Genomic DNA, 72,089 nt, shown 5'->3' with positions numbered 1-72,089 from the left:
TGATGATGATGACTCACTAAAACAATAACAGTTAAAGAAAAAAAGCTTTCATGTTTCAGGTGAAGTGCAATGGAAGTGTTGTGGTATCTGGCTTTCATAGTTGTGTAATAATTAATCTTCACCAATGAAAATTGAGCAGTGGCTTTATTCCGATAAAAGAAAAGACAGGCGTGCACAGGGTATTTACTGTCCCTTTTAACTGCTCTGCTTGTCTAGTTTTAACATGTTGCTCTCGCTCTCTCTCTCTCTCTCTCTCTCTCTCTCTCTCTCTCTCTCTCTCTCTCTCTCCGTACTGAAGAATGTGACTCCCGCTGCTGAATCCTGCGCTGGTTAATTGCTGTAAGTGAATAAGTCATAGATGGCAGCAGCAGGCCCTTGGGGCGCAGATCGTTTTCATCCTTCCTCGGCCTCGCCGCCCTGCTCAGGTTTTGGCTCTTAACCAGCCCGGCTCATTTTCAGTGGGAATCGTCTGACTTAGCTCACCACTGTACTCCGTCAACAGCTGTTACACTAACCTGCTGCCTTTGTAATTAAAAGAGATACAGTCGAATCACAACAGCGTTAGCGCTGCCTGCACGGACACATTTGGTCGTGAGCGAACATCCTGTACCTGTGAGTGAAGGACGCACCACTGATTGGTGAAAAGAGTGTTTATTGTCTCGTGATGACTCAAATTTCACACGTCTGGGAAATTATTATCCTTTATGATGTTCTTACTTGCTGCCAGTATACAAAGATTGTAAAAAAAAGTAGCAACAACAAGTAATGCAGCTAAGATTTCTGTTAAAGCCTTTTCGTTAATTTAATGGTCTAAGCAGTATAATATTTATCATGGTATCCCAGGTGAGACGTTGGTTTTCTTACAGATTCTTGGCCTTGGTGTAACAACATTTCAATGTGAAAAACACAAAGAAGAATTTCCTCAGGTCATGAGTTAAATTACTAAACGATACAACCTTCTTCCCATTGTGTAAATCATATCGTTGGTGTGTTTGTTAATTGAAATATGTCTCAGGTAGTATTTTAAATTCACACAAATTCAGCTCGAGTAGAAATTGTATTCTTTAATTTGTTTTGTTTCTCTTTATTTGTCTCCTCTCTTGCTGTAAACTTGTCTTCTGTCATCACTCCCGGTATTTACCTCCCTCTCATTGATCAGTTAACTCCTGGTGTGTTTACATACAACATAAAGTCTTCCAACAGCTTCACAAATTTTAGTGGTCACTGCTAACCACACAGTCAATAAATCCGTTGTCAGTTGTTCAGCGAGTCGTGCGGACCTGCCGAGCTCTTCCTGGTTCGCTATGGGGCCACGCTGCCAATCACTCAGAGAGATAAGGAGGCTCCGGCTGGGATTCTCACAGAGATCCAACTTATGGTAAATGTCTCCTGCCGACACTGAGCATCCACATTGTCGACCTGTCAGTCACTTCCTAGTTACGCCCTGGCCAGTCACGCGATGGCTCACAGCCCAACTGAACCTTATGAAGCTCATGGTGCTTTGTCTTGCAGACGTCTTGTAGTCACAGGAATTGTGAAATCAGGGTGAAATAAAAACAGGACTTTAAATCGGACTAATGTACAGCATATATTTAATAAAAACCCACCATCTAAACATCCAAAACACAGAGAATGAGCCCGACAGCCTGAATGTTATATAGCTATTCAACAGGTCATTTAGTCGTAATTTAAGCAATGTTTGCAGCGGTTTGGTCTTTGTTAACCCTCCTGCCCCGGGGCGCTTTCCCTCTGTGATGCCTGTCAAGTTGTTTATGGTAAACAAAACCTGAAAGGGATTGTATCTGGCCACGGTGCATTCGTTTGACAATGCTGATTAGATGTGACATTAAAAAAAGGAGAAGACAAAAGAACAGTACCGCGAGAGCATCTCCACGGAAAAAAGAAATGTGTCGTTATCTCCCATTGGTTTGTGCGTCTATGAGTGAACTCTCTCCCCTCCTACCCCCCACTTCACCGCCAGTTTTGGACAGATACAACTGCTGCAAGAGCAAACCTAAAACAGCGACCAGCCAAAGTGTGCGTATAGGAGACCTTTGTTTTCTTGCACAGTGCCGTCTTTCTTGTGCTTTGCTTTTTTTAATTTTCAAATTATGTATTTAAATTTCAAAGCAATCTCTACCAGATGAGCATTTGCTCATGACAAGCCATGCATGAAGACAAAGAAAGTGGCTGATTTCAATTGTGTTCTGTCATTTCTTGTTTTGGTTTGGTTTGCTGGTGGACGGAGGTGGGGGGGGGGGGCCATATTGCACAGAGTTAGCATCACATGAAAGGCAGATTATTTCTTTCTTTCCAGCGTGCACGTCATCCTTCAAATCCAGAGTGTTACAGACACAGAGGGATGCACATGGTCTGCATAAAATTAATCTTGCATCCACTCACAGTGTCGCAGCTGCTGACCATGCAGGATGGGAGCGCCTGGGAGGGAGCCGTCTCTTTATTGTGTTTCTACTGTGAATAAATCCTCTTCCTATATATGGCCTAATAACAGAGCAGGTTCTGCAGGTGAAGCCCTCGGGGGGGAGAGGAGAGGGAGAGCAGGACCGAGCTAAATACAGCAGTAAAGTGTCATAAAATCAACTTCATTCACCGGAATTTACTACAACTGACTGATATAGTTTTTCCACTTGTCATAATCAAGTATCAACACGAGGACATCACATGTTTTGTTTCTAGCGTCTGCAGAAAATATTTCAGTTTTTATTAAATGCAAATTATGAATAAAGCGGGAATGCAAAGGTGTTGCACACGTCTGTAATTAAATCGGGTTCAGTTGAATCCACCTCGAGAATTGCAGACACAATAATTAGCGCAGAACGTGAGAGAGCTGTCAGGTTCCAAAGGCCTGCTTTTGCCTCTGAGCACTAAGAGAAAGTATGAGGTAAGAAGAGCTCTTAAGTTACCACATGGTATTAGACATGGAGCGAGCAGGTCCCTCAGGTCGGAGTCTCCACTTTGTCCTGTAGCTGACGGCTTTTGCAACGGGAAGGAATTCTGCGCATTTACAGGATGAGGCTGGGATGAGTTTACCTGCGGCCTGTCGTCAATGGATGCAGGAATAAACGTGGACTCTACACTGTCTATTGTATTTAAGGCCTCCGCCCCAACCCCCGTCTCTCACACACACACACACACACACACGCAGGTAAGCTGAAATATCGGTGGCCGGTCAGGTCCTGCGTAATTAAAGGAGATGCTGATCTTTGTGACCTCACCACACCCAACACTTAGCCTGGCATGTTGTCTGCATATAGAGGCCCTGCCCAGCCATGTATACATGACAATAGAGGGGGTCACAAAGCCAGCAGAGAGGGCCGCTGTTTTTGTGTCTGTGTGGTGGAGAAAAAGAAAGAAAGAAAGAAAGAAAGAAAGACAGACTATGCAGGTTCCTCTCTGCAGCTTTTCACCTCGTCGTGCGCCGCTGGTTTGAACCTGCTGTGCACCTGGAATTCCACACCAGCTTTGGTTGTCAGTCTTGTTTTTAAATCATTAGTGTTCTTTTGAGATGCCTCACACTTATTTAAAAAGTCAAAAACTTACACTGGGCTGTTTATTCTCCGTATTTACACAAAATACCTTCTGAAATTGTGGGGCGATAAATGTATGACTCCAAAAATATCCTTTATTACAATTATCATAATTCTCTTGTTTTATTCAACCTGCAAAGTTGACATCAATTTTCTCAAAAGTTGGTATTTGAACACTTTATTCCAATTGCGAACACCAGAGGGCTCTCTTTCTCTCCGAGTTGATAGCTCATGGGCATCACTGCTGGAAATAGGACATGGGGGCTAATGTGAAATGGTGAGGAAAGATACTTGTAAATAATCATATATTTATAAAAGACATAAATCCAAATACTGTCTATTAATTAATTTGCACTGAATTAGATCTAAATTGAGATGAGGTGTGATAGTGAAAACTGAACTCCACATGAGCTGGTCAGCAACTTGTATATCAGTTCAGTGATTAAGTGTGTGTGTGTGTGTGTGTGTGTGTGTGTGTGTGTGTGTGTATGGCCTGTGTGTCCGCTCAGAGCCTTTTCCCAGCAGCCCTGTGGGTGGTGCATTGACGAAACTTTCTAATTTCTTGAGGGGGCAGATCCGTGCACAGAGCTCTGCTTTAATAATAAACTTTACCACAGTCACAAACTGCCGCACCGTTGGATTAGTGACGCTGCAAATCACAGCCAGCAGTTTGAAGATGTGACATGCGAGCCAGGTTATCTCTGGTAATTGCCATCAGTGTAACCATATTCACACGATGTGAGGTGTATGCGTCATGTCAGCACTTTGTCCACTTCAAAGTTTCTTCCCTCCACCTTTGATTTACTGTCGCTAAACTGTGTGTTGAATAGAAATAAACACTCTACTGCTTCTTCGGAAAACTCCTGATTTGATTCCTGTCATTCCCATTTACTTAGTGTCACTGATGGAGCTGTCAATATTAATCGAGTCACTTTTGACAGTTGCAAATGTGCAATTCAATCAAAACAGGTTGGAACCGACTATTATTTAAATCTGAGTGGCATCTGGTGATATGACCTTTAACAGAAGTCTCATGTAAACTATGCAGAAGTGGATCAGCTTTAAAAACCTGCTGCTTCCATATCCAATGCATTTTGCAGGTTGAAACTTAAAAATAGACAACAATGAATTAAATAAAACTCTCTTCTCTTTGCTTGTTTGTCCGTAACTGTATTTGATGCAATTTACAACTTCTTGAAACTTGCAGTGTTCTTCTATTGAGTGATTGACATTTTGCTATGGGTGCATTTATCTTCCTTACCCCATCAGAAGCGTTGTACTTGTTCTGCTTCGTTCGACATTATACGTAAATGACAATTTGACCAAGCTTGTAACTCACCAACAACAGCTAAAGATCCATGCAGCAGAGAGGCTGTAAAAAAATGGACTAATCAGTGTTTGCTGTTCCACTGAGCAGCACAGCGAGCAGACAAGAGCAGCCAGTTGCCAAGCAGAGAATCCTACACGCAGCCAGGCAGCCAGTGTGAGCTCTGCGGGCCCTCGGGGCTCCCCGCCGCAGCGTTAGGGTAGGTTACACACCTTGCCTGTTTGTAATTCCCACTGACAGCGCTGGCGCTCGGGGGCCAGACCTGTAACCCTGAGCGCAGCCTTCACTAACAGGCCCCGAGAACACAGGAAAACCCACAAACTCCAGCCCAGGTTGTGTCTCGTGCTTTTCCTGGGCTCGCTCGTTCCACCTCTCTCCTCCCCGCCGTCTCCCTCACTCTCCCTTCATATATCACGGTTAAATGACCCTCGGTTCAACCTCTTCCTGTCCACTGGCCATTTTTCAGATCGCTCCCCACTGCTTGTGTTTATCAACAACGCTGCGTCACATAGTTCCCTCTGTTGCCCCAAACCCTGCCGCAGCCACCAGACCAAAATGACCCGAGATCGTATACTTCTTAGCGCTGAGAGCTAAATTTAGTTCACCTGGGAACTACACACACACAGTTTAACCGCAACATAAAAAGAACGGTAACTGGTTTTAATATTGTGGGAGACTGGTGAATATCCATGACTTGTTTTGAGAGAGTTCAGTCTGAACCATCGATAATGTGATTTAAAACATACTCTTTAGTTTCATTACGGCTCCACATGATCAAGAAATACCCTGATCTGCCAGAACATTGAAACCAGTAACTGGATTTAAGTATCCAAACCTGTAGCAGGTTTTTGAAACATTAAAAGCAGTTAGTGGTTTTGATGTTGTGGCAGATCGCTGAATGTTTCTATGGAGGAGATTAATAGTTTTGTTGAATTAAGCAGTTTCTCTGAACACCAGGATGAGACCACTCGGTGTAACCTGAGCCTCCGTGTTCTAAATATCTTTTTGAAGATGTTTCCATCACTTTGGAAATTATCCTCCCAGCCTCTACACCTGAATATCATTTTACATTACACAGTGGTATTATGTTATAATTAATGCCTTTTGTGATGAAAAGTGTGGAATGCATGTCCTCTAGGCAATCGTCTTGTCAGGGGACATGGATTTCTCTCTCTCTTTTTCTCTCTCTGTCTTTCTCTCCCTCTCTCTCTCTCTCTCTCTCTCTCTCTCTCTCTCTCTCTCTCTCTCTCTCGCTCTCCTACTATGCACCACGGTTGACCCCCTGCAGACCTCAGGGCGAGTACTTGACACTGCATCGCATGAGAATGCCGCCGCTTTTCCACCCTGATTAAAGCCACTGCCAGAGTGAGTCAGGGCCAGACTCGCTGTGTGTCTGCACCCTGCCCCTCTGCACTGAAAGCTCCCCTCCCTTCTTTCAAGAAACATCTAAAAGGGGTTAAGATATACTATCAGCCGGGCCGCCCAGTCAGGTTCACTCAGCAGAAACATGAGGAACTGTACTCAAGAGTGTTCCACGAGGAACCGGGGGAGCACCTGAGGGGCGAGAGAGGAATTCTTAATGTCACAAATGAATATGCAAATATCACTGAATGTCATAACACATGCTTTAGTCACCGCCTGATCCGAGAGCGGCCGGGACGCCAGGCAGCTATCGCTACACCAGTGATGCCCGAAGAACACAAGCTGCACCATTAACAAGTGAGAGATCGCAGCGTTCGGCCAGAGCCGTGCAGGTTCTGGCTCCACAAATGTCAAAGCAGGCATGGAGTGTCTGCTCTAACATTTTATACTTCAAAGAAGTAAGTAAAGAAAGAGAGGAATAGTTTGGAGAAGAGCAAAAAGAGTTCGAGACAAAGCGTTAAAGACAAGCAAGAAAAAGACAGAGACCTGGTGCAGCATATTCTTCCCCTCGAGAAGTAAGACTTTCACCCATGTCAAGAGCCTGTGGCGCAACAGATTCATCATCATCACCATCAGTGAATCCCCTGCGGACCCCTCTGTCCCATTTCCTACGATGCTGAACACAGGCCTTCCTGTTCCACTTCCTCTGTGGTAACAACTTTCAACCTGAGATGTGAAACAGCGCCAGTGAGTGACTGCAGAGCCGCGGTGTCGGAGATTGTGTAACGCCGACAGGTCTGAGCACCGCGTGCCGGGGACACACCTGCGCTGACTGGGTCCGAGGCTCCTGACAATCAACCGACGAGGCGTGTGACTGCCTAATTGCCGGTTTTAATATTGAACATTAAAATGCATTCTGTGGAAAATCAGTTGTAGTGAGTCACCGGAGTTGGGGTGCAGCCATTTTCTTTAAACTGCCAGAAAGCAATGGATTAAAATTGACAAGTCCAAATCATTACCCCATCCAAGGAGGTTACGTTTTCACTCCCCGTCCATTTGTTTGTTTGTTTTCTCAGCAGGATTATGTGAAGAATTCTCAAAAGATTTCCACAAAACCCGGTCGGGCGGATTCCAAAATTTTTTTTTTTTCACTTTCATAAACACTGACATTTCAAGACACTGGGCTTTTTTGTTTTTTGTTTTATTTGTTAGCTTTTTTTGACATTTTCACAAATTTCCCAGGGAAAGGGGGGGATCCCCTGCTGTGCTCTCACAGTGAATTCTCTGAAAGAAAGAAAGAGTTCAGTGCATGTCTGAAAGCAGCTCTAGTGAAAGACATGGTTTTAGCGAATAAATTATTGCTAAGTCGTGTTCCTGGTCACGCAGTTAAAAAGCTTGGTTAGGTAAATAGAGGACATTGATTGGATGTCTATTAATCTCTGGTCTACACGCTGACCCATCACCCCCCAGCTTCCGCTCACTTAACTATCCACTTAGCTAAATACAGGCACTTTACTTCCTGCGCCGTCCCTGGACACTGGCATTGGATGTGAATCACGAGGTGTCCGTGAATAGTCAGTCGCCCAACGTTGATATATTTTCGCCACTAGCGTTTTTACAGAGTTAATATAAAGATAATGTAGGTTCTGTTTGGCTTTTGAACAAACAATTATGCTGTTGTTGTTTTTTTTTTGTGAGGAGACTCTGTTCTTCCATTGTGTGACTCTTGGTTTTATTTATCTGAAAACATCATGTGCCCAAACAAATGTCTTTAAATACTCAACTTTCACCTAATTTAAACATTTTCAGACTCAAGAAATCCTTATGTAGTTTTTCATGCATATTTCATTTTTATTTAAGCTTTTTGTCGTCTCCAGCAGAATCGTGTGAATGAAATTGTGTTTCCTAACAGCCTGCTGTGATTGGTTGGCTCCGTTCGGGCCATTGTGTGTCAGAATGTCATCAGCTTTACCATAAAACGTTGCCGTGTTTGTTCCTCTTCAGTTGTGGTGGCAAAGTTTCCAAAAAAAAAAAAATCTTGTTGTGTCCTGAGCTGGCAATTTGTAAGAGCGTCTTTTTGTGGGAACGTTCAAGGGTTAATGAGAAAAGAAAGGAAATGAAGTGGGCATGTTTTCATTCTGTCTGTGTTGCAATATACACAGTTGCAGTGACAAACACACACACTCACACACACACTGACTCACAGAGACATACACACACACACATACACACACACACTCACACACTCACATGGATGGAAGTAATTAGACTAGAACAAAGCTGAAAAATTAAAGTGGGGAGGAAATGTTGAAAACACAAGTTTGGTAAATGACCTCATAAACACCCAGTTCCCTCTCTCTCTCTCTCTCTCTCCCTCTCTCGCTCCCCCCTCTCTCTCTCTCTCTCTTTCTCTCTCTCTCTCTCTCTCTCCCCTCTATCTCTCCCGCTGTCACTCTTTTACGGTGATTTCAGTTAGTTTTTCCTCCGTTTTGTTGTGAGATGTAAATGAAGGACATCAAAAGACTCCCCCTCCCTCCCCTCTTTCACTCCCCCCTTCTCTCTCTCTCTCTCTCTCTCTCTCTCTCTCTCTCTCTCTCCTCTCCGTCTCCCACTGTCAGTCCTGCTTGGCTGCTTACTCTCTTCATCTGGTCCTCATATGGGCTTCATTCCCCCCTACTGCAGTCCAGCCCAAAACTATTTCCTTTTTCAATTTCCAGGGGAAGTTGTTAAATGGTTTCTGAACCAAACAAGCCTCGTTTTTTTTTCTCTCCTCCCTGCCTCTTTTCTTTCTCGGCTACTTTTTCGTGCAGCAAACTCCTGCCGGGGCCCACAATCAGCCCTGTGTTGTTCGGTTCACTAATACTGAACTACCAAGCTGGAGGAGGAGAAATAAAGATTTCCACACTGAAATAATGACTCATACAGTGAAACTCCCCGTGAAGAATTTTATTCATGTCCGTAAATATATTTCAAAAAGGGACGTCAACATGAGTACAGACTTGTTACCGAAGTGAACTAGTTGGATCATCCTATGTCACACATATACTCGACCTCTTTGTCCCGAGCAGGCAGTCAGGCAGGAAGCCAAGCTGTAGCCATGGGGGCAGAGAAGCCTGCTCATCTGAAGGACAAACGCTAACCGGGCAGACTTTCCTCATCCCTCCATCCCTCTCCCTCCCTGCTCTCCGTCTGCTCTGTGCCCTCTAACCTCGCTACCAGTACGGAGAAGAGAGGAAGAGGGGATCTATAAATCCACCCCCTCCGCCGCGGCTCCTCTCCACCGCCACCCCCATTTGTCGGCGGCCTGGGCGAGGCGAGGCGAGGCTGGAGGTGGTGTGTAGCAGGTCTTCAGAGTAAGCTGTGATGACAGGTGTCACTGAGTCTCATGGGCGGACCTGTGACGAGTGTCCTGCTCACTTACAATCCTCACTTTGGCGCTTTTCACAAGTCACGAACTGATGAGTGCCAAAAGAGGTGGTACGAGGATTCATTCGCCCGATTTGTGTTCCCTTAATGCTGGAGTGTCTGTGTGCATGTGCGTGTGTGTGTGTGTGTGTGTGTGTGTGTGTGTGTGTGTGTGTGTGTTGTACACACAGGAACATGCAGGACCATGATGCAAAGCGTCTGAACGCCTCCATCCCCTGCACAGGAAAACGTAGATATTGGTATACATGTGCATGAATCCACACACAAACACACACCCTCCCTGCAGCCTGGCACCACACACACGCCGGCTGCCAAGCCAGTTTAGTGTAGTCCTGCTCTGTCTCAGGGCAGGGACACTGCAAACAAAGCCCGTAGCTGCTCCATGCAGTGGGTAAATTAGATGTGCCGCAGGAAAAGAGAGAAGAAACTCACAGGCACGTCTGTCTCATTTAACATGATGTACAAAAAGGGTTTTGTCGGGTGCAGAGAAGTTGTTCACACTCCTTAAAAGTCTCAGTCCGATGATAAATGACGACCAAACAAATTCAATTAGAGTAGTTTGTGTTTCTAAATGTATGTGGTCTGGTGTTGGATATTTAAAAAACGGCGTACAATCGGCTCTGTGAACCAAAAGAATCGTCACAAAAACAGCATTGCCTTGTTGTTGCCGCTGCTTTAAGTGCCAGACATTGCTTGTAATGTCATGTTGTGTTGTTGTCATGTGAGATCACAGGGTTTTCATGCCTTTTTTCACACTTAGCATGTGATGGGGGAAGGAGGAAGGACCAGATTCAGAAACAACAATCAACTTGTGCCCAAATTAAGTACGATTCATTTTTTTTTTACCACAGAGAATTGATGTGCAAAGTATTTTTGTTGAAGATTATGGCCGAGATGAGTATCAATGAATCCAACAGGGGCATGGACACGTTATTCCTTTTCTTAGCTTCAACTATTAATAGATAAATCAGCTGTTGAGGGCCAAGCTTCTTCTCTCGAGTCTCCGCAATTATGTGATCACAGCAGGGCAAGGGGCTAATACGGCCTGGGAGGAGAAGACATTCATCAGATCATGGCAAGCACTGCATTTCCATCTCACTAAGATCCCAGCAGGGATACACATACTCATGAAGCCCCTCTTTTGTACCTGGTGCAGGGGCCTCCCTGCCTTCTGTTATCCTGCAGCCTCAGTCTGCGCAGGCTAATGAGCGCAGGCCTGGTAGCTTCATTCTCCAGGAGGGCAGCTCCCATTCATCCACCGGCCATTCTGCGAAATCCCGCGTATTCACCGAAGGCCAAACCCGCAGTTTGTCGGCATACACACCTCCTCCTCCCTTGCTCCCTCGCCCCTGCATGTACTCATTCTCCCCAGTGTGGCACACAAACCCTCAAAGCCCCGTTCCACCTTTTCACACTGTGCCAGGCTCAAAGGGAGGCTGCTGGGGGGGTGGGGTGTAGAAATAGAGCTGTGTTTGTTTAAACTCGTCTTTAAAAAGCAAAAGGGGGAACTTGTTAAACGCAGGCCGGTGTGGCCCCGCCGCACACACCACGACATGAAGGAGCAGCGCTGCAGCTGAGAGGCTGCTGCTGCTGAAGGCCTTTAAGGTATCACTGCCACTCAGGCGCTTCAGAAAGCCACTTTAAATGACACCAGAGCTATTTAACACAACTGTCTGTGTGTGTGTGTGTGTGTGTCTGTTTGTGTGTGTCTGTTAGTGAGAGAGTATACTCAAGTGATGAGGTGAAATTAATGTTATTATTATTTTTATTATTATTATTATAAAAAGGTGAATAAATTGGGTTTTTAAATACTTTTCTTAATATTTTCCTTCTAAAATAATTGTAATAAAACATATTTAAACCTATTTCTTTTTTAGCTGTATTTGTTTCATCATATTTACATTGTTTTTCTCCATTTACAAATATTACATTATGAAGGCCTCGCTGCGAGTCAGAGCATCACATGGTCATGCAGGATCTTTATTTATTTGATAATCAAATGCACATTTCTGATGACTTATGAAGTGAAGTGAACCCAGTATTTTATGGCCTTTTACGTCTCAATCTGTGTTACATTTTCTTGCGGTCTCCAAGAATAACTGACTGTGAGTTAATACAGCCAGTGACATTTTCACCATTCACTGGGTGCAGTTAATTTATGTCTCTTTTCAAAATGCCAAGCAACTATTCACCACCATGTTTTACGTAATATCCGAGCAATAAAATTCTAATTTTGCCATTTTGGCTCCAGGTATTTTACATCAGGGCTCATTTTTATTTATTTATTTTTATTTTTATTTACATCTATACCTCTTTTTTTGTTCCTTGTTTTTTTTTCATTAGCCAAATGTAATCTCTAACTCAGTTTGACAGATTCACTGGAGGTATTCAATTTGATCCCATTTTCCTTCACTGGGAAATCTGGTCTTTGTGTTGACGCAGTCTATGAGAGTAAACATGTGCTAAGTCGTTTTGCATGTCTAATAACGGAATGTTTTCACGGTTGATTTTATGCAGAAAGACGCAGCCCTGTCCCGTTTGTCGCGCCTGGACCCTGTCACAGACTTGTCACTGCTTTGATCTAAAGCGCATCGTAGGAACCCCTCGAATTAGGTTAATTTGCACTAGTAATGAGGGTAGTTTTAATGTCTTAATGAGGCTGTTGACGGGGGTTCATTGTCTCCAAATAATCAATGACAAGCTGTGTGAGGAGAAAAGAAAGAAGGGATGAATAACTAAAGACTAGGGTCCTTATATGCATCTTATCTGCAGCCTTTTTAGCTTTAAATTTTATTTAAAATGTCGTGAAATTCAAGCTTTTGTAATAAATATATGTGGTTAAATATATACTGTTTTATTTTAAATTTCTATAGATATTTATTTTCTTTATTGTTGGTATTTAAAAGGATAAACTCAATATATATTTTCTTTTACAAAATATTAATCCTTGCAATAGGAGTAAATTCATGTTTAAATTTTTTTTCAGTTTTACCCTAACCTATAGAGTATGAGTAAATCATTTTGCTTGTACGCTGTCGTCTACACTAAATATCCCCATGCACGCTCAGGACGCTCAAGTAGGACATTTGCATTTATGCAGATTAAATTAATCTGTTGATCTCCGTGTCTGTCTAATGAAGAAGGCATCGTGGTGTGTGGATATGAATGTCTGTATGCATGAGGAGGACGGGTTAATTAGGGAAACTGTGCCTGGGCTCTCCTAAAAGGTCACACTTTGCCAAAGGCTTGAATACATTCTCCAGACTTGACGTTCCACAAAGTGACAAGTGCAATGACAGATTTTTTTTTTTTTTTTACTAGTCAAGCAAAAGAAAAAAAAAAAAAAAGCTATGATGGAAGATGTTAAGGGCTTCACTGGGTTAATTCTCTATACTTTATTTCTTCTAATTGTCCCTCTCATTAATACGTAGACCATGGAGAACTCAAGTCATTACTTTAATTCTTTCAGGCCTGATTATCTGCATTGTTAAAATATTCTATAATCTGCAGATTGGATGCCCTTAAAAATGATTACACATTACTATATCTGTGTTGAATAATATCCCATCGTTAATACTGCCGTCCTCCAATCACGACAATTTTTAAAAAACACAAGATCCTGTTTTTTCTTTTTCACACTCAACTCATCGCAAGACTTTAACACGAGTGTGAAAATATTTGTTCTGGCTTCATGTGTTCTTTGGCTGTCACTTCCCACTGCTGCTGCTGTGTATGATGGTTATTGCCTCTTGTCTCATCAGATTATTCAAATACCGCGCACCTGACAGGGCAGAGCCAGCGGCTGATATTCACACACAACCTGCACATATTTGCGTGGTTTCCTTCAGGAAAGCAGGAAGCGGCGGAAGCAACGGGAGTTAAGGTTGACACGACAAAATGAGATAGTGAATGTTCTCACACAAGTCCAAATATGTGTTAAATTGTTTTATTCCACTGTCCGTCACTGAGCCTCCTTTTTCCTGCAACATTAAAACCATCATCCCGCAATATATATCAACATCTTTCTGTTGCTTAATCTCTATCCAATCTATGTGTGCAACCCATTTTCTTCTTCCTGATCCCTCCTGACCACATTGTCCTCACAAACATTCACAAAAAAGATAGAAAACATCTTTCATGGTTTAATGTTTATTGCCACACAATTGCCTCTAAAGACCTTTGACAGAAACACAGACTTCTAAAAAATGTGGAGGAACAACTGTTTGGCCCAGAAAATGTTGATTTGTGTGTGATCTATTATTATTAACTATTATTAATATCTATTATCAGGTAGGACTTAGAGGCCTGTAATCTTCTTGAAACATCACATTTCTGCTTTTTTGGTAAATACAATTTTATAAAAAAATATTTTCCACATGCAAAAAACTCTACGGTACGTGACTTTATTTGTTTGCTTGGTTTTTTCAGATTTAAACATTTACTGCGGCCTCATAGTGTCAAACAAACACAAATTAAAAAGTTGTGCTCTCTGTCAAGGAGCTAAAATCTCCTGGATTTATGCGAGCTCCACTTTCCTCACAGCAGATTATGAGCTGTTGCTGGAGCAGTAAAAACACGTGTTGATTTGTAGATCAACACACTAAAATCTCCATTCAACATTGTTTGACGTGTTGAATGATGAGGTTTGCATCGGCTGCGCAGCATCAGTCACAGCACACAAACTCCACCATGTTCCTGATTAACAAGTTCACATGCAGGAGAAACACTGGGCGACGCATTTGTCTTTGTTTTTCATGCATAATCAAGAACAAACTGCGTCCTTGAATTACGTGTTCTCGGGGATACACACGAGAGCCACAAATCCAAGGAATCAAGTCCACAAATCTGCGAAAACACAAAAGCGTCCCCGTTTTGCCAAAACACTGCACTTCTGTTGTGAAGCTCATATCGTTTACTGTAAGTTGGTAAATAGCATGTGGTGAAAATTAGAGGCATCATACAAAACAGTACCAGCCAAACCACACAAGTGTTTCACTGTTTCTTCTGCCGCCCCTCTCTGATTCTCTCTTCCTCCCAGTTCCCTGCAACAAGCTGAATTTGCAGAAAACCCTTCAAAGCTCGTCTCGGTTAAACGTCGACCGGAGCGACTGATCGGTGTCTCTTTCACAGAGGGAAGCAAACAAACAGATTTCCGTCCGTCATTGTGGTGCGCAGCGGGATGAAAACAAGCAGGGCAGAGACTCAGAGGAGTTTGGAGCTTTGAGATTTGTGTTGGAGGACATTCACAGGCCTGATGGAGCTTTAACATACGTGAGCACATACTACCTGTATGACATGAATCTGTAAGTTACAGATGAAGTAGTAAGTTTTGTCAATGAAGCTGCTTTAAGAATATTGCTTTAGTACGGACATTTTTCTGAAATCTTCCGTAGGGGCTGTATATGACAACGCAAATGTCGGAGTCAGTTGCTTCGGACGTTCTCCAGAACTTTTCCTGCCAGACCCCAGGTAAAATGTATGAATGAGCCCATGTGAGAATATGGAAAAAAGAGGCGCCATTTATGCAGAGGATGCAGCCGAAATTCATCTCCTGCCTCCTGCAGGCTTTACCCAGGCGTCACCCCTCACCTAGATGTTTCGGAAATGTTCCTGTTGCTGTGAACGCGTCTGACCGAAACAATCTCCTGCATATGTGAAAAGCAAAATCCGGAATATGTCCAGACCCAATTTTTCAGATATATCGAGATTGAAAACAGTAAAGCTGCGTTTAGACCTGCACTGAATTCCGAATAATCTATAAGAGTGAAAGGCTCGAGAAATTCTCTAGAGTTTCTCCGACAAGCACCTTAGTAAAAAGGTTTGAGAAAACAGCAGCAGATCAAACAGAGGAGTCACTGCCAGCGTGTGGTTGTGTAACACGTGCCAGACGCCAACCTGACAATCATGGGGAAAACAGCAGCAAAGATGTCAATTGACCTTTTGGTAATACGGGTGTTGATGTGTCATAAGCACAACGCAGCAGAATTAATACGTCCTGGCTCCGCCTGGTGAACCACACCTCAACTGAACTTTCTGTTGTTATTAACGCTTTTAACGAACTCCGGACATCTGAACAAATTCCACAGTTTCGTGTCTGAAAACAAGACGGGTTGATGATATCGGTGCAGTCATGCACTTTCGACCCCAGATGACTTCAACGATGGATCATGTTTGACCTCAGTTATGATTTTGCGGATGCTTCTCTTCTGGGAAGAAATTCTCCTGCCAAGCCACGTATCCAGCAGCACCTCAGTGAGCAGCGAGTGGGCCGGTCTTAACAGATTTCATACCAGCTATTGTGGTGCGCCATGAGTCGGGATGAGCCAAATCCCTGTCCGGGCCAAAGCCCTGTCCGGGCCCTACCTAACCAAACCACAGGGTCTCACTCCGTTTGATTAATATAAAAAGAGAAGTTTGTGCTGACACTGAAAAGGACACAAAGCAAACAAGCGCAGTGTAAGTGACACAAAGGATCCAAAAGATAAACACGTATGACTGAATAAATGGATTACATGTTCCCCTTTGACAAAGCAGCTTTCTGCACCTCTGGGATTTTGGAGTTTGTCGAGTGTTGACTGCCACACCCGGAGCAGAGGGGGTGTTGCTGACTGATCCCCGCAGCTTCCCTGGCAGAGTCAGCGATGTTTTTTCTATTTGATTGTGGTGACTAAATTGATTTTATAAGGTCTAATCAAAATATTCAATGTGTTTTTGCGAAATGTCAGTTTAAACGGGGGGTGGAGGAGACTGCATCGTCAGCCTGGAAGCTCATTAACAGATGTTTTGGCCGGAGCAGCATTTTACTTTTGTTTGTTTTCTTTTCGGTTTCACTTTTGTATTTCTCCTGCAGTTGCAAGAGGGAGCAGAGTTTCATGGAATCCCCAAGATCCTAAGTGGTTGGTCCAGTGTTTGACTTCGATTAAACTTAAAACAAACACAGAATAAGAGAAAAATATTGAAGTTGCATGTGACTGGTAAAACTAAAATAAGTAAGTTCCTTGATCTCGGCAGATGTAGAGTCTGTAAAGCAGATTGGCTCTAAAGTGGAGATATTAGTTTTGCGTTAGTCTGTCAGTGTTGGCAGCTCGACTTGAGATAATGGGAGCAGGGCACGCTGCAGCTCGCCTCTGTCACACATACATTATTTAAAGAACGGTGTGAATTTGACACGGGATCCAGGCGACTGCAGAGCGCAGCACACTCTACAGTTTATCTGAGAAAACCTTTCAGTGCAGAGTGTTTTTTGACAAGATGAATCCGAGGCTGAAAATTGAAACGTTGAAGAGTTTGTTTCCCTTCTCTGTGACAGCCGGGAAACTTGCTCCGTAATGCGAGAAGCCACTTGATTTGAACGTGTTACCAAAAAGCAGCTCATCAAACTAAATCAACAATTACACACACACACACCTACTGTACACACACACATACACACGCGCGCGCGCTCGGTCTGCTCGGTCAAGCCCCTCCCTCCCCGCCGTCTCTTTGAAGTGCGGCGCTGGCAGTAAATTCTTGGGCTCTTTTATGCTCATTCCCATTTCGATTAGTGGGGTTAACAAGCCGCTGCAGCTCGGGCTAATGAGACTGTGCCACGGAGAGGGGTCATCAGAGGTGGGGAGGTGGGGGTGGGGGGGTGGGGGTGGGGGTTGAGGATGGATGACTCAGTCCCCTTCCTACTGAGGAGCCGAATGAGACGGAGGGGAATCCTAAACATGTGCTGCTGTAGCTGCTGCTTCGCGACCTGAATGAACGGACTCACGAAAGCAACGTAAAAAAAGACAAATTGTCATATTCATACAGTCACAGGCGGTTTCCTGCCTCTCTGCAATGTCCAGCGCATCATCGCCTCTCACAGAGGAGGCAATTACTTTTACCCGGAGTGTTACTGTAACTTCCGAGCATATCCTCACTCCACACACATGCGAAGGCAAACATCCTCCTCACCAACATGGGGGCCCTGTACGGCCAATCCCGCTGGGGACAGATGGGCAGACAGAGAGGGGGGGCCTCATTAAGGCAGGATGTACCAGGATGCAGTAAAACCTCTACTTTCCTTTCCCCTCGTTCCCCTTTCTTCTCCCCTGTGCTGATTCACAGCACACGGAGCTCTCGGAGATCACTAACAGATGGAAAGCAGATAGTCGGATCCCGTAGCGACAGAGAGGAGACTCTCTGGTAGTCTCGGTCGCTCTGTTGATATGTCGCAGAAAAAACACGTCCATGTTCCGTAAAGTACAATTTACTAGCGTTAAAATACAAAAAAAGTCAAATGCAGTAAAGTGCTTGTAAGTTCGTAACTGGTTTCAACATGACTCTCTGAATACTTTCTCTATGTGTTCACGCACGGCCCATCATGGTCAAGGTGCAGACATAAAAGTGCAATAACACATTAAAAGAATTCGCAAACGTAAATACCACAATGTTTATGTCATGATGCTCGTCTGAGGCGACCTCACACAGCAGCAGATGGTGGCTTTTTGAAAAAATGTCAACATTTACACCCACGTATCGTGAATGTGACATAAATGAATTCCTCAGTGCGGCCTTGTGTTTTCTAACACAAACAGCTTTGTGTTTCATGTGATGCCAAATGGACCAAAAGTGACAAACAATTTTACGGTGGTGGAGGAGATGTCAACATTTTCTGGTCCATGAATCATTTTTAGTTCACAAATTTCACCACGAGATAATGGAAAAAATAAATAAATAAATAAAACTTTGTTTGTATAGCCCATATTCAAACTCTCAAAGGGCTCAACTAGGTGTGAAGTCCTCTGCCCTTTAACCCTTGACAAGAAAAAAATGACCAAAAAACATAAAAAAGTGCCACATGTGAGGATTCCTTCTCCCAGGATGGACAGAAGTGTAACACATGTCTTCTGTAACAGAGCACATCAACAAAAAGACAATATTTACAACATCCATGTCTAACATGAGGTGCATCAATGTTTAAAGTATTTACACAAAAGAAAAGGAAGATGAAGGGAGCAGCAACGACACTTGTATTGATAGAGGTATTGCATATAATAGTATTATGTGAGTAGGCACATTGTATATCGAAGCAATCTAGTTATCATAGAAATAAAATGTGTGTGTTTACAGTGCTTTGTTATGTAGTACAGCTTTAACAACAATAGCGTGATTATAGGTGTACATTTCTTCACACCACCACTGATCACTGTGCAGGATGAAGGTCTGGACATTATGACTGGACGTATTAACCAGTGTAATGGAGCCGCACGGACTGGCCCCGGGGCTCCTGTGTTTGCATGTGTGTGCTTTGTGAGGGTTAACACACTAACGGACCAATCTGCGGCTCAAGAGCGGGTCTCCCACAGAGGTTAAGTGTCTCAGCCAAGAGGTCGGCCCGTCATTTAACAACCATAACTGCGTCCCGTCCTATCCAGGTCAGATGGCGGCGTGGAGATCAGCTGTGATGGCTGACCAAGTGAGCAGACAAATGAGGAAATGATGAGAAGCGGGGGGCCTGTCTTGTCCTGTCTCCAGCAGCAGCAGCCCTCCCCTCCCCTGCTGTGTCCGTGGCCGTCTGTGCCGTTGTCCTAATCACGCCAGTCAGCGCTGACACACAGCATACTGTACTGCAGCCCCGCATGGCCCACAGTCCGCCAGCATCCCTGCTCCTGTCAGTCTACTGAGGCAGGGCAGGAAAGAAACCAGCCTCCGAAGTCCGACACAGTTCAGGACAGATGTGGAGATAGAGGTATTTCATCTGTTCCCTCTTTACGTTTCCCCTCCTGCATCCTGCGTCGTGGCATCGCTCCATCACGGCCTCTCTGCCCCACACCCATCAGAATGCACAGGTTCAGTGTGAGACAGACGTTCCCCTTTAGATACATTCGCAGACACAAAGCTTTCTAGCCTGTTGCTCGGAGCGATGGAATGAACATTGATCTCTGCGGAGGAGGGCGAGAGCGAGGTGGAGAAAGGAGGTCGAACCTCCAGATCTTTCATGTGTGGGGGGGGGTCTCCTCCTTAATTTCATCAAGCAGCACCTCGGGGGGAGATGAGGAAGATGAGGAGGAGGGGGTTAGCGGGGGCGGAAACAGTGGACATCAGGATAATAATCATAATTCAATTAAAAGGTTACTCACCTACTCAGTCACTCAAGGGAGGAGACGAACACCGCTGCTCCAGCTGCATCATCCTCCAGCCAGCGAGGCCTATCACAGCGCCGCCTAATTGAGATCCTCTCTCTCTCTCTCTCTCTCTCTCTCTCTCTCTCTCTCTCTCTCTCTCTCTCTCTCAGTGTGTGTGTATGTGTGTGTGCAACGACAACAAGGGGACCCTCGAACGCCTCCGAGGGGCTCCTCTCCTAATTGGTTAATTAATCCTTACAGAGCTCGTCTGCAGGGCCAGGGGCGCTCAGCGTAGAAAGAGAGAGAGGGAGCGAGGGAGGGAGGTAAAGACAGAAGTCTGGAGGGATGTGCGTGCGTGTGTGTGTGTGTGTGTGTGTGTGTGTGCGCGTGTGAAGAGAGAGAGGGACAAGTTTGACAATGACATCATCATCAGCGACAGAGCGGATATGATCCCTTAGAGCGCCACATGTTTCTCACTAAGTCTTAAACAGTCTGCTACTTTACGAGACTTCAGTTTGATTCTGCTTTTTGTCAGCGTAGATCTTTTCTAGGTTTTGATCACTGATGATAAAAACTTTTTTTTAGCTCCTCTCTCTCTTTACTTTCTTTCCCCTGTTTACGCGCCTTCGTTCCTCTCATTGTGTTCCTCTGGTTCCTGTTTTGTGGGGAAGGGTTACACTGGGCTGGAGGGAAGGGCAGCCATGTATAGTCCCTGCTGGGATGATACTCACTGAAAGAGACAAGTATGTAATTTGCCCTTAGATGCAACACAACACAGTACCCACTCTTGCATAATACGCTGGTTACACGGGGTAAAAGTAGGATTGTCAAGTGTATATGTTACAGCTCCGCTTCCGTAGGACTGATACAGTGGAAAAGGGATGTGTCACTAACTTTATTGAAGAAAGATTTGTATTTGTTTGCTTTGCCAGCAGTGGATGATATAACAGAGATTTAATTTCCATAACGTCACAGTTATATCACTTTATTTCCAACAAAGTATTAACTTCTGAGTACTGCTCTGGTGTCAGTTGAACTTTACAGGGGTATTGTGTCATTATTATTCCCAGTGTGTGAATGATCTTGCTCACCTGACACTGACTCCTCTAAAACAACATTAAGTACATGTTTGCGTTTGCTGTTCAAACTGTATAAAATTCCTTGATATTTAAAGAGGGAGTGGAGTAAATTAGACACACTGGTTCACACACCGGAGAAGTAATCCAGCGAAAAATGCAGATGCGCAGAGGAAAACCCACACGATTTTTCTTTATGACATACAGGCATGCACGTTCACACACGTGCGTGCACACTGGGGAATGTAGTCAGTAAGCAGCCTTGTGTATTGACTAAGGCGGCCTGTACACAAACTCTCTAATCCCATTCGTACTGATGGTAAAACAAACAACATGTAACGAGGCTGCTGCTGCTGCTGCTGCCGCTGCTGCTGCTGCCGCTGCTGCTGCTGCCGCTGCTGCCGCTGCTGCTGCTGCACACAAAGAATCAACAAGTCCTGCTACTCAAGTAAAGGTACATTTACAGTGTCCATTCTGCACACAGAATGGACACTGTACCACTGATGAAACACACACTGAAGCAATTTCACCATGTTTTATATTTGAATAATAAATATCATAGCACCATAACACATCATATCGCTTTTGATAAAGAAGGTTTATGTTTTTGCAATGAAAATGTCCCATAATGCATCTTTAAATGAAACCTTGAATAAGTAAATCAAATATACATACAACGGTTAACAATTTGTTCCCTTGATTGTAGAAGTTGTCTAATGTCTGAGAGTCAGGACAAAACATCAGCATTTGTTAAACAATCTGGTGACAATATATATTTTAGCTGTATCAATCAAATCACCATTGTAAATGTTACCACTGTAAACTGTGAAACCAATAACCATTTCATCCCTATTATATTTTATACATTATATTATAATGGATGTATTCCACTAAGCTATATTTACCTCGGAATAAAAGGTTAACACTTATATTTTAAACTATAATTTGGGATATGTAATCATCAAATAAACGAGTCCACAGACTCCTTCTGCAGGTTTGTATGGAGCCTTTCTGTACAGTTGATGGTATCATCCTGAACTTCACCATCATGTTGACACTGGAAAGATTGAACATCAGTTAAACTGCCAAGAATGTTACAATTCCTTCCAGGCACCTCAAGACGGCACCAAGACTTCCAAACAAAAACTCTCCCTGGATTCAGCCGGCAGGGCCATCTTTTCTTCGATGGTGGGATAAATTCATTAAGGAGTTTGTATATCAAAAAATTTGTGATGATTCACAAGGGAAACACTGAAGAAATCTGTTGCCTCTGGCACAGCTCGGCATGTTAATCTTTCAAGGCAGCTGGATTTCCTTCTTGCCAGGCTCAAGCTATTTGTGTCTTATAGGTGTGACCAGAGCAAGAAGCAATTGTTAATTAAAAATTGTGGCACTGTCCTAAAATTTGGTTGTAAGTTCGCCATAAAAATGGCAACATTTTAAATTCCCTTGTCTCGGGTGTCTCAATGTCCAGTCCAACCAAGGGCGGAGGAATCTATAAGAGTCTAAAGGCTTGAAGGTTGCTCTAATTTGACTTGACACATGGGTAACATTAGTATTTCTATATTTTTCACATAGCCAATGTTTTATATCAGTATTGTTTTCTCCTGTTTGCTCATTTTCACAGTAGCTAATGTCCCATTTGCGAACATGGAGGAGGTGGAATTGATGACCCACTCCAGCCAGCCACCATTGGAGCTGTCACCTCCATTTTTATTTACAGTCTATGATTACACCATTGTGTCATTGCCTCAGCGATATTTATTCCTGAATTTCAGGTGCTGAACTTCAGGAGAAGCGGTGAGGAGAGGGGGTGTATTGTCTGAGTGTTGATTCAGATATCAACAGTTTTTCTACAGAATTGCGTACTCCGCCTTTAAGTCATCACCCAGATACTCCTCTTCCCATCCAGGTTGAGAATACAGTGTGACACAATAAGCAGCCTGCAGGCCTTGGCACGCTCGACACTGCTGTTGCACCATAAATCAACCATCACTCAACCACCTAGCATGATACTGTTTTTAATTTTACGCTCAGATATAAAGTCTTTGTACGGGGCTCCAGTTACATGGAAAATCTTACTTTGGTTCTGCACACAGTTTATTTACATAGCTCTGAGACAGGATAATAGTTTATGGGCATTTGCAAAAACTTTTATACTCAACTATTGAGAGGGAACAATTCAGCTTGTATCCGACACAATAAGCATAAATTACAGACTTTGCTTCTTAGGTAAGTACTAGTACAATTAATTTACCATAAATCATCAGCTGTTTACTTTCTGAAGTACCGACTTAATGTCTTACTTAAGTTCATAGCTTGTCATCGTACCTATTTGTCCACTTAACGTGTAAGAATGTTGTGAAATTGCTTCCTCGCATTTCTCTATACTGATTATTAGTTTTTTTCAAAATGCTTCAAACAACATTCAGCTCGACGACACAATCATTAAAAATTCATTCGCAATTGTTTCTAAATCTTTTTAGTTTGCACATTTGTTGTCTTTTTCCCCCCCAATCTATTTCTTTTCATATTTTGTGGTGACAATATGATTTCCCTGAATCCCTAGATCTTCTTTTTTTTTTCTGGCTGACACAAGTTCCCCCGTGGTCATTGCCTCGGACACTATAATCTAAGGATACAACCCCTGTCTTTTGTAGCTGAGATCCAAAGAGTTCAGTGATGATGAGCCACGGTGGTGCACCAGAAAACATGGCCCGAGTCACATCAAGTGCTTTTCTTGGACGCGTCCCCCCCGAAGCAAGGACGAGCGCAGCAGCGAGCAGACAGCATCTGACATGACATGAGTTCCAAACAAACCAAAATGGACACACACTGGCTGCCCACACAAATTGTTAGTGTGTGTGTGTGCGTGTGCGTGTGTGTGTGTGTGTGTGGTCGCGGTGGTGGTGATCAAACAGTAAAAGATACGCACGGACATACATGCACAGCGGCCGTATGAAGACATCATGAGGAAACTGAAAGATGAAGAAGTGAAGCAGTGCAGCTGAAGTTCTGGTTCCCTGTGTGTTCACTGTGTCCCCTGACAGTGCTCCTCCCTCAGGCCCATTCTAGCATAGGTCAGGGATGTTAAAGCAAAACACATGTAGAGTAAATAGATACAACAAAATGAAAGCAAACAGAACAACTGTCATGTTCCGTCTTCGGGAGCATCAAGTTTTCCACACAATTTTTCCATCTGAAGACGCTGGAGCCAAAAAACGTGAACGTTGTCTTGTCAAATGTTCCAGTTTTCTATGCATGCACGTTGTGTCTGTAAATGGGTGTGTGTGTATGTGAATAGTCAAGCTTTTGCTCATGTTGTGGGGACCTCAATCTGCCCACACAGTCACCTTATGGGGACTTGTCTTCGCTATAGTGACAAAGCAAGTGTCCATCATGTAAATCAATCCATTTCAAGTTTTAAGGTTGTTAACACGAGGGTTGAAGTTAGACAATTGGTAGTAAAGGTTAAGGTTAGAGTAATGTGATGAATGTAAGTCAATGTAATGTCCTCTGAAGTCGTGGAGACACGACCGTGTGTGTGTGTGTGTGTGTGTGTGTGTGTGTGTGTGTGTGTGTGCGTGTGTGTGTTGTGCCATCTTGACTCCTCAGACATCAAAGAACAAGGCGAGGGGTGTCAGAAATAATTTGGCCACAGTGGAGCTACACGGCACGCTGCCATTCACTTTGAATCAGCTGCGCTCAGAGAGACCCAGCTCAGCCTGGGGGGCACAGCCACTGCCACTGCCACTGCCACACACACACACACACACACACACACACACACACACACACACACACACACACACACACACACACACACACACACACACACACACACACACACACATAGAAACATACACACCTCCATCACCCCACCTCATTCTGCCTCACAGACGCACCAAACACAAGGTCCCTAACACGCCTCATCACCCAGCCCCTGGCCACCCCTCTTGACCTGCCTGGACATAGACATGCACAAAGGAAGCGCACATAAACACAGACACCTACCATCTCTATATACACACATTGACATACGAGGACGTCAGGAAACACACACATTTAATACACATGCACATGCAGCAGACAAGCGCTGTCTCTCCCATTTATTGTCCCTCCATCCTCCACCTTCTCAGAGATTCCTTCCCTTCCCTCACTGACTTCGCTCGTCTCCCCCCGTCCTTCCTCTTTCTTCTCATCTCTCCCCTTCTCCTCCCTTTCGGAGATTTCAGAGAAAATAGCTGAGGGCCAGATTAGAGGTTGGCTGCCTCTTTGCGTTACCAGCAAAGATAAATATTCCCAGGATGACTCCCATTGCCTGGAGGATGTTTATGTGTGTGCATGCACCCCCACCCCCCCACACACCCCCCACCCCCCAAGAAAAACCACACACATGCACACATGCACAGACACACACACACACACACAATGACACATGAATGTGAGCACATGTGCACATTTAAACACACTCTGCTGTATTTCTGCAGTGTTCAGTGTGACACAATAGATTGAGCAAAAAAAGATCATAACAGTCATCTGTCTGTTACTGACTTTACCTTACTCCTACCTGTTGCTTTGCTGTGTGTGTGTGTGTGTGTGTGTGTGTGTGTGTGTGTGTGTGTGTGTGTGTGTGTGTGTGAGCCTATAATGATAAATGGTAATAACTGCTCCGTGATGTCACAGATACAGGCTGCAGGAATAATGTAAATGATGAGATTGTGTGTGTTTGTATTTGTGTCAGTATTGATGATTGCCTGGAGGTAAGGAAAATGTTAGAGCATAATTTTTAATCATTGATTTTCATATTCATTCCTCCATCTTCACTTTGTCCCGAAGGTAATTCTCTAATTTGAATGGTCAGCTGCTCTGTATATTACCTGCCACCGTGGCCACGTGTGGCAATTACGAGATTATGATAATCAGAAAAAATTAAAAACTATTTTTAATTTTGACACAAAGTGTAAAACAATATACATGTAAGGAACAATGAAATATTCAGAGATAAAATATGCACAACAACACTAACAATAAAGCAGAACAATACAACGGATTAAAATGACTAATAAATGCTCGTTAAAATATCAATATTTCCGAAAACTGGATCGAGCCAATAATATGTAATAAAGCATTTAATGTTCTAATATGAGAAAAAAAAACATGAAAATAATGAAGGGAGGGAGAAAATACAGATTACAATGCTTTTGTGAAAAAAACATATTTAAAGTCAAATGAATCTTTGGTTGTATCTTTCACAGAGAGCTTGAAATTGTGTTATAATGTTGCACAGCTCAAAGCTGAACAAGAATGAATGAATGATTCCCTTTCATTTCCAGAAACGCTTACATCACATTCAGTGAGATGTGACCATTTCCCAGGATTGTCCTGAGTCACTGGTTGGTTAGTTCAGCCCTTTTTTAACAGTTTCTTCAGAACAGCAGTGTTGTTTCTCTCCGTGCTGTGTTCAAACAGGCAGGGCAGTCCCACAGCCGGACTGATCCCTAAGTAAGAGGGAGAGCCAGTATGGCGGGACAGACACAGTTTGCTATCTAGAAATCAAAGAGTGGAGCAGCAATATCCTGGTTTGTTTGATTCAGTGTAAACAAGCAAAGGTGGAAGTACAAGGAGTCCTGTTAACAGCTTTAACGACATCATCACTAAAGGTAGCCTGACTGAGTGTGAGTGACAGACATGGGGCCGTAAACACAAACGTGTCCCCTGATAAAGAACATGTTTACTTCTTACTCTAGTGTCATAATAAAAGTATTTTTCTTTTTTTCTGTGACATGAGATGAAGTCATCTAACTGACTGAGAGAGACATCGATTACAGTTTGCTAACGTTAGCCACCATAAGCTACGAGTGTTAGAGTAACAGTGAAACCTCCATTTGCACTAAATGAATGGAGGTTTCTTTATGCAAGAGGAAGATCTGCAGCACTTCTCTAGTCTTGATGTGCATCCATGTGCAGAACTCTCTCTATCATAAATAGCCAACATTTCCCTTTTAGAATATACAGTATCTCCTTCACATTCATGCATGTGTGTGTGTGTGTGTGTGTGTGTGTGTGTTTGTGTAAGTGTTGTGCACATTTCTCAACCTTCTGACCATTTTTTGAATGCAAGAAGTCATGCACATGTGTATGTATTCATAACACTGGCAATCCAGTACAGCTTGTAACAACCCCCATGCTCTGTTCACCATAACATATTTTTCTAAGGACTGAAAACACACAGAAAAGAGTGGCTCTCACGTGATGACCGTTCTAACATCAACACAATCAAGTCATACATCGGGTCAATTACAAGGTCGTTTGTTGGTTGTTTCCGTTTTTCATACTCTAACGGGGCTGCATGAGCATGAGCAGCCATATGATACCATTTCATTTCACATTAACGATGGCTCAGCCAGCTGTTTCTCACATGATCATTCGCTGGAAAGCAAAAACATGTTTTCCACTTATCTAATTAATATATATATTCAGTTGAATAAATGAATGAATGTATGATTTGTCAAAATCTGTCTACTATCGTGTGATCCTGCCTGTTGGATAGGATTTGCAGGCCTCCCTGTGACACAAGGTAAATGTATACTGATTTTATATACGTCATTTTAAGAGTATTATATGTTGTAGAATCTGAGGGAAACTGCAGTGTGGTATAGCAGAGTTACATAAATCATATTTTACAGAACATTTTAAGGCAAAGTCGATTTATACAAATTTCTGCATTTTGTTTCCGACCCACCACTTCAGAAGAGCATCTTCTCAAACAGGCATGGTGGGGCTACGTGGACAATAGGAGACCACAGGAACTCTTCTCTCCTCGGGTTGTTTTGTGTTCTCTCCTTCACCATCGAGACCACAACACATAGAAAGCTGTAGAGAGGCTTATTTTTCTCCTTTACAAATAGACAAATTTGTACTTGAAACCCTGCAGGAAAACATAATAGACGGCAACTGGAGCTGGTTGCAGATTCTTGTAGCTTTTTTACCTCTCATTCAAGAGGCTTTTTCAGTGCTGTAGACTCAAGGCAGGAACGTTACACCTCATCTGTTGATGAGGTAACATGGAATGAAGGGGGATTGGTGTTTCACCTCGATGTTGTCACTGAGCTGAATCGATGTTTGTGTTAAAGGCAGAGCTGGAATAGTGGGACAGATGCAGACACTGTTGTGTAACTCATCTCATCTCTGATTTTCAGAACACCACCATGCACTCTGAAATCACACACACACAGGTACAGCCAACTGGTTTTGTTCAGCGTAAACCAGAAAAGGCTGCATGAGGAGGTGTCTTCTGAACTGCAGTACAGTGGGATCTTTGTCTGAACGCTGCCACTGACAGTTGGCGTGACCCAGGTATTTAACCTGTGCGGAGTCGTTGTCAAGGTCCCTGATGTTATGCGGCCCGTTGGTGCTCCTGGCTGTTGTAACAGAAGTCGATCGAGTCGTTGGAGTCACCTGGGGCCAAGTGCAATTGGCCGTTGAATCTCCTGCGACGGGATGAAAGAACAGCATTGGGAGAGTGGGGATAAGTGGTGTCGCAGGCCTCAGGAATTAATTCTACACGTCCACGGCCTCCCTTTCCACTTCTTTCAAGCAACACGTCCCTCATCCAAAATATGTCAAGAGTGTCACTTCTCCCTCAGGTGAAGATGAACTGCTGCGTCTCCTCCTGAGGAGTTGGTCTTTCTGTGTGGCTGTGAAATCTATATCACTGCAAAAGGCTCTTTTCACTCTTTGTCTTAAACTGGATGAAAGACGATTCACTTTATTACTAAAGAATGGAAAACACTGCATTGTGTTTTATGACAGACCATAACCTGAGTTACAGGTGTGCTATAAAAGTCAATGGTTTAAATCCTACACTGACACTTTAACATTCCTGGCCTCTACAGTTTGACGACCAAAACACTTTGATGCGCAAACATAATTCTTCCCCTTTTATCTTTTCTACATCTGTGGGATGGAGCTCCTGTAAGTGAATCTAACCTCCCAAACCAGGCTGTTCCCGCTCCTCAGACAGGGTGAGCCAATCTCTTTATCATGGCATCTTCCCAGAAGAGTAATTACACAGAAGAGAAAGAGCTGTCAAGACTCAATCCTGAGCAGAAACAGGGAAGTTGTTGTTGAAAATACTGCTGCGATGTAATCACAGGTCGGCATGCACCATGGTTCCAGTGGCAGACTTAATATGCTCAAGCAAGAGAGCGTTGCTACAGTGAAGACCTGCTTTCTTGAGTCCTTAAAGGGATAGTTCGCCGAAAAATTCACTGATTATCTACTCACCACTATGCCAATGGAGGGGTGGGTGAAGTGTCTGAGTCTCAGGGGTAAACAGCGTTGCATCCAAGTCCAATAAAATTGAAGTAAATGGGGGCTTTTCTTCATCCAAGTCGTCCAAGTGTTCGCAAGCCCAGACATTCATATTCGATATTCCATATCCGGTAGCGCACATTCAGGCTTAAAACGTGGTGTAAATGACACCATTACGAGTCGACCATGAATGTGGGGGCTTGCGGACACTTGGATGACACCACACGAGCATGGAGACATGTTTTTTCTGGTGTTTTATTATGTCTGAGGAAGGAAAAACTCTTTATCCCTGAAGATCGGTGGGGAGTAGATAATGAGTGGATTTCCTTCATTTTGGTGAACTATCCCTCTAAATATAAGATCCTCTGTGCCGGGCTGACAATAATAGATCTTGACTGCAAGTGCGCATGTAAGTTCAAGTCTCATACTATTAACATCATTGTGTTAACACCATAATATCACCTCAGATCTGACCTCTCACAGTTTCTATGAAGCCTCAGAATACACAGAGCCGTGCAGAGGGATACAGATGAAATTACTTACGGGAACTGCTGTCAGTGGGACACTTGTAGGAAATTGGAATCAGATGGAGATTAGACAGTAAGGAATATGTTCCCCCTCGGAGGTAAAGTGAGGAGAGGGGACGGGCCGGGGGAAGAGGGGGACTGTGCTGTGCAGCTTATGGCAGCGGTGACCTGTGAACAGAGGAAATTGACTTATGTTGTAAGCCCAGCCTCTCTGGAGAGCTAATTTACCCATCTCCCTCTGGACATTTACCTTCATCTGCAATAAATCAGTAAAAAACCGACTGATTTCAATTCAGTCTGCTTTTATCTGTTGACTTATTGTGTCTCTGCGGTGGACAAACTCATGGAAAAAGTGTCCTCGGGGATTTTTCAAAACAGAAAAACAACAACTGGTAACTCACACAGCACAGAGTCCCTTTCTTTTGTTTTCTGTCTGTTGGGGGTGTGGGGTAGAGGCTACATGCAAACTACTGCATTGTAGTTTTAAAACACATCACTGCTGCTATGTTTTTAAAGTTCTGGAAGTGCTGGGAAATTTGGAAGCTTTTGGAAAACTGGCCCCCGTTTTAGATTGAAAACTCCAGGACTGCATTGTAGTGTGGACGAGCAACAACAGAGAGTGTCATTTCCTGACTGGTTCACAACACGCCTACCAGCAATGAGGGCAAAACATCGTAAACACTCGGTCCGGACCTGGTTGTCGGTCCGAGAAACGAAATCTCACTTTTCACCGCTGTTGTTTCTCATGCTTCATATTTTTCTGTAACCGAGCAACCAACTGTCGAGTAGAAAAATCAACTTCCTGTTTACATCAGCAAGCACACGCCCAGTGTGCGTTAATGGTCACGTGACATGTGTTTTTATATGTGTTAGAAAGGACATGGTTTACGAAACGGAGCTCAAAATACTTCAGCTGGTGGCTCGAGTTGTTCTGCTACTGTCGGGCCGCTCGGCAGACAGCTGTGCTTTCAGAGAGGCGGTTGGTGAAGAGCAGGAAATTATGAGACGTGTCAGAACAAGACTGATATTTTCAAGCTGCACATTTTTCTCCCTGCTGGAGACTTCTGTCTGTCTGTTTGGACAAAGCACTAAACACACACACACACACACACACACACACACACACACACACACACACACACACACGTACACACATGCATACACTCAGTCTTACACACACTTGCGTAAGCACACACTCATTCGCCTCTTATTCATACTCACTCATGCATGTGCAGATGAAGACCGACACATACACACCACACATTATGAATATGCCTTTTGATATGTGTTATTCTGCATATTGTTCCTGGGAATAAAATGAATGTGCAACAACTCTGCATGTCCTTGAATCACATTTTGCTTTTAATAGATTTCTATGATATGATATATATATATATATATATACATTGTATGATTTCTGTGTAAAGATCACGTCACTAGATATTTTAAGTCTGATATGCAAACATACCCAAAACAGGTGCTGTCATATGGAAATGTATGTATGTGACTGAGGGTTTCTTATCGTCCCAGGTGATACTCTACTGATTCCATCAATACTCTAAAAGATTATTTTTGGCAGTTTGAAGGGTTTTGAGTGAAAGCCTCGACGCGGCTGTTTCACACCAAACAATCAGATAGTATAGAGCAGCACTTCTCTGGGTGTAAACATGCTGAGATATGAGCTTTATCGCCCTCATATCACCGACATCTGGGATCTCTCTCTCTCTCTCTCCATCTCCCTCATGCTCTCCATGTTCCCTTTTTTTTTTTTAATCCAGCAGTGGTTACATCAGCAGAACCGTTGTGTGTGTGTCACGCTGAAGTAGCTTCTGTTTTTTTTTACATATCCCGATAAGCAGGTGCATGTACGAGCACAGACTTGTGATGCATGTCCCTCTCTCGCTCTCTCTCACACTCACACACACACACACACACACACACACACACACACACATACACAAACTGTACACAAACACAGGAGCACGAAAATCCTACCTACCCAGGACTGGAGCTGATTTCCTTTTTCTTTTTTTTCTGTGGTTTTTGAATAATTATGTTTGTTATGAACAGATTTGTCGATTTCTAAGACTGTTCAAACATTCAACACAAGCAAACCTCAGCCTCATTCAAACATCTGAGTGTATATTCAAATGTGTGTTTGCCTGGTGTAACATTGTATACACACACACACTGCACACGCCCCCACCACACAGATACAGCCCAGAGACATCAGTCTCATTCATACAAATTCTACTTCTAGACCTGAGCATGTTCTGTTCTGACTGTAACCTGATTCGTAACAGCTTGGTTGATCTCTTTAATTCTCCACATCAGATGAGGATAAAAGATCACGACGCTGTGCCGATTGTAAATGTAATCACTTTTAATACATGCGCTAATATCAGAACATTAAATTATCTCTGCCTCCTCCACGGCATCTCTCTCCTTTATCTATATCCACATCGGAGCGAAACTTCACTGTTTCTCTCTCTCCGTCTCTTTCTTTCAGCTGTTTGACGAGGAGGTGGACACTGACAGCTCTCATCACCACCTTCCCTCTTTATGCAAAAAGCAGCGTCGTGGCCGGATGCCATGGGTAGGCACTGTAAACATCACTCCCTTTCTCTCCCTCCCTCCAACACAATAGCGCCCAACGTAATTGAGGCATGCAAGTCTGTGGCTGCCGTATGCCAAACATGGGCCCGGATAAATTGCTGGGAAGGAGGTAATGGAGGGAAGAAATTAGAGAACGTACGTGTGCCTTTGATTAAAACCCTCGTGAATGATTGATTCAAATCCACGAAGGATCAAATTTAGTTGAAAATTAAACAAATAGTTGTAAAGAAAAAAGATAAAACCTGGATTTTTTTTTTTAGCTTCTTGTTCGTTCGAATCCGTTAATTTCTCATCAAGTAGTCATGAGGCTTCAAAGTGCTATTTATATAAGTGTTACGACAAGTTGCTTAAGTATGGCCCTTCCTCGTCTGAGAGGAGCGCATCTCCCCGCTCCGTTCACTAGCCTGCACGCTGCAAACAAGTCTGGGCAGCTTTGTATCTCATCCCTCTTTGGATAAACACAGGCAGGAAATGAATGTGGTTTTACAATGATTCACTCCATACTGGAAGCATTTGCTGTCAAAGAAATCCATTCAAAGCAGCTTTGGCTTCACATGTTTACTATTTTCTTTTGCTCTGGCAGATATGTATCTTTTCAGTTGCTTATTTCCTATACCTCTAAAACACACCTCACTGAGGACACGTTCAGGTTTTGTGCTCTAACTCGAACAGTTCATGTCTGAGTTTAGAAGAATTTTTGACAAAAGGCACCATTTTCAACCACTTTTTTTCCGTCTCTTTTCTGCTCTGCTATCTTTATAAGTGGAAATTCAAAGTGCCAGAGGGCTAAAGCTTTAACCATGCAGTACAGCTGGGGAGGGACTGTCAGCCGGAGTAATGAGCTTTACCTTTAGCTGAACCATAAAGGCTGGTGCCTGCCTATAGGGCATTGCTGCTCTGAAGTGAGGACAACACACAAACACTTGCACATGTACGCTCAACATCTCGCTGGTTGTAATGTGACCCCCACCATGTCCGGCCACAGACAAAGGCTCCAGTTGTTGTTGCAGGGGTCCTTGATTGCTGAGTGACCATTGTCAGGATACATAATTTGCTGAGTGTGTGCGATTTCAAGGTATTTCACTTTGATCGATCACACAGACAGATCAGTTATTATTGGGACAGATTGATCTCAACGTAACATTTGTTCATAGGCTGTGTGTGAGCTATGGAATTGATTTTAAAGTCAAGAGTAATTGCTCAATGATCGTCCTGCAGAATGTGGCCTCCTCACACTTAGTAACTTCAAAAGATCACATCTTTGAGATGGCTTTTTCATTTAATATATATAATTGTATGAACATATAATTTAAAAATCTCTTATTATGTTGCATTTAGTCATTATGTGAAACTTCCCCTAACGAGGAACCAACCTTTTTACCAGTTGATATGACCGACAGCATCTTTTACTGTCTTTCCTATTCATGTATTATTTTAAAATCATTTAAAATATAATGTTTATCTTTCTCTTCTCTATTTTTTTTATTACTTTTCACATTTTTCAATGCTCGTCGTATTATTCTAATGCTTAAAGCTGCACTCATTCCTTCTTATCTAAGCAATGGATGAAATCACTACATCTAATATAAGAGGAATGTTTTGTAAAGACAGAACACAGTGTTTCCTCTCAGCTCTGCAGCATCTTCCAGCATAACCGCTCACTGTGCTTGTCTAATTCAGCTGACTGGAAATAAATGATGTACGGCTCTTGCTTCTATTCAGTTTCAATAAGGTGAGACATGCTGATGCGATATGGAGTTTATAGCAAATGCTTCCCGATATCCAGAGTGAGAGTCAAAGACCATTTGGGCCTCATTAAACCATGGACTATCTCTTTTATGGACTGGAAACAACAAATGCAGTCATATGATCCAGAAACCAATTGGATCACGCTTTGTAATAATGCACAAAAGTCATTATATTCGCATTGTTTCCACAGCCGGCACCGTATGACCAGCAGCACATCCTTACTTCAACGTTCTTCCCTCAAAGGTTAATGTGCGCAATTTCAAGGTGTCAGCAGAGCCACGCGACACTGTGCCGCCTGATGACAAACAATAGGCCCCTGATGCACCGTGAGCTCATGTGCAGAATGAGATGTTAATGGGGGAGAGGCATAAAGGAAGTTCAGCAAACAGGCCATGAATTATAAGCGGTGCAACATGTGTGCTGACTTTAATGTTGATATAGTCTAGTCCTGTGATTCCTGCTGTGCTTTTGTGCAATTGCATGTAACTTGTGCACAATATGCATGACTCTCTTATAAGGAAAACTAGAATGGCACCAACCTCCACCGAGGCCCAACAGACCTCTTATGAAACCACATTTGAATTCACACAAACAAAAACTGCTCTTAAAACTCACATGTAGGCAGAAGCTGTCTACACTCACATCCTTCTTTCAGCCATTTCCTCTGAATGAAATAACATTGAACTCATCATGTGTCGTGGGAGCAGCGCTGTAACGGCAGCAGGTGGTTTCTGCTTCACCAATGTGACGCGGCCGCTGACGTGGCATTAACCTCCGATGTGGTCATGTGCTCACAGGCTCCGTCCGCTGGGCTTGGGAATCAGCCATGTGTGGGGCCGGCGATGACACGAAGAACGGAGGAACAGTGAGACACAGACAGATCAATAATTCCTGCTAATCCATAATCCCGTCAACAGTGACAACAATAAGCAACGAATGTTACTTTTCCACTTATTTGTTTTCTATTGATCCGTGATGGATATTTGCCGCTTAAAATGGAACTGAATTGAATACCTTTTATTTTTATTCTTTCGGTTTTTGCCTTGTATTTTGTGAAGCACTTTGTAACCTTGTGTTATACAAATAAAGTTTTTATTATTATATATTTTAACTGTTTCCAGAGACAAACAACTGAAGGACCAGAGAAGCCATGAGTGTGATGTCTTGTTGTTGTGTCTCTGTCCCTCTGACTCTAGTAAACCAGGGAAGAGCGCTGTGTGTAAAACACAGTACACTGTGTGTTTACAGGCCTGTTTGTTGACCAAACAGCTTGTTCCCATTACCGCACTCAGGCCTAGGTGAACAAGACTTGCTTGTACATTTGTTAGCAGGGGAGACGCCAGATGCTTTTCATTAGATAGATGAGCGGCGGCAACCATCCTGTGTAATTTATCTGTTTTTGGGTCGGGGTAAATATGAAAGAAGACGGGGCTCTTCCTGGTGTTGGACTGCGTTTATGTGTGAAGGAGCTTGTGTGCGTGCATGTGAGACTAGAGGCCACCGCAGCCGATAATCCTGCTCCAGAGCTAAAAGTTGTGTGACGTGGCAGGTTTGCAGATGAGGGTGAGGGCTCTTTACTTTGCAAAGCGGAGGCTGCAAGAGGCCGGCGAGGAGAGACGCAGTGTGTTCCCTGAGAAACCAAGACATCTGCTGTCTGTGAGAAGAGAACACAGGGACCAGATCGGGGACTAAGGGGGTCCCCGTGGTCCCGTCCACACTGGCAGAGGCTATCCACTGACCGACTAATTGGTGAGGGGCCTGTGCGTGAGCGAGTGAAGGAGGGGCGTCTGGGTGGCAAGCCAGAGAGGAAGGAAGACAGGCCACCTCGTTCCCACAGGATAAGGAAAGAGGAGAAAAAAACCAGCGACCAAAATACAGAAGAGGACAGGAGTAATAGATGCCCCCCCCCCCTCCTTCTTCTTCCCTCTGTAGCCCTTCCAGACCCAGACTCCAGACTAGCCTCATCCTTGTAATTTAGATTAATTTCTTCCACATTTTCCTCAGGGATTAGGCAAACCCCCCGTCCCCAACACACATACACACAGGCACGCACACTCGCCTCACCCCCACCCCCCACCATAGTTGCTTAATGCTCTCATTATTGAACTACATTCCCCTCACAGCTAACCCCCACCCCCGGCTCTCCGCGCACACACACACTCAGAAATGAAAAACTCCCTCATCGCTGATCAGTGTTGATCTTTTAAGGTCATTAAATGATTCCCCTGATTATGTGAATGAAACTGTTTCGTCTTATTTAACTTCATTAATGAAATCGTCTGCTCCAAAGTCAACTCGGAGTTATTGCCCTTTCAAATGCTGTCACCAGATGAGTTATTAAGTATTTTCACTACGCTGCTTTTGTAAATGGGAGCAATTATTGGCCAAAGTTGCCTGTTATGGAACAAAGAGGAGGAGTTTTCTTCGTTTTTTTCCCCTCATGTCTCAGAGGTTTTCTTGTAAATAAACGATTGTGAGCCCTTCGCGGAGCATCACTGAACTGGACAGCGACAAAAAGAGATCGTTGTCAGAATGCTACAAAAAACATTTCACAGTAAAACATACGTACACGTCTGGTTCCTCCAGGCAAAAATCAAGTTGTCTGTGTTGTCCGACTGCAGTTGAACACAACACAGCAGGCAAATACCAGCAGCGTGAGTGTACTCACCGTACCTCCAGGTGTGTGGACTTAATGCCACACAGGAGCGAGTCACGCTGGGAGCAGACGTTCCTCAGAACAACAAGAAAATACTAGAACCTGTGTAAATCCAGAAATGTGCATCACAGGCATTTAGACATTATTCACATCACCTAACTTTTAAATGTTGTAATTCATCTATCAGTTGTGTTTTCTCTGACAGATTGAGATTCCCCATTGAGGTTCACTGGAGTTTGTGTGTTGTACTAATTCCTGCTTCTCTTTGCATGTACAGTACATATTATCTTGTCTGTCTTTTATCTTTTATTTTCTCATTTCCCATTTTCTTCTCACTGGAAAGCACTGTTTTGAAAACTGCTTCATGTAGCTAGTTATTCAGTGTGAATTTTATTTGTGTCATTTACATAAAAGTACCTGAGACCCATTTATGAGATACTGTTTGAGTAGTGAGACAAGAACACAAGATTAGATTGCAAACTAGAATGGGACTTAATAGAGCACATGCTTCCACCAAGGCCCATCAGTCCCCATCAAGCGAATGAATGATTCCATGTAAAATCAATAAAGATATATAAAGAAATCGTATATTGCAATGGTAAAGACAGTGATAAATAATTCTGCATGAAGATTTAATGGGTTCTTTCCTGGCTCCCATTCTTTTATTAACTTTCATGGGAATCTGTTCATCAGTTATTGCGTAATCCTGCTGATAACAGCCAAACAAAAAAAACGACAGGGGGGAAATAATACAAACAAGGAACTGTCCTCTGTCCTCAGCACGTGACTCTTTATCTTATAACCATCAAACCCAGGGAAATAATCTGAAGTGAAGGTCATTTTAATTAAAGACTAAAATCATCATAAAAATCACCATGGAAACAAGCATTTTAGAAACTTTTCTTTCCAGAGAGACCACTAACTGTGCTTGTTTGTACAACTCGTGATAATAAACTTGAGCATAACTGTGCCTATAGAGAACTTTAATCCTTTGGTTGAATTAGTGATACATAAATAATGTTTGGTTGCTTGCTGTAAGGGTCGAGTAACATCTCCTCTGACACAAATTGCTCCTCTGTTCCACAGTTCTTCACCTGTCAGGGAGGAGCGGTCCAAGATTCATTAAAACGAGGATGAAAGAAAACTTTTCAATGAATTTGGCTGAAATACAGACAGAACGTGTGAGGACCGAACGATCTCCTGCTCTGAAGTGGCTCTTCTGAAGATGTAATCTGATTTTCATTCTCTATCCCATCTTCTTTCGGAGAGTTTCCTAAATGGCAATCTAATCATCTGGAGATCGGTTTGCTCCTCCTTTCTTTTTTCTAGCTCACATTTTATCCTCAAATGATCATCTTGCTTCCTGTATTTATTGAACTAGACCTTGACTCCTGATTTACACATGAGGATCTCCTGTCATCACGATGACTTATCGCTGATGACATGGGGTATTAAGACTTGGGTTTAACTCATAAAGTGGTTTCAGTGGTCGGGAAGTGCAAGCAAGCGATTAGTCTGACTGCAAATGAGCCTTAATGTACAACAGATTTCAAAGGCAGTCGTTGAAGGGAAGTGGTTGGGATGAATGGAAAGGGGTAAGAGTAGAGTTGTAAGTATGTGGGAACATGTCGGGCGCGATGATGTGAAATGTGTTACAGTACGGGCTGTATAAAAATAATGCAACCATTGGATTGTTGGAAGAAGCTGATTTAATTTCCTGTATTTTTCTCCCTTAGATAAGTTGTTAAAAATGAAACTCTTCAGTTATTCTAAGACTATTTTAAAACACAAGTTTGAGCCCAACTACATGAATTTCAACTGGATCTCTGATTTCAAAAACTGTATTATTTAAAAGCTCGACAGCTACTGAATATGGAAAAATCTGACTTGGGGGTATTGTATCAGAATAATTGTTTTAAATTGATTTAAGTTTGTACTTTCTTATTGATCAATACAAATTTTGAATCACAAACAAATGAAAGCCATTTTAAACTGTTGTCATCTTAGCACTATATAAGTATTTTTTTAAAGCAACATTTTAACTCGATTTTAAAAAGAAAAATGTTGCATCGAGTTTTTACTTTTTGGCACATTTTCCATCTTTCCTGACAGTTCCGTCATGTGACTCGCTGTGACCTACATATAAAGGTCATTCAGTCAGAACTGGCATGAAATACAACTGCAGTTCACTGAGTCTGGGGTTGACAAGAAGCCCTGGGCATCCTAATGAGATCAAAAGATTCTATTAGTATGTCAGATATAATCTCTGGAAATAAAAGGTGTAGTATAGGAGTTTTCTTTTTTTTCATAAAAGACGGAGAAGTGAAGGCAACAGGTAACCTTAACAAGTCGGCGCTTGCCTTTGTTTCCCAGCTTCATGAGGTGTGTCAGAGGTGAATTAGTCAGAGTGTCTCACGGTTGAGACGAAAATGTTTGACCAGTTACTATGTTGGTTGTGTTTTGGAAAACACATGTCAAGGGATGACACATTAAACAGGTGCATTGTGGTCTGTTTGGAAAAGGACTAGTTGGTGGTAGACTATTCTCACCACTGGGTTTTTATTTGTACTTTCTATAGGTGGTTTATCTTCACTGATATTAAGATTAACATGGAAGAGTTCAAACTTAAGACTGAACGTCTTAGATACTCATCTGACATGTTCTGCTCAGAGAGGATCTCCTCCGCTGACCGCTGGTGAAGCGTGTGAATGGGACTCGTGGATGTTTAATGTCTGTGAAGATTCTCTCTCAACCAGTTTGTGGTATTTATAAGAGCTGTAAAAAAGGCAATTGGACGTTTCACCAACAGCTTCGTCCAACAGCTCATGGCCGCCATAGCAAACCCTGCGAAATGGTAGAATGACAATATGAAAGACAAAACAGACAGAGAGAGGGGGGGGGACAGGATAAATAATTGAAGCCTCAGACACAGGGAGAAAGAAATCTTCCTCTTTCTCCCTGTGTCAACCTCCAGCAATACCACCTTCCCCTTTTTTTTTTACCACCTCCTCCCACTATCCACTCTCTCTCTCTGAGCCGAGTGTACAAGCTAACGCGAGTAACTGAAGGCAGTTAAAGTCAACCGCTGCGAGGGCAGTGATCCTCCGAGTTGACAGGTCTGGTTAAACAGGTTCTGAGGGGAGAGGCTGATACTTGTTTAACTGCAAGGTATGGCACTCTTCTGCTGCTGCTGCTGCTGCTGCTGCCTCTGTAGCATTCAGCCTGGCCTGTGTGAGACGCTGGTTAAACCCACTGACCTCCAGTGCACGATATGTACATGTGCAGAGTTTTGTTGTTCACATTCACCTGGTTATAGTCGAGATAAGTTTCTTTATACCCATAGAGAGTTCAATTTGTTAGGGGGGGCGGGGGTCGGCCTGTGAGCTTCATATAACGTGGCATAACGGATGTTTTTAGTTTTCTGGATGAGATCAAAGACAAATTTCCCGCCTGGTCTGGAAAATGAAGCTCTATTCTATTCTATTCTCTGCAGCACATATGAGGAGTAATGTTGAGACAATATACCGTGGTGGATTACAGCACTGCAGTTGTTCTTATATGTCCAACGTTAATGCTCAAATGTGTTTCAGTCAGCACTGGTTCGGAGTTTCTCTGGCTCAGCCGTTTAGCAGTAAACCCCTGAAACACATAAACAGACAGACCACATGAATCAGCAGGGACTGGCCAGGCAAGTTATGATTAAGCAAGCTTGCGCCACATGTAAATCCCATCTGCAGTTTTGCATTGCTCTGTTTTCTCACACACATCAAAGGCATTGTCATCTGCAGGGTGAAACTTGCACTGGCCACATTTCCATAGATGAAATTCACCTTGAAACTCAAAGCAGATTGACTGTTCACAGGGAGCACACCTGCTCCACAACACAGCGAATACAGGGACTGTCAGCGAGCCGCGACTTTAGGAAGATATGGGTATGAAAGTGATGGGCTTCTAGCACAAACTGCTTAGTATGTGTCAATAGCTTTCTAAGTTTAAACATGAACAAGCCATTTGTCCGGCCCTCAGCTATCTTTGCTCATCACATGATGTACTTTTGAGGTCTATGCCTTCACTGAACCACACAGCCTATTTGTGAAGCTAAGTGAGAGCAGATAATGATGGCTACTGTTCCCATTCGTTGGGGTTTTTCTTTGGCGTTTATTAATAGGAGAATTTTCCAACACATGACTAAACCATCATCTGTGAAATACTGCTGAAAAGAAGGCTACAGAACAATAGGGCTATCCATTAACAAAATGTGTGTGTGTGTGTGTGTGTGTGTGTGTGGTCCAGGCGACATCACTGACTCACTGAATCAGACTTTAGTCTTTCTTTTTATTTTCATTTTTCCTGAAACTTTAAAACAGTTTTTTTTACATATTTTCAAAAAAAGGTATATCATGCCCACTTCCTAACCTCTACTCGATAAAAAACTAACCCATTTATAAAAGTTTAACACGTCATCATCATCATCATCATAAAAAGTTAAACCATACACCAGAATGATACCATTATTTACACAAGCCCATTAAATTACAACATAAATTAGAAAATATTTACATCCAGAACAAGACACTGGATAAAATTCTATGTGTGGAATTTAATGTCTAATTAAAAGATTTTTTGAAGAAGGAAATATGTACATTTACACACACTCTCACAACATGCATACACTCCGGCAGGACTGAACTGGTTGGTGGATTGATGTCAACTTGAGGTTTTTAAATACTAATGATGATTAATACCTAACAGTCACAGAAATAACATGTTCTCACTGCCTGGTATAAAAGATAGAGTAACAATGGAAGCACTGCTATGCCTGTAATCCACATGAACACTGAAGAGGCTTCTATTATAACAACTTTGAAGTCTCTGGTTTCTGACCAAACACAGATTGACAAACCCAAAATCGTCATTTCTTATTCGGGCTTACATAAGATTCAAATCATCTCTCGTGAAACAAAGCACAATAACACTGGAGCCATTTTGAAGTGGTTGTACAAATCAAGCATAAAAAAGTAAAGAAAACGAAGTGGATATTCTTCTCTCTCTTTTTCTCATATAAAAATTGTCCTTTTGCAAGTCCATTGAGACACAGGAAATCAGTGGATTTGCCTCCAGACGGAGCAGAAGGGGGAAAGCTGAGAGGAATTCACAGCCACAGCAACTCATCTTGAAATGATGTCCTCTAGGGAGAAAAAAAAACCAGTATGCACTTTGTTCTTTTTTTCCTCTTCTTGTCAACAGAGTGCAGGTCCCATGGTTGTAGCGTTGGCACATTGGCAACTGTATAGGACTGCAGAGTGGTCGCTATGATATGGTCTGTAGTACATCTTCACAGGAGGCGCTCCCGCTCGGATCGGTCCACCGGGCATTAACTGTAGGTGCCAAAACAGACTGAAACTGCAGCCGGCTGTGACAAGTTTTTTTAGAAATCCTCAACTTCTAAAAAATATATAAATCTAACAGTGCGAGCATACAGTACGTACATACACAGTCACGCACAAATTCAGCTTTCAAAAAAGACAATACTAGATATTGATTTTTTTAAAAGTCCAAAAAGGGCAGACAGGGCAGCGAGATTAAGGGGCTCGGGGGGGTTCTCAAGTTCGTAGGGATTCTCCTTTGAGCTCTCATTTCCTGTGCTTGTCCATTTTGTCGGTAGATTTGCTTCCACTGTCTGAGGATCCCTGGGTGTCGTTGCCAGAGCTCAGGTACATCTTGTCCACTTGTTTGAGCGCCTCGTTCAGGTAGTTCTGCAGTGAGGTCATGGCGGCACAGATGGCCGGAGAGCCGAAGCCATGAGTGATGAGGCTGAAGTGGGTCAGGCAGCCTTGGATTCCCGGCTCCATGATGGGAGCCGGCCGAGAGTTTCCCAGAGGCGATCGATCCTGAGTGAGCAGGTCAGTGAACTCCTTGCAGATTTGCCTGAAGGTGGAAAAAAAAACACTGATTTAGGAGGACAGGGGAAAGTACTTGACCACATCTACTGATTCACCGTGGCCTGAGTGTAACAAGATAACACTGCAGGTAATCCAATAAGCAAAATGCTCCGGTCATCCATGAAATTCTATGCAAACTCTATCCATGGACACTCACTTGGCAGCAAGGAGCATATTCTTCCGAGAGTTGACCTCGTTGCGTTCTACGTGCGGCCTGCCGAGGTATTCAGCAATCGCCTTCGCAGGGAACTCCGTCTCACACACGTAACCGAAGTCTCTCGCTAAATGAACAGCTTCACCTGAAAGAAAAGAACGAGGGATAAATGACTTTAGTCGGAGATGAAAACACAGATCATCAACGCAGAAGTTGAGGTGAAACATGCTCCTGATCTCAAGCTAAGACTGTATGTTTAGGAATAAATAAAGATTATTATTATTTATGTATACATATTACAGCCTGCCCTATCACGCTAGTCAGAGATGAATTGGAAAGCTGGTCAGCCTCAGCAATTTATCGATACACAGCTTCACACTCGCGCTCGGCTTTGGACGTGATTACCCGAGCATCAAGGCACATGAAGAGAAGCAGCTGAACTACAGAATAATCAGCTGTGCTCAGTCGTCTGGCTCCAGGGAGGAAGAACTAGTGAGATGAACATATTTCCGACTTAAGGGTGGTTTGACTTGCATGGTCATAATGGGTTTATGTGGATAAATGCTAGCACAGAGTGCCCACGGCACCAACAGTACCACTTATTGATAGACACGCACATCATTTGAGGACGCAGGCAGCCATTCAGAAGCACAAGATTTAAGGTCAGCTGGCCCTCCTGGCGAGTCGAACACAAGATAACAAGGCTTAATTCAGCTTTGAAGGTCTCTAAATAACACGAGCCTCCAGTCATTCTCCTCCACAAAATCATCAGCCCGTTTAAAAAAATTAGGCATGTAGAGGAGCATGGGAGAGAAAAAAAACATTTTCTACCTTAGCCCGCGGCAGGTAGCTGTGATTAAAGTGGTACCGTGATCGCAGCTAGGCATCGATGACTGATGATGATGTTGACAGGGGAAGGTAAAGGTGTTGTGTCATCGTCAAAACTACCTGACTTTGAATAACTGAATAACTGTGGCCGTGTTGCACGATGCAGAAGATTTAAATCACTGAAAATACACCTAACTGTATAAATATAAAGTGTTGGTCCCCTCTCTTTGGACCAAACCCTCTTGTCTCCCCCCATTTCTCTGCTCGCACCCCAACCGGTCGAGGCCGGTGGCAGAAAATGTTGGGTCTCTCTCTATAATACTGTTCAGTCTCAACCTCACGATGTTAAGTGCCGTGAGATAATGTTTCTTGTGATTTGACGCTATAAAAACAAGATTTAATTGAATTTAATTGAAGTTTGTTTTGTTTATGAGAGGATTATACAATTGTGCAGAATTAGTGCGGAGATGTTTATTGCGCTATTCTGTTTCTTCATAAGGGTTTAAAAAAGACAAAGACTTAGTCAAAAGGATTATATCAGGTCTTTGTCGATAACACAAGACATCGGACAAGAATTATTTAGTCATTCATTCTGATTTGGGCAAAATGGACAGAATCACCATGGGAATAAAAGGACAACATTGATTTTTTTTTTTTTTTTACTGAAACAAGTTCCTCAAGATAAAAACCTGGCGTACAGTATTTAAAACACACATGCTACGTCGAGGAAATTGACATTCCTACGCACTATAGAGCGACATTCCAGGCGGGGCGAACAGTAATTACACCTGAGAAGGTGCTATGAACCACTGAGTGACATGGCATACCTTCTACGAGTGAGGTAAGTAGGGTGACGTTGGCTGCCTTCCTCCTTCCTGCAGGCAGGTTCAGCCCAATTTTATCCAGCTTTTCTCTCAGGGAACGACCGCCATTTTTTGACTTGGCTCTGCAGGAGAACACAAAAAACACATGGTGAGTCTAAAGCCATAAAGTCATTCGTGGATTATTCACAATAAAAAAATGTTCTCCCATAGGTGTGTTTGCTCAGGGAGGATTAGGGAATTGATGAAGGATTTGGCAAGATTTGATTATCATGATTATTTCTTTCTTTTGGACAAACATGAATAGATCAGTGGGACTATTGTGATTTCACTAAAATCCAACGACTGGAGCCCATACAGTAAAAACAACTTGTCAGATGAGACCTCTCACTTGGACGGTCTCATCCTACACATAAAAAACACAAGTAACACACAAACAGCCTCTCCTGACCTAAAAAACACTGAAACAATTGATGGTTCCACTGGGGAAAAAAAGCATAGCAGAGAAATCACTCATACATGTGTTTGCAGAAACACTTAAACTCCGCACTTGCCATGGCCAATTCAGTTTTCCGCATGACATGAGAGGAGCAGGCTCTCCCTCTCTGTGGCGGCTATGAGGGGGAGCATCTTCAGGGAGGCGTGTGTGTGTGTGTGTGTGTGTGCCCCCACTCCTTCACCCCCTGCTCCCCCCGCTGTCCCTCAGATAACGATCCTCCTATTGCTATATGACCTACTTAAAACTGACTATGATTGTTTGTGTGTGTGTTGGTGTGTGCACATGTCAGCATTAACACAGACACATGGGAAGTGGCAAACGTGCACTCCAAGCACAAAACGCTCCAGTCAGGACATACTGTAGCCTCCCAGTCCCTCAGCAGACTACCATACTAACATATGTGCCATAAGGTCAACTGCTCTGCCACGGATAAATGTACGCACGCCGCGGCGCCTGACAGACGCACAAACACACCCAGTGACTCTTTAGATCGGTACTAACTGCGTTGATGTAACCTATCTCCAGAGGAAGCAGAGAACCAAAATTGCAGACCACACAAAGAATGTCACGAACATTACGCAGAAAAAAAAACAACTGATGAGCCACAGCAACTGAGCCGAGCTGTGCCTTTAGAAAAAGTCTTTCCCATGGGCTGCTGAGCTTCAGTCAACAGATCACAGGCCATTCACAACTGAGACAATCACACAAGCGTATCTACAGCTCGCAGGCAAACCAGCTCTCGATAAAAACCAACCAAATGAATTATGCTCATTGCTCTGGTTAGTTACCTTGATTTTTGTGAATCAGTGCGAGTGTATTTCTATGTATTTGTAAGTATTTCTATGTATTTCTAAGTATTTCGAAGAGTCTGAGCTCTGACCTGCGTAAAACGCCTCCCAGGAGTGATGCGTTGAGACACTCTGGGGGTGACAGGCGTCTCTGGACCTCGGCCACGGTGACCTTGTACTTGGAAGTGGAGCTCAGCAGGGAGAGGCGGCCCGGTACGGAGCAGAACACCTCCGTGGGATTTGACACCATGCCCAGCAGGGACTCTTTCTGGAAGGGAAGACCCAGCGCATTTCCTTTGGGTAGAGTGACGGGACCTGCAGGGTGTGGAAGAAAAAAAATTAAAAACATGTGTGAAAGAGTGAAAAAGGAAAAGAAATAGAATTGCAATAGGATTTGTTTACACGTGTGCACTTTTCCCGTGTGTCTGCGTAAGCTCAAATCAGCCTAATTCCCATAGAGTGTGTGTGCAGCTCTAAACAAGTGAGAAAAACAGTGTCTGCCGCACTAAAGTATACAAAACTCAACTGTTGAAGACGGTTGAAATACTGTGTGGTTTTTCCAAACACTGGATGCCTGCTGGTTTTAAAATGCCCTCATGCCAAACACCCTCCACAAACAGGTACACACACACACAGACGGCCTCTTCATCTGAGCCACAGATTTAGCTCAGAACTTTAGCGACAGAAAGAAATGTGTGTCTATTTTTGGCTGCCTCTCCCCCTCCCAAAGAGAAATGTGTTCACAGATTCAAAGATGTTAAAACCAACCCACAAAAGCACTGACAGTCATCGGACAAACACAACAATACAGCACACTACAAAAACAGGGCTATCTTCATCCTCACCCGCAAGAACGCCCCCCTGATAATAAGTCCTCTGTAAGCGATCAAGGTTCCTGCCACCTCGTAGTCCTAATACTGAGACAGAAATCACAGAGTCACATGGGTGCTGCAAGGCTCCTCTGGGGCACATGCTTGGGAATGACATCCCATTGTTTACAAGTGGAAAACCTAGATTGCCCATAGCGTGCCCTTAAGCATGGGAACAATATAATGAGCCATCACTGATTTATGTAACAAATGCAGACTGGCTGGTTTACTGTGGCGTGCACATGGCTCTCTGCTTGTGAGCGTGCAACACAATACTCTCACACTTTGTGCAGCAATGTATCTATCGTCTATCTATCTGCAGTATTTTTCTTGAACATGGTTCAAATTTTAAAAAAAAGTAAGAGGATAATAAAATCGCTGGAGCTGATCTTTTCTCTCTCTAACTCAAAGTCTGTTTAATGGAGCCGCGATGACAAAAACAGCAGGAGTGAGTTCCCTCAAAACAGTTCATGTCCCAACAAATTACTGAGCTGTCCTTCACATGCGAGCCTAATGCCACACCCCACCCAAAGCTGGTTCTGCAGAGCCAAGACGCTGCTGCTTCACGATCAACTCGTAATTTCCTGTTAACGTGATCTGAAAGGAGCTGCAATTGCGAGCTTAGCCGGCCTAGAGATGATCCAAAGCTTTCCTCCCTCTCTCGCACTCAACACCGAGGGGTTGTGATGTTGCTCAATTTTCATGTCATGTCAGCTGCAGCACTTTTTTTTTTTTTTTTGTTGAAAGGAATCTGTTTTGTTTTTCCACTGGGCATCCATTCAAGCACCTTCACCAACAGAATAGGCTGAGCTTAGATAAGTGCATCTCACGGTTAGGAGGATTATCACTGTGTGCAAGTGTGAGCAGGAGACTCCTCCTTTGCTGTGGCCTCAGACTGAGTGGCGTGACATGTCACTATAGAAGTAATTGTTTTGACATTTCTAAATATGAAGAGGGTGAAAAAAAAAATACAGTCCTTACAGTACGTTAAATTGCTGCATATTTATCTAGTTGTCGAAAGACACATGAACATCAGGCAGATTTTTCCAAAACTTTTACACTAATTGCTAGAATAATCATAAACGTGGTATTAACTCACCTTTCTTGATGACTGTCTGATCGGCCATTATAATACTGTGGTCATCTACATGCTGGCAAAAGAGAAAAGAGGAGGCAATAAGCAAACACATGCACAACTCAGAAATGACAGACGTAGCAAGCTGAATTTAATTTCTGAACGGTCCATATAAATCATGCAATTTAAAATCTGTTTAAATTACCATTTCCTCTTTTTTAGCCTATTTTCTGCAAAACAAACAAAACAAACGTATAAGGCCTGATTCACTTGTGATGTTTTCTACTGGGACTTTAGTGACCTTTGATTATTTTGAATCCTCTGTGTTATAAAAACAACATCTCTAAATGTTACGATATGCAAACAAAGCGAATTCATTTTCTTTACTGCATGATAGTGTGTATAAAAGAACATTAGTTATGCTGCATACTTGTCTTGCAACATTAGAGCAATGACTGTATTACCTTTTAATATCTTATTTTTTGTACAAATGCCTTTTATATTGTTTGCAACCACACATTTTATTTGTTTCTGTCACTAAAACAATAATTATTTCCCATAACGTGTCACAAACACATGCACAAACATGGCTTCCACACAACTTCAGCCCTCAGTGTAATTTCCAATCATCCACTCACTTGAACATCCTCCAGTCCGTGGCCCATGTCGTGCATCCCCATGCTGTCCCCGATCACCGACGACTCGAGGCTGTGTGCGTGCGGGGGGAGCAGCTCCGGCCGGCGGAACCCTTCCCTCCTCACCCCGGAGGAGCCTCCGTCCAGGCCCAGGATCTGACTCGCCAGTCCGCTCCGTGCGTGCGCGCCCAGCCCATCCTGGCCCTGGCGGCCGGGCCACGGCTGCTGCTGGTTCGACGACGGCGACTGGTGGAGGGAGTTGATGTTGAAGGGGTCGCCCAGGTGGGAGTAAGGGTCGCCGGACTGCTGGTAGGTGATGGGCTGGTAGGGAGGCGGGAAGTACGGGGGCTGGAAGTCCGAGCTGGCCGAGTGCGAGAGGGCGGGGGACGGGCTGTAGAGGTGCTGGCTGACCGCGGGCAGGTGAGGCAGCCGCGGGTTCCCGTTGCTGCTGCCATCGTGTCTTTCCTGGGGAGACAGACAGGACAGGATGAGACAGAGGACAACAACACGGTGGTAACATGTGTCCCTCAAGGGGATAAAGTGTCTTTCACTGTGTCCACTGTAAAAAATGGGTGAGGTGTTAAAGAATTTAATGTAAGATAATGTGACATTTACGCGCCTATTCGTCCTCTAATAAAGTTTTTTAATATTTAATTATGGTTATTCTCACTGGTTAGTAAAGGCCCACATTAATAATGAGGCAGCATAATAAAGTGAAGAAGAAAGAGGTTTTTATATGACTATTGATATTGTTATTATTATTATTATTATTAGGTCAATTGCTTCTGTTTTTTATTATAAAAATACACATTTAATTCTAGAAAACGCAAAACAATTTTTTTTTTCTTTTTATATATTTTTTTCAAAGTTTAAAAACTTTTGTCCAACTAAACTGTCCGCCATTTTTTTTTCTTTTGCATTACTTTATATTTTGTCAGGTTTACAAATATGAAGAAAAACCATCAGCCATTGTTGTCGTTGAATCGCAAACTTTCCATGTCCCTGAAAAAGGCAGTTTGGGTTTTTTAGTTTTTTGAGTCTCTGGAATAAACTCACCTCACAGTCATCCTCATATTTCACGTTGTCGGCTAATTTCCACAACATTGTGACAGAGGAATAAAAACAACTGTCCCTCCTTTAGCAAAAAAAGATGAAGAAGAAGAAGAAAAAATATAAAGATCTGTGACAGGAACCGTCGGCTGCGCGTTTTAATCCAGGTGTGAAACACTGAGGAGCTTCCTGGTGCTCGAGAAAACCTCTCGTTTCCTCTTGACAAGTCGGAAGGCTGGAGGAACCGACGCAACTGACGTGATGGTTCCGGCCGCAGATGTGAGTGTCCACAGCGGCTGTGGGAGAGAAGGATCGCGGTGTGTGTTTCCCCGCCGCTCCGGTCACTGCGCTCCGCGGCTCTGCTGTGGAAGTGGGCGACGGCGGCGCATTTAAGAAACTCGACTCCCTCTCATGGACAAACCGGAGACGTTCACTCTTATTGGCGCAAAACGTGAAGTATATCTGCATTCGCGGTGGGCGTCACCCTGCGCCATGAAGCAAGTATAAGAGATGGAGGGGGGGGTGGGGGGGTTATTGAAATATGGCTGATTGGCGGGAGGATGCACCAATCAGAGGTCGGTGCGTCTGTGCCGCTTCCAGACATGTGCACCCACGGGGGCTTCACTTTATAGATCCACAGTGAATGCAGCCTCTCACCCCCCCACTGGTTTGTCTTACTGTGTTTGTTTTCATATCCTCAAGTCACTTCAACCCGGGCTTTTATTTTGAAAAGGATCACCTGCACAGTCTGGATCATATCTGGATGTCGCTCTGAAACAATTCTCCCATTTATCAATGAAATGACTTGGCTTTTTTGGTATTTTTACTTGTTGCTACAGATGTGATGCCTATCTGTAAAAACAAACAAAACAAACACGATCAATAAAAGAACTCTTTTTTTCCCCCGGGTTGCTTAGTTACCGAGTTCTGAAGTACAGTAACGTTGCTAAGGGATCGAGCCGCTCTACAATGTTTACAGTGTTGTCAACGAGATTGTGTTAAACAGGCTACATCGATGTGAGCGGAGGTAATGATGTGTTTAATGGGCTCTATTATTTATTCATGTGTTTATTCTACTGATGTTAAAGGAAGGCTATGTCACTATAGAAATCATTTGCATTATTACAATGACATCAGAGTTTATTTGAATTACAACGTATGACCAGAAGCATTATTTGTTTATAATCGCTGTTTTTATAATAATCATAATTATTCCTATATCCTCAACCAGCAGAGGTATAGAATGACAGCCCTCTCTCCAAAATGACTATTGGCTGAAAATGAAAAAATGCATTTCTCCGAGCTGAAATGATTCATTAAAGAATAATATGCGTTGAAATGAAACCCCGTCTTTTTCTCCTGTGGGTGCTTCACGGTGTGGTGTTGAAGTGCTCGTTACAAACCGCAGTGAGCCTCAGGGGCTTAACAGCATCAGAGTCTGAAAAACCTCTAAAGCTCAAAGGAGCTCAACAAACAACTCTTTCTCAACTTCATTTACATTTCTGGTGGAGTTAAAAAAAAAAAAAACACACACAACAAAGCTGCTTCTGGAGCTTTTCACATGCACCACATCTCCAGAACAGGCCTAATGATATTTGTCTTTTTATTGTAAGCACCTAACTGCGTAATTATGTGGATAAACTTATTCTAGTGTTTACAGACACTAATGTACTCCATGTCCATTAGAGGCTATTTCATTCATTAGCGGGGTGTAATCTGACGAGCAGGCTCCTACATGTCAGATTATAATTTGTGAGATTAATGGAGAGACCTTTGTCTTTAAGGAGAACAGCCTGTGGCGTCCGTCCTGCACCCAAGCTGTGATGGACGTCTGCGCATGGGAACAACAGGACGTGGGCGACTGAGGATTATCTTTTCTGTTGTTTTTTAGTTTTTTTTTAGTTGGTCCTTGGCTTGTTGTGATGCGAAGCAGAAGTGAAATGCGCACTGATTAGATGTTATTTTACGTTGGGATCTATAAGGAGGTTAGGGCACGCCTGGCCTGACGGGGATGTCTTCTGCTGCCCTGGTGCTCAGCTCGTCGTTTTAGTGAAGATTGTGAGGCGCGAAACCGGCTCAGCTCAGGATGTCAGGTGAAGGGATTCAAATGCATTCATGGCAGGAGAAATAGTAGTAATAATAATAATAATTTTCCGATTGGTTTGCTATAATTTAACTTTCCATAATACAAAATAAAAGAAGTCTGGCGTGGCTTTTTACATTAAATTCCAAATTTGTCTTTTATTTTTTGGAACACCACCTAAAACAGCCCCTAATAAACACCACAATAATATTTAGGTTACTGCAAATCGTGCTATAACCTATATTACCTTTCATATATATATATATATATAGACTATATATTACTTTATATTACATTATATTTGTGTTTGCATTAATCACAGAGCATTTGAGACCTTCATGATAATACTAATAATAGAAATAATGCATTTGATCTGTAAAGCGCTTTTCAAGGAACTAAAAGACACTTGACATATAATTTAAAAGAAAGACACATTTAAGATTAAAACATGAAAAATATAATATTATATATTGAAAGCATTTCTGAAAGAGGTGAGTTTTCAGAGCAGATTTAATTAAAAGTGGACATAGCCCTGTTCTCTGTTTTCACAAATAAATAAATTTAAATTTAGGAATTAAATCAAATTCTACTGTGTTGTTTGTATATCATATTAATTTAATTAAAGTATTTTTTTTTTCCCAGTTTGTCTTGTTTACGATCCAGCAGCTTCAAACCGCATTACTCTTACACGAGTGGAGCAAATAATCACAGGTTCTTCCAAAAAAAAAAACGCGCGCACGGGTCCGCGCCGGATTAAAACCAGGTGATTATCACAGGAAGTCAATAAAACACTGTTACAAAAATAAAACCAGCGATAAATATGGTGCAGGTTAGATGAAAATCCTCCGGGAGAAGCAGAACAGACGAGTGCACTCACCCTCCAGTCTATCCTCTCCAGCACAGACATCTGAAAGGCTCCGGTCGCAGCGGATGAGTGAAACCGGCTCAGTTTTACATTGCTGACTTCACCTGAGGGCCGAGCACTGCGCATGCGCCGTCCAGCGTGATACACCTGAGTGGGAGTATATCAAAACAAATTATCAATAGATCCCCAAAAAAAACTCACACTTGTATTTCCTGTGTATAATTATTATTATTATAATAAAGCAACATGTGTATTCAAATTGATTAAGGTGAGGGAAAGAGCTTAATGCGTTAAAAAATGCATTGTATGTTTTGTAATGTTAAATAACTATATAGGATCACACTTACGATTTATTGTTGATTTCATATCGATCTGCTATTGATGAGTTAAAAAAAAAAGAAAAAGAAAGAAACAATGTCACACACAGAAAATGTGGAAAAGAAAAAAGAAGTGGGGGAATTTTCAAGATGAGGTAATTCCACCCCCCAAAGCCACATCGCCCCGGGGCTGACCGAAAGAATCTGCTTTCAAAAGCCACTGAAGCTTCTTTAAAGGCCTAAAATGGCTCCTGTTATCTGATCTGCAGAAGACTTCAGCTTAAACTAATGAACAGATCAAAGTGTCTGCGCTGCTCGGCTGAGAAAGTCGCTCACACATCTGGTTCAGAGAAAAGAGCCTCACCTCTTTCTGATGCGCGGCCCCCGACACCTGCCACAGTCCCCATCGACATCTCACACCATGATGGGAAGCGACCGTTGAAGCTTTTATATTTCTGTACAACTATTGCGCTTTAAATGCAAAACACCAGCTGTGAGAATCTTGTATTAAAACACTGGAACAGTTAAGGCCTGGACTCTTAATTTCATTTGATTTCCAAATAGCAAATGCTGTATCTCAATGGATCAAAGTTATAAAGAAATGTTATAAAAGACAAATCTCATTACAATTCATCACGAATGTCACACGAAAATCACAAACCAGATGAAAATGCGTTTATCAGCAGTAAATCCGTGGCCTATAATGGCCCCTGGCTGTTCCACCATTCACTGTATTTGTCGCATTTTTATAAACATCCATTCAGAATTAAAATAAATCTTTGATATTTTCATTCTTCAATTGTGGGGCCACATAAAGCAAACATGTGGTCTAGGGGGAAAGTAGTAAAAACAGCTGATTCTATAGACACACGTCTGCATTTGCTCCTAAGACGAAGTTATAAAGTCAGTAATAAAAGGTTAATTACAGAAGAAATATTCACACAAGCTCATGTGTTTCTTACTATAAATGCATTGTATCTCTGAACGTTATTTAACGATCTAAATGTGCGCAGGAATATAAATGATCACCAAACAGAGAAGCAGCAGCTGGATGTGGAAGAGAGGAGCCGGTGTTTGTTTAAATATTCAGCCGCACTGATTGGATTATTTATGGTGTAACTTACATTTAATGAGACGCAGGCAAACTCCGCTGTGCGTGTTCCATCCCTTTTTATTCACAGTCCGTCGTTTCACGCAGACACAGTTTCAGGGGATGAGCAGGTTTAAGATACAGACGACTCTGCTGCCGCCTAGTGGCTGTGTGCTCACATCACAATAAGGCTGATATGGTATCATGTATACATATAAAATATTTGTTACTAATCTTAAAAACATCACATCACTTAAAAACTCAATTTACGTTTTACAATATTGATTCTTGTCATATTTCTGACAAAGACTTGCTTATTTTTCAACTTTGACAATGACTCAATGATAATTTGAAGTCTGACGTGTTGTTTTTACCACAAAGGAAGTTAAATTACTTTGTTTAAAATCTGCAAACACATCTTTCAGCACAGTGCTCAAGCAAACACTGTTTGGAAAGTTCAAACATCAAAGTGAGTCCAAAACAATAGAATTACTTACCTCCACCACCAAGTAACAGTCCTCTTATGAAACCACATTCAGATTCTCTAGATCAGGCTTTTTATTTGGATTTACACCAAACTTCACACACTCAGAAATATATCAGTCCCCTAAACAGGTCAGAATTGTTTTCCCCATCACGAGCTTTGAATCATTCTCTGAGAATTCAGGGGCGATTGCAATGTTTAGGTGAAAATAAATACATAAATAAAATTAAAATAAATGGATCACACAAAAATGTAGAGGGTTCTTCCTGGACCCAAATCCAGTCGTGCTGTCCTGCTAACTATCTTACATATTTAATGAGAATAATCTTCAAGGCGGAGGTAAGTGGAAAACTAAATTTGAATTAAGAAGAAATAAAGTAACACATTTAAAGGGATAGTTCACCCAAGAGTGAAAATTCACTCCTTATCTACTCACCACTATGCTGGTGGAGCGGTGGGTGAAGTGTTTGAGTCCACAAAGCACTTTTTGAGTTTCAGGGGTAAACAAGCGTTGCAGCTGAATCCAATACAATTTATTTACATTTGAAGAATCGTTAACCATTAACTTCAATTGTATTGGATTTGGCTGCAACACGATTTATCCCTGAAACCCCAAAAGTGTTTTGTGGACACAAACACTTCACCCACCCCTCCATCGGCATAGTGGTGAGTAGACAGAGTACTATCCCTTTTATTAAAAACAAATATTTGTTGCTCCTTTTACATAAAATGTCTGGTTCCTCCACCAGTGAACCTGTCTGATAAGAGTCGGCTGTTTTTGATCTGCTTGTATCTTTAGAAAACACTGAAGGACACTCATGGGACACCATGTGTGACGGCAACAAGACGATGTCGGTTTATTCGTTTTAACCGACTCCGATGCCGTCAGCTGCTTCTCATCATCACACTGAAAACTAACCCTCACAACATCACACCTCTTACACGTGAACACATGAAATCTGCTGCATGTGGTAAGAGCTTTTTATGGTTTGTTTTTACTGTGGATTTTCCTGTGAAGTGCACAACAGGGATTTGCTGCTGCTGCTGCTGCCATCACAGGAAATAATTGCTCGTCATTGCACTTGCTAGCTCTGTGTAACCAGGCTTCATGTTACAGAGGCAACACCAAATAACAGCAAATAGAACCGCATTGTATTTCTAATATACACGGCACAACACGTAAATACAGGCTGTGGAAATCATTGTGAAAAACAATATACTGGAATAGAAAATTTATTTTTGACATTCGCTCAGAAGATGTACAATAAGAAAAGAAAAAAGGTCTGACTGTCCAACTGAAACAAGAAGAACAGAACATTTTTGAATCTCCATTAAAAAGTCCAACTGTCTGAAGAGGATTATATAAAAAAAAAAAAGAAAAAAAGAACAGTGTTCACTCATCACCCAGTAGGAGCTGCTTTAGAGATGTGGACCTGTGACACCGCAGAGCGACATCAAGCCTATATATAGGCTGTCCACTAGGAGACGGCAGAGTGACAGTGATGATGGAGTCACCCTGGCATCAATTCTCAAAGCACCGGTGGCTTAGGACACACTGATGCAGGGGAATACGTGGGGGAGGAATTAGGCGACAAAACAAAAGAGTCTGGACAGCTTGGGGAGCCATTAACAAAATGTTCACAACATGTAAACACTGAGCTGCTGGGGATCGGAGAGACAAGTAGGGAAGGAGTCCGCACATTGATGGCATTATTAAAAGGTCATGAGGGTTATGTGGGTGTATACTGTACGTGTGTGTGTCTGTGTGTATGTTTGCATATACTCGTCTTTGGATTTTTGTGAGGGCCAAATTGGTTCCAAGCTCTCATTGTAAGGACAGTTTGATGGAGCGTGTGTGTGAGTGTGTGTTGGAGCTGGGTTTCCTGAACCAGATTCATCAGTAATCTATCGTAAATGGGTCACAATTTCTGGAGCAATCTAAAAATGGTGGTCTTTGCTTTACTGGGTGAGAGTTACTAGAAGTGATACGGGGTGTGGGTGACCCAGTTCGATGTCTGATCTTTAGTGCGCTTGGCGGAGCTGTGGGTCGTGAACAGGGACTTGAAGACTTCAGACTTCTCCTCCATTTTCTGGATGGACCTCTTGGTGCCGGACGCTGTCGAGGACTTTGGGTCTTCAGAGGAGCTGGAGGTTGCGGAAGTTCCAGCCACGTCTGGGTGGAGAAATGGCAAAAGAAAAAAACAGGATAAGGAAGATTAGTACAAAGAAAAACAGGGCAAAGACAGAGAAAGGAAGGGAGTAAGACTGAAAATGGGAATATGAGGTTTACCTAAATTTGTCTCTCCTTATTTTGTTATTTAATTTCCTTTCAGCCTGTTGATTTGTGAAGGAGCAGCGGATCTACAAACTATTTTTGAATGCTCTCTGGACTTTGAGGGCCTCACTAAAGACATAACTTGAAGGCCAACTGATTACCGAGGTTACCCACCTATCAATCACAACATTAAAACAAGTTTCTATCTTCTTAATGGCATCCTACTACAAAAGCCATAATCCACAGTGGAACAAAAGACTTTCAAAGGCATCAGATACACCAGGTTATACAGTGAAGACAATAATCAACGAGGGGAAAGATATGCCACCAAGATCAGGATGTTCCTCTAAAGATTAACAGACGAGGAGGAAACTGGTCAGGCTGCCAAGAGGCCTGTGGCAACAACAAATGAGCTGCAAGTATTCCCGTCAAGCGCTGGTTGCTCCATACGTGTTAAAACAAATTCTCCAGTATTCTTAGTGTGGCTAGTCCATGGGATAGGATCACAAGATGGAAGCTTTTTCTCACAGGGAGAAAAAAAAACAAATGGCAACAGCAAAAGAGGATTTAAATTTCGGAATGACCCAGCAAGAGCCTCAAACTGAAAACCTGAGGTGACCCGTCGAGGGCTGTGCACCACTGCAATTTCATTTGACTGGAACGTTATTGCCAGGTAGGATGGAAAAATACTGCCAAGTCAAGATGTGCCGAGTTGATATGTTCCAATCCAAAAAACATGCTTCATCAAATTATTACTTAAAGATTGCGCCCACTAATGCATTAAGGTTTTCTATGATTTTCAACCATTTGAGTTTGTTTTTTCACTGGAATTTTATAAGTTACACAAACAAGTTCTAGACTGAAAAGTTCTGGAAATGGAAACCAATATACTCAATTAATTGACTAAATTGATTTTATATCACAAAAAAAGTGTGTAGACTTTTAAAATCCACTGTGTATGTTACTCTTGTATTCATTATTTAGAATAAAAAGCCAATTAGAATATCAATATGTAGAATGACAAAAATGCATTTTCAACAGTCCCGGGGGCAGGACTCCTCAATATTTTAAGCAGAGTACTTTGCCCGAGTTGGAAGTATTATAGTTTTGTTTGTCTGTAATAATTAAAACAAAGTATAAGCTACATGACCGGCTAGACCCTGACTAGAGCTCAAGAGAGGGACGGAACCAGAATAGGACAATTTTATTAAGGATAATTCAATGTTCACATAGGAAACACAATTTGTCCAAAGATTTCTAAGTTTTGACTCAAGTAACTCAGCAACGAGTGCCTTTCAGCCAATGTCCTGTTCTGAGGACAAACAATGGTGGCGGTCTCGAATCTAACATCCATTAAAGCACGGCTCAGACTTCGAAAGCATTCTACCTACTCCAACAGCACTAGCACAAGTAAAATAGGGCAGATTTCAAACATGTATGAGATCAGGTTCTCTACATATCGGTCACTAAGTGAAAGATGTGTTTATTAAAATAGACATGATTAAATAATTGCAACCATCATTTAGACCATCACCTAACACAATACAAATGAGATGAGATGTGTTAGGATCCAGGTTACTTACCACAAGTTATATCACATCACCATGTTCTTAGTATTTACTGAGTATCTGTATTTCATGTGAGTTAAATGTTTGGAATAAACCACCAAACTCCACTACAGCACATTCAAAACAGGTATTCAAATAAATAAGGAGGAAAGGCTCCGGTGTTTTGTTAGCAGATGGATTTTGTTTATGTAAATGCTGAAGTGATTAATCTGAACAAAATAAATGATGCCTCCAACAGGCTTTACACAAACCTGCTGGTGTAGACACAGTCTCAGCCTGTTCAGTCACTTTGCTCTTCTTTGATTTCTAATACAGGATGGGAAATGTACTGATTAGAAAGGGTACATACAAATCATTCTCAAGACACCAATACAATGGTCAAGTTTATTCAACTGCAACCACTCACCCATTCACAGATTATTCTTTCATCATTTTAGATTATCTGTTATTCAAATACAATTTTAACTCACCTTTGTTTTGGCGTTGGCTCGCTTTGCTTCCATCTTCTCCCTCAGCTTCTCCCCCTCCTCCTTGGACCCATTGAGAAATACGATGTCCTCGTGTTTAAACGGGTCCCCACACTGTAGCACAAACATGACACTTTGGTTAACTGCATGGAAATATATATATATAGAAAATAAATGTTGTGATATCTTAAATCACAAGTTGAACTCAGAAAACATAAGGTCTCAAGATGTTGATTTTGTTAAGTGACTTGAACCAGGATTTTGTATTTTTGTGATGGGGTAAAATGTACTACTGAATCACATATTGTGCCAACGTGGAACAACGTGTGATTCAGTTGTATTCTGTGGAAAGATGCCCTTTCCACAGAATACAGAATTAGCGGAATACCTCTTTGCACAACAGGTAGGAACATGTACTCTTACTTTCACTTGCAAAGCATTAGTTTGTTTATGCTGCCTTATGGAAATCCTAAGTAAAGTAAACATGCAAATTCAGTTACTCAGTCAGAAATGATGATACCCAGGAGACTTCATTGACCAAAGACGGCAAAGCAACTCTCAGCCACCCTGCAATGTACAATATCAGCAAGAAATAAATAGTATGAGCCTACTCTGTTTTTGTAATCGAGTTATATAACAAATATCTAAAGATCTTTCTGGTTTGGGGGTTTTAGTTGTCTGGGATTTACCTACGCAAGTGCAACTGATTCCTGATCAGTGGATTAAGCCATGTACAGTTTTACAGACGGTATATTATTGAATACCTGGATGACACATGAGTTATTTTATCAAGAGTTTGTAAATCTTTACAAGTACAAGGGAAAACACACCCATATACAAGCACAAATATCAAACCCAGAGTTACCAGCAGGGGATCTATTGTGTGGCCGTAATGCGGCCTCAGTGGGTGGGAACTCCAGCCATGTGCTCTGTTCAACACAAGAGGGATAATCTCAGGAGCTGACCAAGCAGCAAATAAATTCAGTGGGCGCTGCTCTGAAGTCAGTCACTCTGCTGTTGCTACTGCCCACAATGACACAGGCCACTGGTGAGCTGAGCACCTTATCATCGAGTCAGTGCACAAGTCGACCAGAACGTGTCTTTACCCGACAGGACAACGAGAAGGTGAACAAAACAGATTAACTGGTGGTGGGACACCGAGGAGAGTTTGATATGTGCACCTCCAACTGGGGAGATGATCTGGAATTTAACACATCTGAGAGAAAATAACTATGTGAAGAAACAACCCACCAGTGATTAGGAAACAGTATGGGGGAGGAGAGTGGTTAAAACCTTAGAGAGAGAGAGAGAGAGAGAGAGAGAGAGAGAGAGAGAGAGAGAGAGAGAGAGAGAGAGAGAGAGAGAGAGAGAGAGGGCGGGTGCGTAAGGTGCGACTGTGCCTGTGTGTCAGGTGTGTGCGTTATTGCTGGTAACCAGGCAGGGACGGACTCAATCTCATGGGGATGTGGGGGAAAGTGACTCAATACAACCGGAGAGAGATATCACATAGAGACCAGACTAACGAACCAGTTTGGCTCAGACGTACGACAGGATCTGCTCCTGCTGATAACGCTGCTGTTGCTGCTCATGATGGGAATGACTTGTGTTCTTTGTCGTACTCTGGATGGATGATAACAAGACATGTGGAATATCTGTTGTGGTGACACAATGTTTGGAACAGGCGTCTGATGTCGGTTTACTTCTTCCTCGTACGGACTACAGACTGAACTGCCTCTAAGGTAACTGCCTAACCTTTGCCGCTCTTTGGATTTTTTTCTTTACACACTGTATTGTGATAAAGTAATAAATAAATATAAATATAATACCAAAGAAAATCAATCAGTATCAGTAGCATTGAGGTTAATCGAGCCGCAAATTCTTCCTTACTACGTGTAGGGTAGTAGCTGGTTTGTTAATAAGTGTAACTGAAGAGAGGGCTGCATCACTTACGGTAAAATTAGGGCTTATTCTCAATAAAGACACTAAATAATAACACTGAAGTATTAAGATGTAAATTTTGTGAATTTGGCATACAAATGCTAACCTTATTACACATCACATAGTAACTTAATAAGGAGTATAAATGTCAAGTATAATATCCTTCCTAGGCTATTAAATGCAAAAAAACCAATACTACATAGTTTTACAACATGCACTGTAAGTTATCACATCTAATGACAGGAAGCAGACGTGTAAATGATTCTGAAATCAGTTTGAAACCTTTTGGCTATCTTTATATCTCACAAAAATGTTTTATGTTTACTTATTGCTATCTGTTGTGCCTTGCACATGTAGGTCCTGAGTTTTTAAATTATTTTTTTATTCAGTGAGTCAACTTCACTTTCATTATTTCGAGCAATTAATGAACATCAGTTATTTATTAAACGTAAAAAAAAATTGGTTCCGTATCCAAAGAAAACCAACCAATATTTTCAATGACAGACTTAAAATATTTAGTTTTTGCTTGGAATCTGTTTTATCTTGTGTTTTTGTTGGAGTAGTAGAGTCACAACATCTCTTTACAGGTGAGAATTATTCCAGAATGATTAAGAAAATCTTACGAAAAGGGATAAATATATACACACACCTATTTTCTGCGGAGAGTAAGAACATTTCTGCACACATATTAGTGAATGAGGCCCATTGTCTCTGAAAATAATTATGAAAAGACTAAATCTGGTGCACTAAACTATATTTCTTTTTCAACCTAAAAACTGTCTTCATCTATTAGTGCTAACCTACATAATTAACCCTATTCAACATCCCTTGGGGTTCAGGACCCGAATGAAAATAACCAATCTAAATGTCTTTTTTGCAGGAGTTGTATCTGTGGTGGTGCTTTCTGGATACGGTGAAGTGGGGCTATTATGTGGCAGCTTGAAGGGGCAAAATGCAGCTTCCTGTTTTGCCTGGGAATGAGTATTATTATTTGTTCCGTCATTTACTTGAGGGCCAGTATACCGACAGCACCCAAGCCTTCAGAGCCTTCAAGTTGCAGGCCCTTTTCCACTGAATGTAAAGCTGTTCTGCCCGGCACTGAGATAGGAGTCGAATGGCTCCGCCGTGACTGCCAGGTAAGCTTTATTTTATTGTCTATCTTCTTTCTGAAATAAACATTAAAGGGGCAGGGAAGCAAACTCAGGAAAGAAAAAGAAGTATACTGACAAATACCAGTAGAGACACTTTAAAAGTTATGAGTAAAATTAAGTTTTTATAAAAGTTGTATTGTATTACTCTTGTCTGCAGGTGGAAAGCTATATCCTGAATAGCCACCTGCAGTGTTCCAATTTGACCAGAGAGCTGCACTTCATCACAAGACCTCTGAGCCGTGAGGAGGAAGACTACCCTTTAGCATTCATTTTGACTGTTCACAAAGAGCTGGAGGTTTTTGTGCGCCTGCTGCGGGCCATTTACATGCCACAGAATGTCTACTGTATTCACGTGGATGCTAAGGCTCCATGGGAGTACCAGGAGGCTATACGGAAGCTAGTCAGCTGCTTTCAAAACACTTTCCTCTCCAGCCACAGCGAGACAGTGACCTACGCTGGGTTTTCCCGTCTGCAAGCAGATGTGAACTGCATGAGGGATCTTGCAAAGTCCAAGATAGGCTGGAGGAAGGTGGTGAATCTGTGTGGACAGGATTTCCCTGTCAAAAGCAACCTGGAACTGGTGCAGTACATGCAGAGCAAAGAGTGGAGGGACAGAAACATGACGCCTGGGGTGAAGCAGCCGGTGTCTATGAGGCACAGGACAGAGCTCGAGCACATTGAGATCACAGGCTCACATGTTGTTCTGAAAGGGATGGGGCTGAAGAAAGGTCCTCCTCCACACAATCTGCAAGTTTACTTTGGAACAGCCTACTATGCTCTCACGAGGCCCTTTGTCGATTTTGTTCTAAAAAGCCCAATAGCTCGGGATCTCTTGGAGTGGTCCATAGACACGTTCAGCCCAGACGAGCACTACTGGGTGACACTCAACCACGTCAAAGGTAGACTTTGTTTTGAATTGCTACACAGACACGCTCCCACTGCTGCTAACATTACTTTTCTGCACAACAAATACCAGTATAAAGCTATTAATTATTAACTGGTCTGATTATAATATGTAAACACTCGGGAGCTGAGACACAATACAATCAAGGTCAAACTGCACATTTGACTGTTGGTATAGTAGAGTAAAGTAACACTTCATTGTCCCAGAGTACGTATTTACATACCTACACAAAGAAGCATTAGTATACAGGTTAAGGCCAAAATCAAGGTTGTCAAATTGTCACTCAGATCAGTAGAACAAGAGAATTTAAATAAGGAAATCAAAGGACAGGAGGCAACGAATCACATCCTCAGCTAATCAAAGGCCAAAACATATTTGTTAAAAGCCAAAAGCTGATGCAATAAATTACCTTATGTATCTTTCACAACCCTATACAAAAACAGTGCTGACAGTCCAATAAGACGACCTCTGGATACAAGTGGTCAGTGACCAGTCAGCAAGCTATAGTTTCTCTATATTCTTTTCTCATATTCTTCTCTGAGGTATGTCACACATTTCGTTGCTCTGATTGGTAAACGGCCGGCTCTCTATAATTTGATAATGTTCCTACAATCCCAGGCTGAAGCAGACTTACTGGACCTCTGTCACCGGTTCCCTTTAATAATGGTCAGAGCAAAAGAAGAAACTCTCTTATGAAATCAGTGGTAGGAAAGACTGTTCATTAAACAGACAAATTCATCTACCACTGGACCATGACTCTGCTCTTCACTGTGTAATAAGATGACTATTACAGAATCAAACGTAAGAACAGACCAGTCTTATGCCATTAAGCACCTAATTGGTCTGGCATTAGTCATTACTGTTCAAGAAGAATAAAAGTGGGGAAAGGATGCAGCCCTGAGGGGGCCCAGTGAAGGATGAGAGTGTACTAGATATAGATCTACTAAAACATTCACTTGAACTCTCTGTTCTCGGTTTGTAATACATGAAGGAAACAACACTTTTTATTCATTTGAGGTTTGACTGGTGCTTGTTTAATTAATTTATCTTGTTGTGCCCTTCAGCGATGATTTAATGGCACCCGACTGGAGAATTAGCACCACCGGCTGATTATCTCAATGCAGCCAACTGTTAATATTCCCATAAGAGTCCTGGATTCACATTAGCAGTCATTAACATTTTCTTTTACAGATTTTAAGGACATCCAGTTAAAATTTCCCCTAAATTTCCACAATTGTAATTGTTGCACACTGTAGGTTGCTGTCATTTCTCAAACTTGCTCGAGTCCCAAGAGATCAAATTTTTAGTGAAATAAAATTTCCTCCTACACCAACTGAGAAACATATTAATACTACCATTGGTCTTGATTAGGGAACTGGCCTAAAATTTATCCTTGAGTTGAAATGTCACCACAGACTTGAAATGATCAATACTGATATTGCTTTGTCAAACAAGAGACTCGTGCAGTTCAGAGGGGGAGAGTGTAACAAGGCTTATATACTGTAAAACTCAAATAGAATTCCATCTACTATTTTATCTGTGCAAAATCTCTTGAAGGAGTCCTCCAAGGGAGGGAAACGCTCCAGCAAGTTCCCCGTTTCTATGTGAAGCATCCTGTTCATTCTCCCACGCTGTGCATGTACCACTCCCAAATAGGGCTACGTAAACCCCAAGAATTCAATTATCTTGTATAACAATGATTTGTGTGATCTGATTATGTGTTTAAAGAAGCTCCAGGCAGCCACATAAATGGAGATTGGGAAGGAGACATCCGGGCAATCAAGTGGAAGGATCAAGAGGGGAATACACATAATGGCTGCAAAGGTACAGTACTGCAGAGCATGTCAGTTTATAGAGGTACTAATTTATTGATTAATAACTGTACTACAAGGCTTAACTATGGTCTAGCTTCATTCCTGGTGCTAGGAAAATCATATTAAATTCTCTTACGTAATTTGCAAACAACCATTTATTGCCAAGACAGTACATTTTTGGTCCTATATATGGCCTTTTGTCTGCAAACAGGATTATAGGACCATTTACTGGCTAAGGCAACTCAAGATTTACTAAACAGAAGAACTGATAGGAGGATTAATTTGATATGAAGTCCCCTGTAATAGGTTTAGTCTGTGCTTCATATGACCTTTTACTGGTAGAAGATATGATTTTTATGTAACAATGAAATACACACAGCGGGGTCCAAAAGACTGAGACCACTAATAGAATGTTGATGTTACTTTCCAGGGCACTATGTACGAGACATCTGTATCTATGGAATGGAGGACCTGCCTTGGATCATTGAAAGGAACAGCATGTTTGCCAATAAGTTTGAGAGAGACACCTTTCCTGAGGTGCTGGACTGTCTGGAGCAGTGGCACAGAAACAAGGTGCTCAGCCAGTCGACTGTTCCCATAGAGCCATCATGGCTGCTGGCTACACAGAGCAACTCAAGCAGCAGCAGCTACTTTAACAGCAGTGCTCGAGCATGACATCGCTGTTGACATCCTCGTCAAAAGACTGGTTACATTGCAGTTCAGATGATTTGCAATTCCAAAAGGTGTGAGCAGGAAAATACTGCGCTGAGAACAACGGGATGATGCACTGTACATGCCCTAAGTCTGTAGCATGACTACTGTTCATTGATATATTTGCCTATATATTATTTTTATAACCAGGGGATAATTTATATATATCAGAGAATTGAAATCTCTTTGCTGTACCGTCATGCATTCAGAGCAAGTGTACGACTCCTTATAAGAAACATGCAAGTCAAAAAATAATACCATTTGGGACAACTAGAAGACACAAAGTATTGAATAAACCACTGTATATAGACTTAATATTGTTTAATTGAATCAAATATGCAATGTTGTTCAATTCAATATTTGTCAGTATGTTGTCCAGTTTGACAAAGTTATGTCTGTCAAATTCTTATTTAATGAATTCAGGAGTTGGTGTAAAGAAATAAAGACAAATACAAGAATAAGCTCTGTTCTCTTTTTCTCTCTTTGCTTCATACTAATGTTCACTTTAATGTGTGCAACTTATGTCTGAGTGATTGTGGAGGTTATATCCCTGAGTATATTGTGTTTAAAAAATAAATAAAGAGTAAGAGTTGTTTCTTTCCAAAATACTTTACAAAGCTACTCAATTCAAAAGGTAATTTAAATAGTTTTCTTCAAAATTAAGGTCAGTTGTATTTCTTAATACAACTCGTTTTCGACCAGGAGCACTGTGGTTTCAGAATCTGTTCCGTGCAAAGTCAAAAAACTGATCTGTGCTGATATACTTTCACGTCAACAGATAAAACTATGGTGACTCTATATCCTTTACACTGCCCTTATTCAAAATTGTGTCACTGTCACAGAGTGGTTGAAAAGAGAGACAGACATTTACCTGTACCCATGACTATAGACATATAATTTGACTACTACAGCTTTTAGTTTAAATGTTCATTTCAAGTGTAACCTGTGTGGTTGAAATTTATCTCGAGATGTGAAATAAAGCGTTTCTCAGACCGGAGTTGTCTTTGAGTTGTTAATACTAAGCTCTGCAGAGGGTTACACATTCAGCAAGGGTGCTCAAAGTGGAACTCCCCAAAGTCAAAAAAAGCAGGTTCTTATACATAGTGGTGTTTCAGGGCATATACATTGTTTATGGTCACAAGTAATCTGGTAGACAGATAAACATCTACTTCTACGAATAGAGGAAGGTGTTTCAGGGCATACACATTGTTTGTAGTCACATCTAATCTGGTAGACAGATAAACATCTACTTCTACGAATAGATTTCAGACGTCATGGTCCACACGAGAAGTGATGCATCACAGTAGTAAGACACTGATCACTGAAAGTTTCCATTACACGTGTTAATTCTGAAAACCGAGTTTATTTCTGTGCTGAGGCCATAGACCGCATACGAGGGCGTTTATCTCTGCAGGAAAAACTGACACAGGCTTTCAACTTACAAAGACATGGCATTCATCAATATACGAACTAAGATGTCTGCAGTTTAGAACATGTCATGAATCTGGCGTAGAGTTTTCTTAGAAAACTTCCTCAAAAAACAGTTAACAAAAATTTTCAGGAAGATATTGGTGAATGAGGCCCAAAGTTCATTTTTGAGCAGAGATGATTTACACTAATAAAAAAATGTACACTTTGTCAGCAGTGTACGATTTTATATATATACACTACCGTTCAAAAGTTTGGGGTCACTTAGAAATTTCCTTATTTTTCAAAGAAAAGCACTGTTTTTTTCAATGAAGATAACATTAAATTAATCAGAAATACACTCTATACATTGTTAATGTGGTAAATGACTATTCTAGGTGGAAACGTCTGGTTTTTAATGAAATATCTACATAGGTGTATAGAGGCCCATTTCCAGCAACTATCACTCCAGTGTTCTAATGGTACATTGTGTTTGCTAATCGCCTTAGAAGACTAATGGATGATTAGAAAACCCTTGAACACCCTTGTGCAATTATGTTAGCACAGCTGAAAACTGTTTTGCTGGTGAGAGAAGCTATAGAACTGGCCGTCCTTTGAGCTAGTTGAGTATCTGGAGCATCACATTTGTGGGTTCGATTATACTCTCAAAATGGCCAGAAAAAGAGAACTTTCATGTGAAACTCGCGAGTCTATTCTTGTTCTTAGAAATGAAGGCTATTCCAAATGCGAGAAATTGCGAAGAAACTGAAAATTTCCTACAACGGTGTGTACTACTCCCTTCAGAGAACAGCACAAACGGGCTCTAACCAGAGTAGAAAGAGAAGTGGGAGGCCCCGGTGCACAACTCAGCAAGAAGACAAGTATATTAGAGTCTCTAGTTTGAGAAATAGACGCCTCACAGGTCCTCAACTGGCAGCTTCTTTAAATGGTAACCGCAAAACGCCAGTGTCAACGTCTACAGTGAAGAGGCGACTCGGGATGCTGGCCTTCTAGGCAGAGTGGCAAAGAAAAGCCATATCTGAGACTGGCCAATAAAAAGAAAAGATTGATATGGGCAAAGAACACAGACATTGGACAGAGGAAGATTGGAAAAAGTGTTATGGACAGACGAATCAAAGTTTGAGGTGTTTGGATCACACAGAAGAACATTTGTGAGACGCAGAACAGGTGAAAAGATGCTGGAAGAGTGCCTGACGCCATCTGTCAAGCATGGTGGAGGTAATGTGATGGTCTGGGGCTGCTTTGGTGCTGGTAAAGTGGGAGATTTGTACAAGGTAAAAGGGATTTTAAATAAGGAAGGCTATCACTCCATTTTGCAACGCCATGCCATACCCTGTGGACAGCGCTTGATTGGAGCCAATTTCCTCCTACAACAGGACAATGACCCAAAGCACACCTCCAAATTATGCAAGAACTATTTAGGGAAGAAGCAGGCAGCTGGTATGCTGTCTGTAATGGAGTGGCCAGCGCAGTCATCAGATCTCAACCCCATTGAGCTGTTGTGGGAGCAGCTTGACCGTATGGTACGTAAGAAGTGCCCATCAAGCCAATCCAACTTGTGGGAGGTGCTTCAGGAAGCGTGGGGTGAAATTTCTACAGATTACCTCAACAAATTAACAGCTAGAATGCCAAAGGTCTGCAATGCTGGAATTGCTGCAAATGGGGCATTCTTTGACGAAAGCAAAGTTTGAAGAACAAAATTAATATTTCAAATAAAAATCATTATTTCTAACCTTGTCAATGTCTTGACTATATTTTCTATTCATTTTGCAACTCATTTGATAAATAAAAGTGTGAGCTTTCATGGAAAACACGAAATTGTCTGGGTGACCCCAAACTTTTGAACGGTAGTGTATATATCTCAAGTATTGTCAATTGTACAGGAAGCAACAATATGTAGCCATATTCTGATGAGTCATCCCATAAACGATGTGCATTTTAAGGGAGTTATTCAGTAATTAAGTTCTTTCAAGTCTGTGAAATTTGTATATCATCTACAAAGTTACTACAGGCTACACAAACAAAAGAGGGAATGGTTAAACAGGAGTGACAGCCACAGGGAGAGTCAGGATGAAATAATGCTCACCTTATGGCAGATTTCTGTCTTGACCTCCTTCAGGGCCCGGTCTGAGAAGACACAGCCACATGTTTGCAGGTAACAAAACCTGAAGAAAAAGAAAATATATACTGATTATAATAATATAATAAAATAATATTAAAAAAGAAATGCTTCTTTCTTGAACTTTCCCAGTCTTTCTCTCTTTGGCTTTGACCTGTACAAAGTGAACACAAATTATAACTGAGCTCTTCTGTGTTTTTGAGTAGATACTGGTGATGGGAACTGATAAGTGTCATAACAATATATAGCTTATTTTAACTTAATACTGAATGTCATACAAGCAAATAAATCATAACACAGCTCATGTTAGACACAGAGGTCTGTAGAAAACACACCAATAGAGATGTCCTGAATTTAATGGAATATTGTGATCAAATGTCACTGAGCCAGGAAGCTAATGGGTCTACAGCTGCACAAAATTGAATGGAGAGCCTTCCTTTAAATTATTTCTCGTTGTGCTCAAAAATTGTGATTGATGAGTATTCCTGGGTTCTTCTACTTGATGTTGTTTACCTGTGCTTGCCATTCATCTCCAACCCAACAACAGGGCAAATAAACATGCCACAGTTGATGTCCTCATAACGGTCTCCTTTAGCATTTCTTCTTTCTCCCTCCCACTCAGGGTTATCGATCAAGTTCAGCTCCTTTATGTCCTGGAAATGGAGAGGAGGAATGGTCATGTACTGGAGCACGAAACCACACATGAAATCTAGGAGAAACGCACATAGGCATAAACCCCAATACACATCAGAAACTTTGCAGAAAGATTTCAGAGACATCGTTGTGCAGTACCTTTATCCCACGGATGTGTGTAACAGTCTCAATGTTGGGTCTCTCTGCAGTTTTATCCAGAAGATATTCAATGATAGCATCTTTGTTAAAGAGCCTGAAACATAGCACAGTTCAAACGTTAAGTGCATTGTGAGTTTCATGGTTGTAACAAGGCCGATGATTTAGCCTGATGATGGACATGATGTCAACCCTCACCTTCCCAGGTCACAGGAAACGATGGGACGTCTGAGTTTCTCCTGGCTCAAGGCACAGTATTTCCATTTGGCGGCCAACTCTGCATTTTTATCGACCTACAGGCACAATCAAAGCACTTCAATCAAATCACGTTCCACGGAGACAGCCAACCTCACGAGCCCATGATGTCTGTCAGTGTTCTGCATTATACACATGCAAATACTGTACAGGATTTAGTAAAGCATTCAATCACTAGCTGCTAAACACTGTGATTTCTGCGTCTCTTATAAACCAAATTCCTCAGGACGACGTGTCCCACTTCACAGATGAATTACGTAAAGGATTTACAGTATTAAGTCTTTTAGCTTTGCCCTCGATGACGAATGTACTATAATCGTTGGGTGTTATATTTTAAAGGACAGTTAGCTAGCTTGTTAGCTTAACTTCGTGTACATATCGTGTTCGACAGGACATTGAACACGTTCATTATGTGGTATATCATTTATTGGTTTACCAGATCAAAGGCTCAAAATAATGAGCTCAAACAGTTAGCATGCTAGCAGGCTAACGGTTAGCATTCGTCAGACAGACTTCCACATCGTCACAAGGAGAAAAAAACTAAACAAACATAACGAACCTTCTCGACTTTTTTCGGGCCTTTCACCAACTCGTGCCTTTTGGGAATCGTACCACCGTCACATCCCATCTTGAAAAGCCGACCTAAGACGTCTAAACACCGGGTTAGCTCGTTGTGCGTCACAGCTACACGCAGACAGGAAGTCCCCGGGTTGTAAACAAACTTACGAGTGAGCTGGAACTCTCGCGAGATGTGCGGCCGAGCTGATGTCGCCATCCAGCGGCTGAATGCGGTAAAAACTCAAACCCCAATTCAGGCGTGTTTTCTCTCTGCAGCCACAGAGCGGAGGCATCGCTCCAAACAAGACTATTGTAGTTTCTGTTCAGCCAGCAGCTCTGATGGAAGATTGAAATTGATCAGTTACCATTAAATAATACATCAGAACATTTAAAAAAAATAGAAAGATCAAATCAAATATACTTTATTGCCCCGATGGAGAAATATGTCTTGGGCCAAAGTGCGACAGCGGCTGCAGAACAGTACATTGTGCAACAAACATCAAAAAACACTACAAAAGGAGATATGTGTGAGACCCAGAATAATAATGCACAATAAAAGTGAGTTGAAGTTTGCACCTGCACTAAAAAAACTTTAAAAGATAAAACACGAAAATAATATAACACATGAAAGATGAAATAAAAAAACTGGCATTAAAACCTAAAAACCAGAGTTTAAAATGTGCCGGACTAAGTGCAAAGGTTAAACATGGCCGAATCAACATGTTTCCTCATTGAGTAGTGTGATAGACTTTGGGATGAATGAGAGCTTGAGGCGGTTGGACTTACACTCATAGGCTCTGTAACGTCTGCCTGATGGTAACCGGTCAAACAATGTGTGTGACGGGTAATTAAGGATCCTATCTCCTAGTCTGACCACAGAACCTTTAGATGGTCTGAAGGGAAGTATTGTCCTTTTTCCCCATCACCTTCATAGCCGTTCAGCAACTATTTAACAAGAAGAACTTTAGATGATAATCTTTTATGATGGTTTTGATTTCTGCACAAGTATTTGTAAAATAGTAAGTAAGTAGATGCAAAGAATAGAATCTTCTCAAACAGAAAAACACTGAGCTGAGAAAGGATGATGCACTGTACACTTCCTAAGTCTGTAGCATGACTACTGTTCACTCATATATTTGTCTATTTGTTGTTTTGATATCCAGGGAAATTAAGTATCTTCCCTATCCTTGGGACAATTAAAAAACACAAAATATTTTATAAACTACTGTATATATACTTAATATTGTTTAATTGAACCAAAAATGCTATGTTGTTTAATTTAATATTTGTCCGTATTAAGTCCAGTTTGACAAACACACTTTTGTCCGTCAAGCCTTTTTTTCAGGAGTTGTTGAAAACAAAGAAATAAAGACAAGAATAAGCTCTATTCTCTTATTCTCCCTCTTATGAGGGATTTGATTACTGCGCAAGCGTATATTTGTAAAACCAACAAGTACAGGCAAAGAAGAGGATCTATTAAGGTAAGAAGGATAAATATGTTACAGGAAGAAAAGGAAGGTTTTGTGATGGTACTCTAATATCATAAAATCAAACAAGTATTCAAGCAAAAAATTTGAGAAACATGTGCTCAGTATTGCTATGAGAAAATCATGTTAACAGTAAACCAATAAAAATGCTATAACCAAACATGGTCCTACATAAACCACCATACACTATTGTAGTTGTGCGTGTAATTATGAAAAAAAACAACTCCACCAACATTACTTCACTCTTCAGCCGCCCATCCATCCATGAAACGTTCTCAGTCAGCCATTAAACCCAGGACTAGTAAGTGACATTAGTCTGGCTCTCAGACCCGGTGTCAGAGTGGTCTAAAGATGAAAGTTTCCTTGGAAGATAGTTCAATGAGTCCTAATGAGATCTGTTTCCTGTGCCTTGCAGGCTGCAGATTAGT

At 42.1% G+C, this 72,089-nt stretch overlaps 3 protein-coding genes across 6 annotated transcripts; 1 reads left to right on the top strand and 2 right to left on the bottom strand.

The window, feature by feature from the left end:
* Positions 1–42,288: 42,288 nt before the first annotated feature.
* tfap2c (transcription factor AP-2 gamma (activating enhancer binding protein 2 gamma)) lies at positions 42,289–52,370 on the bottom strand. Of its 4 annotated transcripts, none has more exons than XM_035153178.2 (8): positions 52,319–52,370; positions 48,312–48,773; positions 47,698–47,749; positions 46,575–46,646; positions 45,822–46,044; positions 44,449–44,567; positions 42,797–42,938; positions 42,289–42,625 (listed from the first exon to the last, which is right to left on the bottom strand). In XM_035153178.2, exons 1-8 carry the CDS (start codon positions 52,346–52,348, stop codon positions 42,331–42,333), a joined length of 1,395 nt encoding a protein of 464 aa, XP_035009069.1. In that variant the 5' UTR covers positions 52,349–52,370; the 3' UTR covers positions 42,289–42,330. The 4 variants fall into 4 exon arrangements, with proteins under 4 accessions (XP_035009069.1, XP_035009068.1, XP_035009071.1 ...); XM_035153177.2 differs by lacking the exon at positions 52,319–52,370 and adding an exon at positions 49,365–49,810; XM_035153180.2 differs by lacking the exon at positions 46,575–46,646.
* Positions 52,371–55,414: 3,044 nt separating this feature from the next.
* On the bottom strand, positions 55,415–70,332 carry rtf2 (replication termination factor 2). Its single transcript, XM_035152534.2, has 8 exons — positions 70,176–70,332; positions 69,560–69,654; positions 69,365–69,458; positions 69,086–69,225; positions 68,540–68,618; positions 58,511–58,621; positions 58,292–58,346; positions 55,415–56,370 (listed from the first exon to the last, which is right to left on the bottom strand). The coding sequence occupies exons 1-8, from the start codon at positions 70,242–70,244 to the stop codon at positions 56,174–56,176; spliced, it is 840 nt and encodes a 279-aa protein (XP_035008425.1). The 5' UTR covers positions 70,245–70,332; the 3' UTR covers positions 55,415–56,173.
* On the top strand, positions 59,533–65,988 carry gcnt7 (glucosaminyl (N-acetyl) transferase family member 7). The gene is made up of 5 exons (XM_035152533.2): positions 59,533–60,246; positions 61,326–61,581; positions 61,754–62,495; positions 64,229–64,324; positions 64,745–65,988. Exons 2-5 carry the CDS (start codon positions 61,375–61,377, stop codon positions 64,987–64,989), a joined length of 1,290 nt encoding a protein of 429 aa, XP_035008424.1. The 5' UTR covers positions 59,533–60,246; positions 61,326–61,374; the 3' UTR covers positions 64,990–65,988.
* Positions 70,333–72,089: the final 1,757 nt, after the last annotated feature.

Source organism: Hippoglossus stenolepis, chromosome 3 (assembly GCF_022539355.2).
Source record: "Hippoglossus stenolepis isolate QCI-W04-F060 chromosome 3, HSTE1.2, whole genome shotgun sequence".
In the NCBI taxonomy this organism is placed as follows: Eukaryota; Metazoa; Chordata; class Actinopteri; order Pleuronectiformes; family Pleuronectidae; genus Hippoglossus; species Hippoglossus stenolepis.
This window is presented reverse-complemented; position numbering and strand designations above follow the sequence as displayed.

Coding starts and splice junctions, on each gene's coding strand:
- rtf2 (XM_035152534.2), bottom strand. CDS start 70,244: ATGGGATGTGACGGTGGTACGATTCCCAAAAGGCACGAGTTGGTGAAA. Junction 69,226..69,364: donor CACACATCCGTGGGATAAAG/GTACTGCACAAC, acceptor CTCCATTTCCAG/GACATAAAGGAGCTGAACTT. Junction 58,347..58,510: donor GAGCCAACGCCAAAACAAAG/GTGAGTTAAAAT, acceptor ATCCTGTATTAG/AAATCAAAGAAGAGCAAAGT.
- tfap2c (XM_035153177.2), bottom strand. CDS start 49,412: ATGTTGTGGAAATTAGCCGACAACGTGAAATATGAGGATGACTGTGAG. Junction 46,647..47,697: donor TCAGACAGTCATCAAGAAAG/GTGAGTTAATAC, acceptor TTTCTGTCTCAG/TATTAGGACTACGAGGTGGC. Junction 46,045..46,574: donor TCAGGGGGGCGTTCTTGCGG/GTGAGGATGAAG, acceptor CACACCCTGCAG/GTCCCGTCACTCTACCCAAA.
- gcnt7 (XM_035152533.2), top strand. CDS start 61,375: ATGTGGCAGCTTGAAGGGGCAAAATGCAGCTTCCTGTTTTGCCTGGGA. Junction 62,496..64,228: donor GACACTCAACCACGTCAAAG/GTAGACTTTGTT, acceptor ATGTGTTTAAAG/AAGCTCCAGGCAGCCACATA. Junction 64,325..64,744: donor TACACATAATGGCTGCAAAG/GTACAGTACTGC, acceptor GTTACTTTCCAG/GGCACTATGTACGAGACATC.